Genomic DNA, 72,089 nt, shown 5'->3' with positions numbered 1-72,089 from the left:
GTCTTAGTGTCCTAGTTGAGAGAACTCATCTAAGTGTCTTAGTGTCTTAGTTGCGGCACGTGGGATCTTCGTTGAGGCATGCGGACTCTTAGTTGCGGCATGCTGGATCTAGTTTCCTGACCAGGGATGGAACCCAGGCCCCCTGCTTTGGGAGTGAGTGCAGAGTCTTAACCACTGGACCACCAGGGAAGTCCCTAGCACAGTTGTTTCTTTATCTTCTTTTTACTCTATATCATGGCTATAAGAAAGATAATTTGAAAATAGTGTTAACCCAAGTAGATTCAAAAGGTGTGGCTTTTCCAAAAATGATACCTTCAGTATTGCAAGATATATTTCTTAGGGTTCAAAAAACTTACCTTATAGTTGAGGTTGGAATTTTAGTTTATTTCTTATACTTGTAAAGTACAAGTATTTCCTTGTTTCTCTCACTCTGAAGTCTTGCTAATGGCTTACTTTTTAACTTTATGATGTGCATATTTCCAGGTCTGCTATAAACAGCTGAGCAAAAGCTCAGGAAGGTAACAAATAGTTCATCTGTTTTACAGACATGAACCCTGGCAGAGGGAAAGAGGAAAAAGGGCTCTCAGCTGGATTCTCCTGCAGGCTTTTACTGTCCTTGAGGCATTTTCCCTGCCCAAATATGAAGGAAAATTGTTTTCCAGTCTTAAGTTGAATGCCAAAATTATTCTTGGAATTGCTCCCTTAATCTGTCAGTTTCATTTTTTCCCATGGAGGTGTGATCAGGGTGGCCAAAACTTCCCAGTCAGAATCTGAGTTAGAACTTGATTGTCCCCACAGACAACTGGTTTGGAAAAACTCCCTGCAAGGTGATTTCAATAAGTGACCAGAAATATCAGAGAGCTGGTACTAGGATCTGAAGTTCTAACCTTGCATGTGACTTCAGTCTTTCTACAGAGCTAGTGGCTAACAGAGATACAAAGGAATTAATCACCTCCAGGGGTTTCTTAGGAAAGAAAAGACTGAGGAATCAAATTCCAAAGCTCCTTAGTGTTGGTCTCTAGCTCATTTCCCAAGTTCTTCATTTTCATTCTTTTTCCCAGTCTGCTCTAGTCAAGAGTGTGGGCTTTGGTGGCAGATATACCTCAGCTCACATCCAAGCTTTGTCCCTTGCTGGCTTGAGACCACAGGTAAGCTAGTTAGCCTCCCAGAGACAAAGGGTCCTCACCGATAAAACTGGGATCACGCTACCTTCCTTGTAGTGTTGATGTGAGGATTAAAGGAAGTCAAGTGTATGGGCACAGCGCCTAGCTCAGTCCTGACAAATTAGCCTCAGTAAATATTAGTTTTTTTCCTAGTATCACCTTTCTACCCCTCTCACCAATGGATTAAAACTCATTCTTCTGCAGCTTATAGTCTTAACCAGTATTCAATTATTAGAAAAGAAACATTATTGGGAACTCCACTTCACTGTACAGTAGAAACTAACACAACATTGTAAAACAACTATATCCTAATATTAAAAAACAAAAGAAAGAAAAGAAAAACGTTATGGTAAGACAATCTGAGTGAAAACTCCAGGCTTTACCTGGGCCTAACTTAGAATTTAGAAATTTTTTAGATATCCATTCTTTTCTAGGTGGTAAGTTTCAAACCCTCAGAAATGCATTTTGCATTATTGACGGCCACACTGTTAGAAAATCCACACCTTTGGGGACAACTCTGGCAGGTTTTGTAATCAAGTCAAGCTATAGTTTATATGTAAACATTTCATAATCTTGTAAAGCAATTTAGATACAAATGGAATTTTTACAAAAATCAAATTCAAGTTTCTCTTTTCTTTCCTCTCCCCAGAGAATATAAAAGGCAGATCTTGAGAATAAGGAATGGTTTTATCATAGATGGAGACTTTGGAAATTCTCTGAAATAAATGGTTTCCAGATATTATAAACACAAATATACAGTAGTGAATGATTTTACTCTGAACTCTTTATTTATAGATATCTAACAGAGACCAACTTATTTAACCACAGTGGCAAAGATCAGCTAGCTGTTTACTAAACCCGCTTCCTTCTCCACCTAGATACACACCTGAACTATATTTCCAAACCTCCCTTGCCCTTAGGTATGCCAAGTGGCATGTGGTCAAAAGTGATATGTAGCACCTCCAGGCCTGGCCCATTAAAACTTCCATGTGTTGCCTTTGAACCCTCCCAGGTGATGGGAAGGGAGATGACTCCCAGGGCAACTTTGGGAGCCACATTTTGGAATGTGGAAGGAGCCACATATGGAAGGAGACTGAGTCCCTGAATCGATACTTGGAGGAAACCTGCCCAACCAGGAACATCTGCATTAGACTATTTTGTGAGTGAGAAATAAGTTCTTTGTGTCAAGCTACTGAGATTTTGGGAGGTTTATCTCTTATAGCAGCTAGTATTACCAATACAGTCTGAAACACAAAATACCATCTCAAAGTCCTCAAATGTCTTTATACCAGTCCCTTTTTAACGTAGTGTTGAGCTAGAGACCAACATTAAGGAGCTTTGGAATTTGATTCCTTCCCTCTCTCCTTTCCTGACTCCCTCCCTCCTTCCCATCCCTCCCTCCCTTCCTTCCTCCTTTCCTTCCTTCCCTAGTACTAATTGAGCAACTAGTACATTCCTTCCAGGCACTATTCTAGGCACTGGGGATTTGGGTGAACAAAGCAGATAAACCTTTGCCCTTGAGAAGCTCACATTATAATGGATGAAACAGGCAATAAATAAGTAAGTAATATGGTTTCAAGTGTTGAAAATTGCTTAGAAGAAAACTAAGAAAGAATTAAAAAAAAAAGTGAGAGTGACAAGGAGGATCTTTTAGACAAGGTGGTTAGGAAAGGGCTTTCTGAGGAGGTAGCATTTGACCAGAGACCTAAATAATACAAAGAAACCAGTCATACAAAGATCTAAAAGGACAAAGAACTCAATCATTTCTGTAAGAGCAGTGATCTGTAGGAGAAAAACAAACATAATAATACAAAAGGAAAAACTGAAATGACATAACTTAGTCAAAGATGAGTCAAAGAGAGGTGAAACTCAAACCCCAGATTTATGTATTCCTAACCTAACTTTGCCTTCGGCCAAGAAACTTAGCAGTGTCAGTAAACTCTTTCATTCTTGGCTGACTAGTTTCATATCTCCCAGGCTTCAATATGATGTTTTCCCATGTATTCAGGCAACTCAAAAAATACAGTAATATGTCAGGCTCCATCCTTAGATATTTATAAACACTGGGAACTCCAGCACGTTATTTAACTTCTCCAGTTCTTAATTCCCTCCTCTTTAAAAATGGAAATAGTCCTAGTAACTAAGTTACTTCATAGGTTTGTTCTGATGATAGATGAGGCTGTACACATAAAATGCTAGCACAACGTAAGTTCTAAAGAAATGTTTTTATTAATTTTAACTTAACCTGATGCATGTCTATCAAATACTTGAGTCCATATTCTTAAAACACCAAGATATTTCTGCCTTCTTTAGGGTCACACTCCAATTCAATCCTGATTTGAAGGGAAAGGATAGTCTTCCCCAGAGCCTTTGTCAGTGGAGGCAGCCAACAGTTGGCTCTGCAGGAGCCAAATTAAAAAAAAAAAAAGACAAATAGCCAGAATTTAAAAAAAAAAGTGTCGAACTCAATAAGTTTTTACAGAATGGACACACCCGTGTAGCCAAGTTGACGTGAAAAAACAGAACATGGCTAGCATTTTAGAAACCCTCTTCACATGTCCTGCCAGTCACTGCCTCCCTCCAAAGCTAACCACTAGCCTGATTTCTAGCACTAAACATATGTTTTGTCTTCTTGGAATTTCATATAAATAAAACCTTGTGGTATATATTCTCTTTATTTGGCTACTTTTACTCATCAGTAGTTCTCATTGCCATAGAATATTCCATTATAAGAATATACTGCAACTATCTGTTCTACTATTAATGAACATTTACATTGTTTTCAGTTTGGGACCGTTACAGATAGTGGTGTAAAAGAAGGACCATCTTATCATGTTTGCAGATTCTATGAATCAGGAATTTGGAAAGGGCACTCTGAGGATGGCTTATCTCTGCTCCAGTGAGGTCTGGGGTCTCGGCTGTAAAGGCTCAATGGTTGGGGGTGAGTTGACGGTGGCGCCAGCACACATCTGGCACCGGGGCTAAGAGGACTCTAAGACTGAGTACAGTCAATTGGGTCACCTATGTGTGGACTCTCCTCGTAGTTTGGCTTCCACACAGCATGGTGGCCTCAGAGCAGCTGGACTTCTTACACAATGGCTCAGAATTCCAAGCATGACCGTCCCCAGGAACAAGGAGGAAGCTGCGTGGCTTTTTCTAATGTAGGGGAGGAAAAACTGTTTTGCCTCTACCCATCTTAGGTTCATTGGCTGGAACCCTGTAAATTAGGCTGACAAAAAACAGATTAACAGAGAAAAACAAAAGTTTATTATCACGTGCAGCGCACATACACATGAGAACGCTCCGTGAAGAGCAACTTAAAAGGGCAGTTGGAACTTGGGTTATATAGCATCTCAACAAAAGAACAATAATTTTTTAGAGAACTGACAAGAGAAATGAAAATGACTTCAGGTTTTTAGGACACCACATTGTGGGAACGTAAATATATGGGGGAACTAACGGGAGATAAGGGCTGGACTGATAGGTCTGCCATTGTCTCTGGTGATTATTAACTTCTGTTCTTCCTGGTAGAGAGGAGAGAGAGGACATCATTACAGATTTATGTCCTGGGCTTCCCTGGTGACACAGTGGTTAAGAATCACCCTGCCAATGCAGGGGACACGGGTTCGAGCCCTGGTTCAGGAAGATTCCACATGCCACAGAACAACTAAGCCTGTGCACCACAACTACTGAGCCTGTGCTCTAGAGCCCGCGAGCCACAGCTACTGAAGCCCGCACACCTAGAGCCCATGCTCTGCAGCAAGAGAAGCCACCGCAATGAGAAGCCCGCGTACTACAAATAGAGAAAGCCCGCACTCAGCAACAAAGACTCAATTCAGCCAAAAATTAATAAATTTATAAAAAAAACAAAAACAAATTAGTGTCCTATGAAAGTAAAAGGCAGAGAGCTTTTCTTATATTTTCTTTTTTCTCAATTACTTTCAGCTCAAAGAATCCTAATGTCCAGTGATACATTGTTAGGTGGCATATTCTTCTACCCTCCATTCACTTAACTTTAGAAGTCACATGGTATCACCTACACACCACTCTATTGTTCCAGATGAGTCACAAGCCTGCCTAGGTTCAGAGGGAGGAGGCAGAGACCCTACCTCTCCTAGGGAAGAGTCTCCAGGTCACATATAGGAAAGCATATGCAACAGGAGAGATTTTTACAGCCGTCTTTGGAAAATAAGATCTGCCTCAGCTGCTATGAGCATTCTGGGATATTTTTTGTAACCATATGTACATTTCTGTTGGGTATGTACCTTGGAGCTCAATTGCTGAGTCAAAGTGTATATGTATACTAAGCTTTAGTAGATAATGCTAGTTGTTTTTGGCTTATGCCAATTTATAGTCCCATAATGTATGAAAATTCCAGTTGCTCCATATCTTTGCTAACAATTGGCATTGTTTTTGGTTTTTTTAAAATAAATTTATTTACTTATTTTTATTTTTGGCTGTGTTGGGTATTTGTTACTGTGCACGGGCTTTCTCTAGTTGCAGAGAGCAGAGGCTACTCTTTGTTGTGGGACACGGGCTTCAGCAGTTGTGGCACGTGGGCTCAGTAGTTGTGTCTTGCGGGCTCTGGAGCACAGGCTCAGTAGTTGGGGCGCACGGGCTTAGTTGCTCCGCAGCATGTGGGATCTTCCCGGACCAGGGCTTGAACCTGTGTCCCCTGCATTGGCAGACAGATTCTCAACCACTGCACCACGAGGGAAGCCCAGTTAGCATTGTTTTTCTCAGTTTAGCCATTTGGCTGGGTATACAGTAGAATTTGCATTGTGGTTTAAATTTGCATTTCTCTGATGACTAATGAAGTTGAGGCCCTTTTCATATGTTTATTGGCTATTTGAATATCTTCTTTTGTGAAATGCCTGTTCAGAGGGCCAGTATATATTTTAATGGAATAGAATAGAAAATATCAGAATATATCACACATAGCAAGAGTAGATATATTTTCCTGAAACTTAGTTTTAGTTTCATATATTGTAGTAGATGCTGTAGCGTACTCCCCAGATTTTTCCATCTGTGATTACGCACACACTCCCCAGTTACCAGGAATGTTGCCTGCTGCTGACTAACTGCTTAGAATTGAGTCCTTCCCCAGAAATTTCCCTTGTTCTGAGGAAGCTGAGTCACCCAGGGTTAAGGTCCCTCCCCAAGGAAAGCCCACATCCAATGACTCATCAATTTGGGAGGTAGGTACAGAGGTCCAGCCTTCCTAGATGTATTCTGGCTTGCCTGGGGATTTTGAAACTGAAAGTCCTATGTCCTGGGAGACCTCTCAATACTGGACAAACTAGAATGGTTGGTCACCCTACTCTTGCCACAATTTGGGACACCACTGACAAGCCAACTTCAGAACTCTGTGTAATCAACTGAAGCTTCACTTAGGTTGCAGGAGCATCACAGTTCAATTTCTCCCTCTGCCCAGTCCTGTGTCCCTTGTTCTTTCACAGGTACTGCTTCTAGAGCACTCCCCAATAAACAAGCTGCATGCAATTCTCGATCCAGAATCTGCTTCCCAGGGAACCCAAAGAACTATATACATGTAGTGTTTCCTAATGATAAAATGCCTTTTCTTGCTGGCTCAAAAAGATAATGGAAGCCACTGATAGAGTAGATATTACTGTTTTGCCCACACAGTACTCCTCTTTTCCTTTTTTGACAGCATCCTGCTTCTTTGGGGGAAATAATACACCTCTCACTCAAGTCGGGGGTTCTTGTAGGCACATCCAATTTAAGTACCTCCATCCTCTGCCAACTCTCAACTACCATCACAGGAGTGGGTCTGTGACTTAATCCAGGCCCATCAGAATCCCTTCCCAGAATTTTTCTATTCAGCATTAGAGAAGAAGTCCTTTCCTGGGTCAGCCTCTGCACTACAATACTGAACCAGAGGCTGTATAGACCACATAAAGAGAGAAGAGCAGGAAAAACATGGAGAAAGGGATTCCTGTGACATTACTGTTTGGTTCCAAGGCAGCCCTGAGACACATTTGCACCTCTACCCTTCCCTGATTCTCCTCCACTTTGGCTTGTGCCATTTGCAACCAAAAACATCCTGATTAGTGCACAGGCTTTTAAGAAGGGCAGATTATGGGCCTCCCTGGTGGCGCAAGTGGTTGAGAGTCCGCCTGCCGATGCAGGGGATACGGGTTCGTGCCCCGGTCTGGGAGGATCCCATATGCCGCGGAGCGGCTGGGCCCGTGAGCCATGGCCGCTGAGCCTGCGCGTCCGGAGCCTGCGCGTCCGGAGCCTGTGCTCCGCAACGGGGGAGGCCACAACAGTGAGAGGCCCGCATACCGCAAAAAAAAAAAAAAAAAAAAAAAAAAAAAAAAAGAAGGGCAGATTATGATAATTCATCAGGCAAATAATCAATAGCTGTACTGCTGCTTCTATCTAATGTTTTCTTCTGTCTTCTCTTTATCTGTCTTCCTTATTTTGTCTTCTTTTCTCTAGTTAAATCAAACCCCTCCTTCAAGATTTGTTTGAATGCCCCCTGCCCAATGAAGTCAAACTTTCCTGACACTCCCAATTTACAGGAATGCAGCCCACAAACATTATTGAGCTCTTGCTACTCTTATACCTTAAGCACCGTTGTGCTAGCACTGAGGCCCAAAGACAGAACAGGGCATAGCTCAGGCCTCCAGGTGCTTTAGTATCATAGTGGGGGAAGCTGACTCATAAACAGATAGTTACCATATGAGGTGGCAATTGCAATGACAGTTATTAGAGAGCCCCTAGGAGGGGAAGAACGTGGCAGCTAGCCTCCAGGATGGTCCCCAATGATCCCTGCCTCCTCTTATTCATACTCTGTATAGTCCTCTCCCACACTGTATCAGGGTTTATCTCTATAACCAATAGAATACCGTGGAAGTAATTGTGCATGACTTCCAAGGCTAGGTCAAAAGTTGACAAACATTTTTGTAAAAGGTAGTAAATGTAGTAAATATTTTAAGCTTTACAAGCTATAGCGTTTCTATTGTAACTACTCACCTCTGTCACTGTAGCATGAAAGCAACCAATAAGTAAGTGATGACTGCAGCTGTGATCCAATAAAACTTTATTTCCAAAAATGTAGCAGGGTGGCTTTATCCGTCACTTGTAGTTTGCCAACTCCTGGTCTAGGTCATAAAACACATTGCAGCTTTTGACTTGCTCTCTTGGATCACTTGCTCTGGGGGAAGTCAATTGCCATGTCATAAGGACATTTGAGTAGGTGAGGAACCAGTGCATCTGCCAACAGCCAGTACCAAGTGGGCCACTCATATGAGTGGGCCATCTTCTAAGTGGATCCTCCAGCTCCATCAAGCCTTCAGATGAGGTTGCAGCCCCAGCTGACATTTGACCACAACTTCGTGAGAGACCCCAAGCCAGAAGCAACCAGGTAGAGCTCTCCCAAATTCCTGACATTGTCTGAACTAGTTCGTATTTATTGTTGTTTTAAGGCACTAAGTTTTGACTTCGTGCAGAAATAGAGAACTATTACCAAAGATTTGTCCTCCTACTGACTCCTGAGATAACCATTAAGAAACAGTAGGCTGGGCTTCCCTAGTGGCACAGTGGTTAAGCATCTGCCTGCCAATGCAGGGGACATGGGTTCGAGTCCTGGTCCAGGAAGGTCCCACATGCTGCGGAGCAAATAAACCCGTGTGCCACAATTACTGAGCCTGAGCTCTAGAGCCCGCGAGCCACAACTACTGAGCCTGTGTGCCTAGAGCCCACGCTCCGCAACAACGAGAAGCCACTGCAATGAGAAGCCTGCGCACCACACAAAGAGTAGCCCCCGCTCGCCACAACTAGAGAAAGCCCGCGCTCAGCAACGAAGACCCAATGCAGCCAAAAAATAAGAATAAATTTATTAAAAAGAAAAAGAAAAAAAGAAACAGTAGGCTGTTGGCACAACATTGTAAATCAACTATACTTCATTGAAAAGAAAAGGAACAGGCTGGCTGTAGCCTTTAGTTAAGTCATTTATTTGAATTACAAATAAATAAATACACACTCATGGTAAAAGATTCAAACAGTACAGAAGTACAGAGACCAAAAAGTAAAGCCTTCTGTATCAACTCCCAACTGTGAATGAAGAATTTCACCTGTCATATCAGTAAACAAAGGATGTTGGGGCCATCAAGCCATCAGCCACTTCAGCCATCCTCCCACTGTGGACCCTGGAGAAAAGCAGGATCCAGGCCCTAGATAGTTCAGGTGCATATCAAAGGAATGATTTCAATGAGCCCAGACTCTTGCATCCTCCCATACATAGAAAAGCACCATATTCATTAACTTGAGTTGTCAGGTTTTCTCTAATTAACAGTAATCTTTTGATGTTCCAACTACCTGGGTTTTTTTGTTTGGTTGGTCGGTTGGTTTTTGTTTTTTTTGCAGAAACTCCTGTATATCCTGGCTCCTCCCTTACCTCTTCGGAACAGTCCCTCTGAGCTATCTGACAGGCTGTCTCCTGGGCTTAAGTCCTCAGCAAGCTTACCGAATAAAACATAATTCTCAACTTTTTGGTTGCACATTTTTTTCATTTGACACTACCCTCCTCAGCCCCACATCCACTGCCCTTAGAGGAGGTATTGGCATTTTTGTGTATAATCTTTCAGCCTGTTTTCGGTAGCATGGGTGCCTAATGGCTTATCCCCTTCTTATTTCCTCAGCACCTTGTGCATTTCTCATTCTATTTTGTCTTAATGATTTGTTGTTTTCTTCAGGGACAGCTTCATGATTGTGTGACCAGTGCAATCACATGGGGCCCCGCAATTAGAAGGGCCTGAGCTTGATTTTATGCTCTGTTGTCACTAACTTGAAATTCTTAAAAATATTGTAACAAGGGGCCGCACATTTTCCTTTCGTATGTGCCTGGTTTTCAGATTTATCTTCCCCAAGATTACAAAGACAGGGGCCCAGGGCAGCAATATTGTCATGGACATCTTTGAATTCCTTACAGCACCTTGAGAATACCCACAGTAAATGTTTGTTAATATGAAGGGAAATTTTCTTATCTCTGAAGGGCTTTTTTTGCTTTTTGCTTTTTGTTTTGTTTTGTGCAGCCATACACAGATATCTTTAATGATGATCAACAAGCACAGAATAATCCAGAGTTCTTATTATTGTGGTGGAGTCCCATTTTCTCTCTGATTTTTGCATGCTACTCTGAACTTCATTTGTTCCAGGCAAAGAACAAAGAAGAATGCTGTTCTCTGTTTCTCATTTACAGAGATCTATAAACACATTCTCAAGAAGAAAGAACTTCAGCCCCTTGCAGCCTATAAGTTCCATGTTTCCACAATATCTGTACTCAAAGTAGGATTGTGAGTCAGGCATAATGAAGTTCATATTTGCAGGCAAGCAGACAACAGGAACGAGTGAATATGTAATGGAGCTTAGAACTATGATATTCAAATTTTTTCATCTGTCCATGTGTCAGTCAGTGATTCTTCTGGTCATTTCAGGTGTTGGATGTTCCTTGAATTTCAGTCATTGGGAAGATTTACCATAATTTCCTGAAAAAAAAGTTAGATTTCAGGTTATTCTGGTTAACTTTTTAGAACAGCTTATATAAAATCAAATTCTCTACTTTTCCGAATTTATATTTGGAGATCATTCAGGTCTTTCTCTAATCCGTGTCCCCTACGTGTGAAAATAATTTTTTCTCCAATTTTTTTTTTCTTTTTGTGGTACGTGGGCCTCTCACTGTTGTGGCCTCTCTTGTTGCAGAGCACAGGCTCTGGACGCGCAGGCTCAGCGACCATGGCTCACGGGCCCAGCTGCTCCGCGGCATGTGGGATCTTCCCAGACCGGGGCACGAACCCATGTCCCCTGCATCGGCAGGTGGACTCTCAACCACTGCACCACCAGGGAAGCCTTCTAATTTTTATTACTTAAATATTTTATGCTTTTGAGAGTGTGGTTTTTTTTTTTTTTTTGGCTGCATTGGGTCTTCATTGCTTCACGTGGGCTTTCTCTAGCTGTGGTGAGCAGGGGTTACTCTTCATTGCGGTGCACGGGCTTTACATTGTGGTGGCTTCTCTTGTTGAGGAGCACAGGTTCTAGGTGTGCGGGCTTCAGTAGTTGCAGTACACAGGCTCAGTAGTTGCAGCATGCAGGCCCTAGAGCACGTAGGCTTCATTAGTTGTGGCGGGTGGGCTCAGCAGTTGTAGCACACGGGCTTAGTTGCTCCGAGGCATGTAGGATCTTCCTGGACCAGGGATTGAACCTGTGTCCTCTGCATTGACAGGCAGATTCTTAACCACCACGCCATCAGGGAAGTCCCAAGAGTATATCTTCTATATTATTTTATTTATTTTTTTGGCCACACAGTGTGGCCTGCAGGATCTTAGTTCCCTGACCAGGGATTGAACCCATGCCCCTGCAGTGGAAACACAGAGTCCTAACCACTGGATGGCAGGGAATTCCCCTATTTTATTTAGTTTATTTATTTTATTATTTTATTTTTAATAGATCTTTATTGTAGTATAATTACTTCACGATACCGTGTTAGTTTCTGTTGCACAACAAAGTAAATCAGCCATATGCATACACATGTCTCCATATCCCCTCCCTATCCCACCCCTCTAGGTCATCACAGAGCACCAAGCCAATCTCCCTTTGCTATGCTGTTTCCCACCAGCCAACTATTTTACATTCAGTAGTGTATATATGTCGATGCTATTCTCACGTCGTCCTCCCACCCCATGTCATCAAGTCCATTCTCTATGCCTACCTCTTTATTCCTGTCCTGCAACTAGGTTCATCAGTACCTTTTTTTTTTTTTTTAGCTTCCATATATATGTGGTAGCATACAGTACTTGTTCTTCTCTTTCTGACTTACTTCACTCTGTATGACAGACTCTAGGTCCATCCACCTCACTACAAATAACTCAATTTTGTTTCTTTTTATAGCTGAGTAATATTCCATTCTATATATGTGCCACATCTTCTTTATCCATTCAACTGTCGATGGACACTTAGGTTGCTTCTATGTCCTGGCTATTGTAAATAGTGCCGCAATGAACATTGTGGTGCATGTCTCTTTTTGAATTATGGTTTTCTCAGGGTATATGCCCAGTAGTGGGATTGCTGGGTCATATGGTAGTACTATTTTTAGTTTTTTAAGGAACCTCCATACTGTTTTCCATAGTGGTTGTATCAATTTACATTCCCACCCACAATGTAGGAGGGTTCCCTTTTCACCACACCCTCTCTAGCATTATTGTTTCTAGCTTTTTTGATAATGACAATTCTGACCAGTGTGAGGTGATATCTCATTGTAGTTTTGATTTGAATTTCTCTAATAATTAGTGATGTTGAGCATCTTTTCATGTGCCTCTTGGCCATGTGTATGTCTTCCTTGGTGAAATGACTATTTAGGTCTTCTGCCCATTTTTTAACTGGATTGTTTGTTTTTTTGATATTGAGCTCCATTAGCTGTTTGTGTATTTTGAAGATTAATCCTTTGTTGTTTCATTTGCAAATATTTTCTCCCATTCTGAGGGTTGTCTTTTTGTCTTGTTTATGGTTTCCTTTGCTGTGCAAAAGTTTTAAGTTTAATTAAGTCCCATTTGTTTGTTTTTGTTTTTATTTCCAGTTACTCAAGGTCAAAAAAGATCTTGCTGTGGTTTATGTCAAAGAGTATTTTTCCTATAAAACCTTTATAGTGTTTGGTCTTACATTTAAGTCTTTAATCCATTTGGAGTTTATTTTTGTGTAAGGTGTTAGGGAGTGTTTTAATTTTCTTCTTTTACATGTAGCTGTCCAGTTTTCCCAGCACCACTTATGGAAGAGGGTGTCTTTTCTCCATTGTATGTTCCTGCCTCCTTTGTCATAAATTAGGTACCCATATATGTGTGGTTTATATCTGGGCATTCTAACCTGTACCATTGAACTACATTTCTGTTTTTGTGCCAGTACCATACTGTCTTGATTACTGTAGCTTTGTGGTATAGTTTGAAGTCAGGGAGCCTGATTCCTCCAGCTCCATTTTTCTTTCTCAAGATTGCTTTCGCTATTCGGAGTCTTTTGTGTTTCCATACGAATTGTAAGATTTTTTGTTCTAATTCTGTGAAGAATGTCATTGGTAGTTTGATAGGGTTTGCATTGAATCTGTAGATTGCTTTGGGTAGTATCGTCATTTTCACAATATTGATTCCTCCAGTCCAAGAACATGGTATATTTCTCCATCTGTTTATGTCATCTTTGATTTCTTTCATCAGTGTTTTATAGTTTTCTGAGTAAAAGTCTTTCACCTCCTTAGGCAGGTTTATTCTTAGGTATTTTATTCTTTTTGTTGCCATGGTAAATGGGAGTGTTTCCTTAATTTCTGTTTCTGAATTTTCGTTGTTAGTGTATAGGAATGCCAGAGATTTCTGTGCATTAGTTTTGTATCCTGCAACCTTACCAAATTCATTGATTAGTTCTAGTAGTTCTCTGGTGGCATCTTTAGGATTTTCTACGTACAGTATCATGTCATCGGCAAATAGTGACAGTTTTACCTCTTCTTTCCCAATTTCTACTCCTTTTATTTCTTTTTCTTCTCTGACTGCTGTGGCTAGGACTTCTAAAACCATGCTGAATAAGAGTGGCAAGAGTGGACATCCTTGTCTTGTTCTTGATCCTAGTGTAAATGCTTTCAGTTTTTCACTACTGAGTATGATGCTTGCTGTGGGTTTGTCATATATGGCCTTTATTATGTTGAGGTAGTTTCCCTCTGTGCCCATTTTCTGGAGAGTTTTTATCATAAATGGGTGTTGAATTTTGTCAAAAGGTTTTTCTGCATCTATTGAGATGATCACATGGTTTTTATTCCTTAATTTGTTAATGTTCCTTTATTTGTCACATTGATTGATTAACATATATTGAAGAATCCTTGCATCCCTGAGATAAATCCCACTTGATCATGGTGTATGATCCTTTTAATGTGCTGTTGGATTTTGTTGGCTAGTATTTTGTTGAAGATTTTTCCATCTATGTTCATCAGTGATATTGGTCTATAATTTTCTTTTTTTGTGATATCATTTTCTGGTTTTGGTATCAGGGTGATGGTGGCCTTGTAGAATGAATTTGAGAGTGTTTCTCCCTCAGCAATTTTTTGGAAGAGTTTGAGAAGGATTGGTGTTAGCTCTTCTCTAAATGTTTGATAGAACTCGCCTGTGAAGCCATCGGGTCCTGCACTTTTGTTTGCTGGAAAATTTTTAATTACAGTTTCAATTTCAGTGCTTGTGGTTGGTCTGTTTATATTTTCTAATTCTTCCTGGTTCAGTCTTGGAAAATTGTACCTTTCCAAGAATTTGTCTATTTCTTTGTGGTTGTCCATTTTATTGGCATATAGTTGTTTGTAGTAGTCTCTTATAATCCTTTGTATTTCTGCAGTGTCAGTTGTGATTTCTCCTTTTTAATTTCTAATTTTATTGATTTGAACCCTCTCCCTTTTTTTCTTGATGCATCTGGCTAAGGATATATCAATTTTGTTTATCTTCTCAAATAACCAGCTTTTAGTTTTACTGATCTTTGCTGTTGTTTTCTGCATTTCTATTTCATTTATTTCTGCTCTGATCTTTATGATTTCTTTCCTACTACTGACTTTGGGTTTTCTTTGTTCTTCTTTCTCTACTTGTTTTAAGTGTAGCATTAGATTGTTTATTTGAGATTTTTCTTGTTTCTTGAAGTGAGATTGAATTCCTATAAACTTCCCTCTTAGAACTGCTTTTGCCTCATCCCATGGGTTTTGGATCATCTCTGTTTTCATTGTCATTTGTTTCTATGTATTTTTTTATTTCTTCTTTGATTTCTTCAGTCATCTCTTGGTTACTTAGTAGTGCACTCTTTAGCCTCCATATATTTGTGTTTTTTACAGTTTTTTTCTGTAATTGATTTCCAATCTCATAGCTTTGTGGTTAGAAAAGATGCTTGATATGATATCAATTTTCTTAAATTTTCCAAGGCTTGATTTGTGACCCAAGATATGATCTACCCTAAAGAATGTTCCATGTGCACTTGAGAAGAAAGTGTATTCCGCCACTTTTGGGTGGGATGTTCTATAATTATCAATCAGATCTATCTGCTCTATTGTGTCATTTAAAGCTTGTGTTTCTTTATTTATTTTCTGTTTGGATGATCTGTCCATTGGTGTAAGTGGGGTGTTAAAGTCCCCTGCTATTATTGTGTTACTGTCGATTTCTCCTTTCATGGTTGTTAACATTTGCCTTATGTATTGAGGTGCTCCTGTGTTGGGTGCATAAACATTTATAATTGTTATATCTTCTTCTTGGATTGATCCTTTGATCATTATGTAGTGTCCCTCCTTATCTCTTGTAACAGTCTTTATTTTAAAGTTTATTTTATCTGATATGAGTATTGCTACTCCAGCTTTCTTTTGATTTCCCTTTGCATGGAATATCTTTTTCTATCCCTTCACTTTCAGTCTGTATGTGTCCCTAGGTCTGAAGTGGGTCTCTTGTAGACAGCATATATATGGGTCTTGTTTTTGTATCCATTCAGCCAGTGTGTGTCTTTTGGTTGGGGTATTTAATCCATTTACATTCAAGGTTATTATCGATATGTATGTTCCTATTACCATTTTCTTTTTTCTTTTCTTAAAAATAAATTAATTTATTTTTGGTGGTGTTTGGTCTTCGTTGTTGGGTCTTCATTGCAGCACACAGGCTTTCTCTAGTTGTGGTGAGTGGGGGCTTCTCTTCGTTGTGGTGCACGGGCTTCTCATTGCTGTAGCTTCTCTTGTTTCAGAGCTCAGGCTCTAGGTATGTGGGCTTCAGTAGTTGCGGCACATGGGCTCAGTAGCTGTGGCTCACAGGCTTAGTTGCTCTGTGCCATGTGGGATCTTCCCAGACCAGGGCTTGAACCTGTGTCCCATGCATTGGCAGGTGGATTTTTAACCACCATGCCACTGGGGATGTCCCCATTTTCTTAATTGTTTTGGGTTTTTTTTTTTTTTTTTTTGCGATATGCGGGCCTCTCACTGTTGTGGCCTCTCCCGTTGCGGAGCACAGGCTCCGGATGCGCAGGCCCAGCGGCCATGGCTCACGGGCCCAGCCGCTCCGCGGCATATGGGATCCTCCCAGATCGGGGCACGAACCCGTATCCCCTGCATCGGCAGGCGGACTCTCAACCACTGCGCCACCAGGGAGGCCCTTGGGTTTGTTTTTGTGTGTCTTTTTCTTCTCTTGTGTTTCCCACTTAGAGAATTTTCTTTAGCATTTGTTGTAAAGCTTGTTTGGTGGTGCTGAATTCTCTTAGGTTTTGTTTGTCTGAAAAGCTTTTGACTTCTCCACTGAATCTGAATGAAATCCTTGCTGGTTAGAGTAATCTTGGTTGCAGGTTTTTCTCTTTCATCACTTTAAGTATATCCTGCCACTCCCTTCTGGCCTGCAGAGTTTCCACTGACAAATCAGCTGGTAACCCTATGGAGATTCCTTTGTATGTTATTTTTTGTTTTTCCCTTGTAGCTTTTAATATTTTTTCTTTGAATGTAATTTTTGTTAGTTTGATTAATATGTGTCTTGGTGTGTTTTTCCTAGGGTTTATCCTATTTGGGACTCTCTGTGCTTCCTGGACTTGGGTGACTACTTCCATTCCCATGTTAGGGAAGTTTTCCCCTATAATCTCTTTGAATATTTTCTCAGACCCTTTCTTTTTCTGTTCTTCTTCTGGGACCCCTATAATTCGAGTGTTGGTGCATTTATTGTTGTCCCAGAGGTCTCTGAGATAGTCTTCAATTATTTTCAATTATTTCTTTTTTCTTTATTCCGCTCCTCGGCAGTTATTTCCACCATTTTGTCCTCCAGCTCACTTATTCGTTCTTCTGCCTCAGTTATTCTGTTATTGATTCCTTCTAGTGTATTTTTCATTTTGGTTACTGTGTTGTTCATCTCTGTTTGTTTGTACTTTAGTTCTTCTAGATCTTTGTTAAACATTTCTTATATTTTCTCAATCCATGCTTCTATTCTATTTCCGAGATTCTGGATCATCCTTACTCTGAATTCTTTTTCAGGTAGATTGCCTATTTCCTCTTCATTTATTTGGTTTTGTAGGTTTTTACCTTGCTCCTTCTTCTGTGACCTATTTTTTTTGCTTTCTCATTTTTTTGTTTTTTTTATAAGTGGGATTGTGTTCCTTTCTTACTGGTTGTTTGGCCTGAGGCTTCCAACACTGGAGTTTTAAGCTGTTGGGTAGAGCTGGGTCTTGGTGCTGAGATTAGGAACTTTGTGAGACCTCACTCCAATGAATATTTCCTGGGATCTGAGGTTCTCTGTTAGTCCAGTGGTTTGGACTCAGAGCTCCCATCGCAGGAGTTTCCACCCAAGCCCAGGCTCACAAATCAAGATCCTGCAGGCCGCATGGGGTGGCAAAAAAGCCAAAAAAAAAAAACCCAATAACAAAGTAAAAAATGAAATTATACTAGGAAACTAAAGATATGTTAGAAAGAATGTAAAAATAAAAATATAGATGAATCAACAACCGGAAGGTACATTAGTATCAGAATAGTAAAAAAGAGTTGGAGGGAAAGGAAAAAAAGGCGGGGGGACTTGGCTGTGGAGAGCGGGGCCTAAGCAAGGGTGAGGTTTGGACGGTGGGCAGGGTCAGTGCTCAGGACCCACAGGGCTGGAAAAGGCCCTGGGGCTCTGGGGGCTGGCACTTAGGCTCAAGGAACAGATGGGGCCCAGGCATGCCCCCACCCCAGGTCTCAGAGGGCAGGGGACCTCACCTGGGAGCCCAGCAGGTTTCCTGGGCTCGAGTGGGCAGGACAAACTCCCTCCTCTCCTCTCCTGCTCCTCTGGCCAGGGGTCTGGGAAGGCCCCTCCCACCTGCCTCTCCAGATCTCCCCAGCCTCCCTCCTATGCCTACAGGACCAATGTGGGGGAGGGAAGGGGAAGGAGGAGCCTTGGAGGGCAGGGTACTGGCCTGGGAGCTCAGCAGGCTCCCCACGCCCAAGTGGGCGGGGCAATCGCCCTCCACTCCTCTCCTGCTCCTCCCCAAGGGCCCCTCCCACCTGCCTCACCTGATCCCCCCAGCCTCCCTCCTATGCCCCCAAGGACCCACGCAGTCTGGAGGGGGCTTGGAGGGCAGGGGATCGGCTTGGGAGCTCTGTAGGCTCCCTGGGCCCCTAGTGGATGGGGCAATTGCCCTCCGCTCCTCTCAGAGGGTCCCTCCAGCCTGCCTCTCCTGATCTCCCCAGCCTCCCTCCTATGCCCCCAGGGCCCACGCAGCCTGGATGGGGCTTTGGATGGGGGCTACCGGCTTGGGAGCTCAGCAGACTCCCCAGCCCGAGTGAGCCAGGTGATCGCCTGCCGCTCCTTTCCTGCTCTTCCCAGAGAGCCCCTCCCACCTGCCTCTCCTGATCTCCCCCGCCTCAGGGGTGCCGATCCTGTCTGGCCTCCACTTCTCCTACCCCCTCGGTCCCCCTACATCTTACCGGTTCACTCTGGGGTTCCTCCCATCTTCTTGGGGGTCAGAGTTTCCCACCAGCGGCCGGCAGGCGCCCTAGTTGTGGGGAGAGCTAACTCTGCATCTCTGCACACTGCTATCTTGACTCCTCCTTTATTTTTCTAAATTTATGATGTTTTTATGGCTGCATTGGGTTTTTGTTGCTGCGCACGGGTTTTCTCTAGTTGCGGCGGAGTGGGGGTTACACTTACTTGTGGTGCGTGGGTTTCATCGTTGCAGTGGCTGCTCTTGTTGAGGAGGACAGGCTCTAGGTGTGGGCTTCAATAGTTGTGGCTCATGGGCTCTAGCGCATAGGCTCAGTAGTTTTGGTTCAGGGTCTTAGATGTTCCGTGGCATGTGGTATCTTCCCGGACCAGGGATCGAACCTCTGTCCCCTGCATTGGCAGGTGGATTCTTAACCACTGTGCCACGAGGGAAGCCCCTCCCCTATGTTATTTTAAAATGGAGTAAACCAGGGCTTCCTTGATGGCGCAGTGGTTGAGAATCTGCCTGCCAATTCAGGGGACATGGGTTCGAGCCCTGGTCTGGGAAGATCCCACATGCCGCGGAGCAACTAGGCCCGTGAGCCACAACTACTGAGCCTGCGCGTCTGGAGCCTGTGCTCCACAACAAGAGAGGCCGCGACCGTGAGAGGCCTGTGCACTGCGATGAAGAGTGGCCCCTGCTTGCCACAACTAGAGAAAGCCCTCACATGGAAATGAAGACCCAACACAGCCAAAAATAAATAAATAAATAAATAAATAAATAAATAAATAAATAAATAAATAATGGAGTAAACCACAAGTTCAGAAAAATAAAAAATTTAAATAAAGTGGTTATATCTTAACTTTTTTAAAATTAATTTTTATTGGAGTATAGTTGCTTTACAGTGTTGTGTATACCTTAACATTTAAAGTGAATTTTTTGTTATTTATTCAATCATTACTTTAACAAATATCTATGAAGTTCCTACTATTTGCCAGGCAGTATTTCAGACCTGGGGAGCAGCCGACAAGTTCTCTGCTTGCATTATGGTGAGAGAACATGACAGTCAAGAGAAATAGGGAGAGGATGGATAAGCAACATAATAGAATGTTTCATTTTAGCTAGTGATATGTAGTATGAAGAAAAAATACAAATTTGGATATTTATTGATTTGGAAAGATCTTTAGAGTATAGTTGACCCTTGAACAACACAGGTTTAAACAACGTGTCCACTTATGTGTGGGTTTTTCAGTGAACGTGTACTACAGTACTACACAACTTGTGGTTGGTTGAATCTATGGATGTGGAACCATAGATACAGAGAGCTGCCTTTAAGTTATGCACGGATTTTGACTGCACAGAGGGTCGGTACCACTAACCTGAGCATTGTTCAAGGGTCAATTGTATATTGTTAAATGAAAAATGGGAGTTGTAAAATAATGAGGTATAGGGATCTCAGTTTTAGGCATATGTAGGTGTCTTACCAGAAAAAGTTGAGAAGTATATACACTAATATATAAGTATATAAGATACTGAAAAAAAAAGAGAGAGACTGTTTGAATTAGGGATCTATTTCCCAATATTAGGAACAAAGAAAATAGAGGGAGCTGAGTTCTCTGGGACCTTCAAAACATCTATCAGATTTTATGGCCACCTAGGGAGAAATTTTTCCTGATGGTCTAGAGCCATACTGACAAAAATAATTGACAGGGTGATAATTAATTTAAGATCTGATGATAATTAATTTAAGATCTCTTGTTTGCATTAATTTGTTCCCCTGCCCACCGCTATGGTCATTTTTTTTTTTTTTTAGCAGTGCTGTGCAGCTTGTGGGATCTTAGTTCCCCCACCAGGGATTGAACCTGTGCCCCTGCAGTGGAAGCACAGAGCCCTAGCCACTGGACCACCAGGGAATTCCCTATGGTCAAATTTTCATATTACCTGAAGAAATGTTTTGCACGTAGTAGGTGCTTCATAGCTATTTGCTGCAAGTTGGCAGGAAGGAATGTATGAACTTACTATGGAATGAAAAACAGATGTCACTATTTTGGAAATGTAATCAAACAGCTTTTGAGGTACCAGGAAGGAGTATATTTGCAAATCAGGAAATACTCAACCCCAGGAAGCATGTGCTAGTATGCCTTTGGTCAAAACATCTTCATAGAAAGCCCTGGGTCAAGTTTTTACTTTGGTGACTATTAAAATTTTTAATCTGTCCAGGGAATTCATTTCCAAAATGACATTCTGAGTGACCGCTTCCATTCACAGCAAGCTGGGTTTTGCGATAATTGCCTTTGATGTCTGTTCTGTGGCCTTCCTCCTTCTCCTAAACCGTGTAGCTGTCAATTACCGTGGGATGCTGCGCATAACAATGGAGACTATTGCCTCAGTAAAGGCGGTATCCATGGTGCCAGAGGCTGCAGGCACTGCTGAAGGCTATACTGAGAGCAAAGGGAAATTCCAAGGGTTTGCTTACACTGAAATATATGATTTTCCTTTCTAAAACCTATGCCCATCGTCTCATGGTTTTGGGTAGCAGTTTCATCTCAACTGTTCACAAGCTGTGGGCAAAGTGATTCTTAATATTGCAAGGCTGCATCTGGAGAATTCAGAGGGCAGGTAGAGAAAAAAGATCATCCTTAGGGTGTTAACAGTGCCCCAGGGGCTGTTTTTCATAAACCATTTCCGCCTTCCACACCCAGCATCTTTCTTTTTTTATTATTATTTTTTATTGAGGTACGCGGGCCTCTCACTGTTCTGGCCTCTCCCGTTGCAGAGCACAGGCTCCGGATGCGCAGGCTCAGCAGCCATGGCTCACGGGCCCAGCCGCTCCACGGCATGTGGGATCTTCCTGGACCGGGGCACGAACCTGTGTCCCTTGCATCGGCAGGCGGACTCTCAACCACTGCGCCACCAGGGAAGCCCCTAGCATCTTTCTTGAAGGATTAAGATATTTTACCACTGCCAGAGAAGGGAACTAACACTTACTGAGTAATGATTATGGGCTGTTGGCTGTATGGATTAGTCTTAATTCTACCTTATTTAAGAGGTATTATCAATCCACTTTACAAATGAGAAAAACGAGGCTCCTTTAGGGTGTATACTCAGATTTCTTGACTCTAAAAATCATGTTCATTCTACTTACAAGGAGCTTTGAGAGAGTAGGGAATGGGGAGTCAAGATTATTGGCTTGTTTGGGGCAGTATGCTCAGTAAATGACACCAGGACAGTGCTTCACAAGGATGAGCATAATGTAGTCTAATCCAACATATTAGTTTAATTATATTGGAATAAAACACTCACCTTGAATGCATCCTGATTTGGGGAAAATAACTGAAATTTTAAGACAATTGATAGTGCCTCTTTATGAATTTTTAAACAGTTTAATAGGTGTCCTGATCCCCAGCCCATCACACCTCTACAATTAGTCAAGGATCAAGGACTCCTTTTTCAGATCCTAACGCTCCAGGTTTCCACTCTTGGCCATATCCCAGTAAGATAAAGGAAGATGCCAGCCATACTGGGATAAAGTTGTACTTTGGGCTCCTGCTGACTTCCATTAATTCATCACTTTTCAAATATGCCCATGTTAGTGTAAGCTACGCTCATCATCATGAACTTCTCAATGTCTTTCTGAGCCTACCATTAACATTATTTAAAATTGACAAATTGTTTCCTAGACATGAAATTAAAATGTGCTTGTGGGCTTCCCTGGTGGCACAGTGGTTAAGAATCCGCCTGCCAATGCAGGGGACACGGGTTCGAGCCCTGGTCCGGGAAGATCCCACATGCTGTGGAGCAGCTAAGCCCGTGCACCACAACTACAGAGTTTGTACTCTAGAGTTGTGATCCACAACTACTGAGCCCCTGCACCACAATTACTGAAGCCTGTGTGCCTAGAGCCTGTGCTCTGCAACAAGAGAAGCCACAGCAATGAGAAGCCCTCGCACCACAACGAAGGGTAGCCCCTGCTCGCTGCAACTAGAGAAAGCCCGCGCACAGCAATGGAAGACCCAATGCAGCCAATAAATAAATAAATAAATAAATAAATAAAATCTATAAAAAAAGAAAAAAAAATGTGCTTGCAAACCTGACGAATAGAGTTGCAGGTAGAAGTGGATACAAAGAATTCCTTGAAACCAAGAAGTTCATAGAAAGGAAATTTAAAAGTTATCAAACTCTTGAGACTTCCCTGGTGGTCCAGTGGTTAAGACTCCCGCACTTCCACTGCAGGGGGCGCGGGTTCAATCCCTGGTCGGGGAACTAAGATCCCCATACTGCACGGCCAAAAAACCAAAACCAAACAAACAAAATTATCAAACTCTTGATTGTGTGGAATAGTACAAGAACAAATTGTCATAGAGAATTCTAGGTTGTCTACAAGCAGTGAAAGATGAGTTCTTTAGAAATAGAAAACGGTTTTAAAAGTAGCTACCATTGATTCTGGCAAGAAAAAAAGAAGATCTGGCAAGAGAAGCCATTTCAACTCTTCTACTTGAATCGTGTTCTTGGAGATGACTTTTTCCCAGGGCTGAGTCTAAAATAAAGAATGTGTCCTTTCCATTGTCATTATTTAAGTCCTACTTATCAATATGAAAGTCCAGCTCTCTGAAAAAAGTTGAATACTTTAAAAGGAGCTTCAGCTCTTTAGCAAGTCACTGGTATGAGTATACCACATGTCACAACTTCTGTTTCGAACTTAAAATCTGATTTTGAAAAAAATCTGATTTTGGAAAACATTTCTATGGTAGATTTAGTTTTAATTTGCCCTGCTTTAAGATATTTTGCACAGAAAAATTCTCCTGAAGTTTTCCTAAGTTCCTTTTACTTCTTTTATAACAGTGCCTCTTAAATTTTAATGTGCATGGACAGCTTGTCAAAATGCAATTTCTGATTCAGTAGGTCCAGGTTGGGTTTCAGATTTCGCATTTTTAACAAGCTCTCAGGTGATAACAGTGCTGCTGGCCCATGAAATACATTCTGTGTGAGACTTTAGATCACAGAATTCTTAAAACTCGGTGGGACCAGTTCTCAAAAGCAGGGACTTAATGGAAGACTTTTCATAAGCGGACATTTAAGAATGAAAAGAATATGAATAGAAACTATCTTAAACCAGGACTTAGTGAGGGCTTTACTGTGGAGAAACAATGATAGGCTTTAAACAAGGAGGAACTTGGTTAGATTGGTTTACTATCACTCCTTTACTGCTAAGTAGGAGTCTATGTTAACAACACACAAGCCACCACTGGGGAAAGTAGCCAGAAAACTGCAACAAGGCCCTAGCAAATTCTTTCTGTCTCCCTCCCTCATGGCAGTAATATGCAAGTTGAGAAATTTCATCAAGCATAGGATAATAAACTTTGCTCAAGATACATATGATCTCAAGGTTACAAACTCCCAGGGCTTTACAGTTTTGTAAAATACAAGAAAAATTATTTAAGGAAGCTTTCTGGATTCCATAACAAACTGCAACATCTTTTCTCTGATTCTTTTTAAGCCTTGATATCTTTGCAGTATATTCTCATAGGGTCATCATGAGAAAAAACCCATATAGTCCTTGGGAATTCCCTGGTGGTCCAGTGGTTAGGACTCTGTGCTTCCACTTCAGGGGGCACAGGTTTGACCCCAGTTCAGAAAACTAAGATCCTGCAAGCCCAATGCCTGCTTTGATCATGACACTTAATACCTTGTATTTATAAATCTCTTTAACTATTTCCTTACTTAAACTGTCTCCTTGGAAAAGATAATAATAAAGGTAACCTTTATTCATCACTTACTATTTGAAGGCATATTCTAAATACTTTTTATCATTACAACAGGCTAATGAAGTAGATGCTGTTATCCACGCCCACTTATAGATGAAGAAACTGAGACTCAGAGTTGTAGTAATTGCCAAAGTCATTGAGCTAGTTAGTGAAAGGGCTAGGATTTGAGCCCAGATAGTCAGGGTCTAGAACCCACATTCTACTTGAGTAGAAACTTCCTCAAGTATTGCTCTCAAGAATTCTATAACATAGTACAGTGTGGTGTGTACCAGGCATTTAATCTTGTTGGATTTCACTTTGGTGAGATCATCAAGAACCTGCTAGGAAAGTAATTAATGTTTGTAGAGTCTAAATCTCTTCCAGAAGTCTCAGGTACGTCTGTAGTATAAGTTTTCTACTTGTACTGTCTCCACATCTTCAGCTTCCATTTACCCTTCAACCCATTCACATCCAGCCGGGCATCTGTCGTCGTCACTCCACACTAAGCAACATTTTTAAAGTCCTGGCTGTCTTCCATGTTGCCATATCTAATACATGCATTCTACTCCTTATCTGACACAGCCTCTCAGCAGCATTTGACCCAGCCCTCTGTTTTCTCTGACAGTAGACTGTTTTGTTCTCTGATGTCTCTGTTCCCTCTCCAGTCTCCTTTGCTACCTCTTCATCCTCTGTGGGTCTCTAAATTATTGTAGTTCCAATTTGGTATTGTATCATGTCAACAACTCTGTGTCAGTCTTTATTCCTTCTCTCATTCTTTTCCCCACTCCTTCATCCCTCTCTGTTTATCCTCATGACTGTAAATACCTTCTTTTAAAAATAATTTATTTATTTTATTTATTTATTTTTGGCTGCGTTGGGTCTTTGTTGCTGTGCGCAGGCTTTCTCTAGTTGCAGTGAGCGGGGGCTACTCTTCGTTGAGGTGCGTGGGCTTCCGTTGCAGTGGCTTCTCTTGTCGCAGAGCACAGGCTCTAGGCGGCCGGGCTTCAGGAGTTGTGGCTCCTGGGCTCTGGAACACAGGCTCAGTAGTTGTGGCGCTTGGGCTTAGTCGTTCCACAGCATGTGGGATCTTCCTGGAGCAGGGCTCGAACCCATGTTCCCTGCATTGGCAGGTGGATTCTTAACCACTGCGCCACTAGGGAAACCCTGTAAATACCTTCTTGATGATGCAAATGACCCTCAAACTTACATTGTCAGCCCAGGCCTCTTCCCTGAACTCTAAGCTTAGAACTTCCTTAACATCTCCACTGGCGTGTTTCATGGGCATCTTAAACCTCGCATGTTCAAAACTAAACCTGGGGCTTCCCTGGTGGCGCAGTGGTTGAGAGTCCGCCTGCCGATGCAGGGGACACGGGTTCGTGCCCCGGTTTGGGAAGATCCCACATGCCGCGGAGCGGCTGGGTCCGTGCGCCATGGCCGCTGAGCCTGCGCATCCGGAGTCTGTGCTCCGCAACGGGAGAGGCCACAGCAGTGAGAAGCCCGCCTACCACAAAAAAAAAAAAAAAAAACTAAACCTGATTGTATCGTATAAGCAGAAAAAATAAGCTCCATAAGCTGTGGAGAGTGGGTAAATCTTCAGCCAAAGAAAAGGTCTTTTCTCACATGACATTGACTACAAAGAGGAGACCAAGGGGTAAGGAAAATGATGTTTATTAGCTACTTGCCCAAATTTAAAATATGACTCCCAGAGATGTGTGTGTGTGTGTGTGTGTGTGTGTGTGTGTGTGTGTGTGAGAGAGAGAGAGAGAGAGATTTGTTTAACTTATCAGCAAGGGAACTGGCAGACAATAAACCTGTTTCAAAGACCATTTGAAGAATAGAGATTTGTAAAGTCAGCCAGGAAAGACAAGCTAAATAAATTTGCTAGATGAGAGACACAACTAGTTAATGTCCTACAGGGCACTAAAATTGTAGCCATTTGGAGGTAGCGTTTCAGCTGGAGAGGAATCATTTGCCCCTCTATCAGGCAAAAGTCTTCACATTAACATGTAATTTCCCAGAACCTGGGCCTAATCAAAATGAAATAGCATGACAAAAATTGGTCATTTCCCTAGAGAATTAAATCATCCTCGGGTGGGCCTGTTAAGATAGACCTGAAGTGTGACATTGGAATGATACACATTTGCCTTATTTCCATGTTTTGGATAATTTTTCTTAACAAGTATCAGAATTTTTACACACTTTTTCTTGAGCACACAGTTTATAATAAATGTACAGAGCTGGGATTTTTATTCCAAAGCTCATATTCCTTCTACCATATACCATTGACACATACCTTTTATTGAGGTTGCTTTTTTTTCTTTTTTTCTTTTTGCGGTATGCAGGCCTCTCACTGTTGTGGCCTCTCCCGTTGCAGAGCACAGGCTCCGGGCGCACAGGCTCAGTGGCCATGGCTCACAGGCCCAGCCGCTCCGCGGCCTGTGGGATCTTCCCGGACCGGGGCACGAACCTGTGTCCCTTGCATTAGCAGGCGGACTCTCAACCACTGCGCCACCAGGGAAGCCCTAGGTTGCTTTATTTATCTTATGACAGGAGGTCCTGGTAAGGAATGAGGAACTAACCAGCTACCATCAACCAGGAGAATTTGGGAAAGGTCAAAAGGAGACAGGAGACGCCAGTCCATATGTCCTACCAACCTCCCAGAACCCTTCTGGCTGGAATCCATCTTGGCTGAGCGATATGCGCACCACCAAGAAGGACCCTGAGTGGGAGTGATTGGCCAGAGATAACCCGGAAACTAACCCCATCACCATAAAACCCGAGACTGCGAGCCACGTGGCAGAGCAGTTCTCCTGGTTCCCTGACCTGCTGCTCTCCGCCCGGGCGCCCCTTCCCAATAAAGTCTCTTGCTTTGCCAGCACATGTGTCTCCTTGGACAATTCAGTTCTGAATATTAAACAATAACCCACTCCTGGGCCCTAGAAGGGGTCCCCCTTCCTGCAACAAAATGACAAAAATAATACAATTTAGTAATGAGTTCGATGAACGGTATTCAAGGGAAAACCATCCCTGGATTGGGGAGTACACTGCCTCACAGACAGTGGAGCACTCTTCCCAAGGAATTTCGGGCTACAGTGAGTTTTACAGAGCTTAGAAGAGGCAACAGGAAACAGAACAAGATTGCCTAGGAGGTCAGCGATTTCTTTATAAGCCTAGAGGGTCCTATTTTCCAGGGTAAGGTGAGCTAGCTAAAGATCAGCTAGAGGACTGTGATCTGTGTGTGTTAAGTTTCCTTGAGAGTGTGGCGTTTCCTGGAAGTGCAGGCTGACTTAGGTTTAGATTTGTGACCTGGGCCGGGCTGCTGGGGCGGCCTCCATTTTCTGGGTCCCCATACATGAATTATCTTTATCCATACTTTTTATACAGGGGATTTTGTGAGAACAAAGTGAGTCTGTGTTGGTCCCACATTCCCTAATCACTGAACGTCATTTTTTCTTAACTGTTCCTTGACATTGAGTAATCAATGTCACCACAGCTGTCTGCATAAACCACCATGAGTGACCACATAGTTGTCTATTTTTGAATTATATTACATGTTAAACTTGAAGAAGTTCCGGGTTTGTTTTATTTAAGCTGGGGACTGTTACTCATTTAATAGCTTCCGAATATAGAAAGCAAAGATAACAGTTTATATTCACTAAAACAATTATATGGAAGGTGAGTGAGTGGTGAGGTAATTCTATTGACTTTCAGTCTGAAACCTCTGGATCTTGGAAGGTGGTGGTTGACAGTTAAAGGAATTAGCTTTAGCTTTCAGTTTCTTTTCTGAAGAAGCTGGTGTGGCAGGCTTTCCTTAGGATTGTGATCAAGGAACTCTTCAAATAGCACCCTCTATTTTATCTTCTACCCTGTCTTTCTGCACCCTGTAGATTCCTTGGTACCCACAAAACATTCAGTTAGTCATCTCCTTACTTTCTCTCCTTTTACAAATTATTTTTTCATCCCAATCTTAGATTGGTTAGGGAAGATTCAAAAGAGTAAAACCTGACACACTGTAAGTACCGAATAGTTGTTAAGTGAATGAAGCAATTTATAAGCAAATTTGAACCCTATAATTTGAATATAACATTATAAGCTGCATAATATAGAAATGCATATTGTTGAAAGTACCCTCCCATAAGCCCATTTCACAAAATAATCCTGGTTAATATTTTGACCACTAGTTTTTGTTTTTTTTAATTATTTATTTTTGGCTGCGTTGGGTCTTTGTTGCTGCAGGCGGGTTTTCTCTAGTTGTGGCGAGCGGGGGCTACTCTTCATTGCGGTAGCTTCTCTTGTGGAGCACGGACTCCAGAGCGCAGGCTCAGTAGTTGTGGTGCACGGAGTTAGTTTCTCTGCGACATGTGGGACCTTCCCGGACCAGGGCTCGAACCTGTGTCCCCTGCACTGGCAGGTGGATTCTTAACTGCTGCGCCACCAGGGAAGCCCTTGACCCTAGTTTTACTAAAGACACTGAACTGAGCATTCTTATTAATCTCTTTGCACTGTAGGAGGTTATGTTGGGTGAAAAGGTTTCTCTGTGTGTGTGTGTGTGTGTGTTTATTTTGGTAGTGCCAAATTATTCCCCCAAAAGTTGTAACAATTTTGATTTCCCTAAACAAAGTGTTGTAACATATTCCATGATGAACTTATTTTACTTGAAATATTCTTATTTTCTAAATTATAAAAGTACACTCATCCTTTGGGAAGAGTTGAATAATTTGGGAGCATAGAAAGTGGAAAATTAAAGTATTTCTCACCCTCTATCCAATTTTTGAAATTATTTTACAATGAGATGAAAATATGGTCAATGTAGTAACCTCCCAAAGTCAATTATAGGTTTTTTTTTTCTTCTTTTTCCTCCAGCACATGTAAACAACTTATGTCACTCCTAAGGAATTCTGGGAAAGAACAGCCTAGACCTCTGAGGCCTCAGGCACACTTGCATTTTGAAAAGCAAAACCCTATCTTACATCCTACCAATCAACTTCAAATGCACCTACATCAAATATATATAATACAAAAGAGTAATAATTTAACACTTTTTTCTCTGAAAATTACTTGACTATAAGTAACTTATTTATCAGCTATGATTTTTCAATAATTATTCAGCATACTCAGGGTTTCTTGGAAAGTAAGAAAATCTAGGCTATAATTTTTTTAAAAGATATAATGACATTTAATAAATGCTAAATTTATGCATTAAGTTGACATAATGTATTTATAGTCTTTTCATTCAACCATTGTCAATTTGTCTTAGAATTCATTTTTCAAAGCTTGGAGCATAAACCTTTGTAGGGTTGGCTGATCTGGCTTAGAATTGAAGAGAAGTTTATTCTCTCACAGTTCTGGAGGCTGGAAGTCCAAAATCAAGGTGTCAGCAGAGCCATGCTGCCTCTGAATGGCCTCTAGGGGAGGATCCATTCCAAGCCTCTACTAAATTCTGATGGTTGCCAGATTCCTTGGCTTGTGGCCACATCACTCCAATCTCTGCTTCAGTCTTCACATTGCCTTCTCTGTTTTCCCCTGTGTGTGCTTTATAAAGACACCTGTCATTGGATTTAGGACACAACCAGATAATCCAGAATGATCTCCTCATTTCAAGATCCTTCATTTAAGTACATCTGCAAAGGCCTTAGTACAGCACTATGCAAGGCATGTGTGGCTGGAGCCCAGTGAGTGAGAGTGAGAAAAGGAAGAGATATAGTAAGAGACGTTAGGGGGAGAGGAGGAGGAGGAAATGCAAAAATGAGAATACTAGTTGTTAAATGACATAATTGTCGCTTGAAATCAAAGTATGGACAGTATATGTTATTAGCTATTAAGTGACTTTGTGAGTATGGACTTAATGTCAGGAGAGATAATCTTCACATCTATTCGGAGCCAAAACAACCAAGTGAACTATGCTTGTCCTAAACCTGGATGATGCACCTCTATCTGCCAGATTCAGTATCTCAATGCTCTGTGGACAGTGTTAGGTAAACAGTGCCAGTTTTCCCCCCTTTGTTTTCCTCTTTTCTAGGTTATATGCAGACAGGCTTCTTATGGAAACAGTCTATCTTATGATAGAATCTATCTATCTTCAACAGCACAGGAATTTAGATTTCATTTTTGTCCAAATCAGTATACTGAATTCGAATAAGGTTTCATGGTTGACAACCACAGCTGTGATTGGATTGCAGTGGTCTGGTTTTGTTTTCCAAACAGACTTCATCACTACTTATTTAAGACTTCCTTGGAGCAAGCCAAGCCCATGCTTAAAATGGTATCTGTTCTAGACTGATGCCATGCACTTTATTTTCAGTCCTGATTTGCTCCAACTCCAGCTGCTTTGCCATTCTGGTTTACTTGAGTTTCCTGCATCCCTTCTCCTGCCTCTTCATCTTTCAGCAGAGGACCAGTCTCCCTTCCTCTCGGATGACACATTAAGAATGACCTTAAGGGGACTTCCCTGGTGGCACAGTGGTTAAGAATCCGCCTGCCAGTGCAGGGGACATGGGTTTGAGCCCTGGTCTGGGAAGATCCCGCATGCCTCAGAGCAACGAAGCCCGTGCACCACAACTACTGAGCCTGTGCTCTAAAGCCCGTGAGCCACAACTACTGAAGCCCGCGTGCCTAGAGCCCATGCGCTGCAACAAGAGAAGCCACCACAATGAGAAGCCCGTGCACTGCAGCAAAGAGTAGCCCCCACTCGCCGCAACTAGAGAAAGCCCGCGCACAGCAACAAAGAACCAATGCAGCCAAAAATAAAATTTAAAAATATAAATAAATAAATTTATTTAAAAAAAAGACCTTAAGGTAACGGATCTCTAGACTTTGGAGTTTTTGCTTATAAACTGCCCATGAGTTGCTTACTTTCCTGAAATAAATACTCCTCTGAAGCTTTGCCTAGCTAGAAGCCATTTCTCCTCCAAACTCTAAAAACTCTTACGCTTTGTGCTTTTACTAAAGCAGGGTATGTTTTATTTCCCAAACTAGATCATAAGTTTGGTGAATGTCAAAACCTATTTTATACTTTACTTGCCCTCCACCCCCATACCACTTTTTACCTTAAACAGAGAAGATGCTTGATAAATACCTGTTGAATAAAGCAGCTTTAAGGATAAGAAGTGACTTTATAGTATAAATTAGTAGAGACTCTATCAGGAGGAAAATCAACATCCTTGGATACAATATTTTGTGAAAAGATTTGGAACACTTACCAAAATAATGCAAATAACCAAAACACCCCAATAAATCAAGAGTCTCTATTGTTTATAGTTACATTTTTCAAGTTAGGTTTATTGAGGTATAATTTGCATTTAGCAAAATTTACCCTTTTAAGTTGTTCATATTTATGAATTTTGAGTAATTTTTACAGTTAGGTATCCATTACTACAGCCAAGATATAGATCATTTACATCACCCACCCAAATTGCCTTGTGCCCTTTTATAGTCAATCCATTTGCCTCACCACCAGCTCCTGGCAATTACTAATCTCATTTGTATCTCTAGAGCCTTTCCCAGAATGCTGTATAAATGAAATCATAAGATAAGTAGCCTTTTGTATCTGGCTTCTTTCACTTAGCATAATGCTTTTGAGATTCATCTGTGTAGTTTGCCTCTATTAGTAGCTAGCTCCTTTTTATTGATTTTTTTTTTTTTTGGCTGTGTTGGGTCTTCATTTCTGTTTATTGATATTTAAAGGATCAGTAATACCCACTCACTGTGGCATATAAAAATTACTTTTAGCAGAAGACATTTGAGTTCCTGAAATTACTTATCTTCCTAAAAACAGAACTAACATGAACTCAAATCCCCTCCACTAGAGGCCATCCCTGGGATCCACCAGGGATGATTGACTCTTATCAAGAGCCATGAGAAGTCTCCACACCACATGTAAACAGACATTGTCACAGAACTATCCTATCTCCCATCTGTTCTCCTGAGGCCCATTTATCTTTCCAGAAAGTCATTTGTTTCCCCATGAATGCCCTTTCTCCCTCCCTTTCCCTTATTGAGAACTCATTTGTTTCCCCATAAGTGTCTTTCTCTCCCTCCCCTTCCCCTATTAAGATGGTATATAAGCCCCAAATTCTAACTGCCCCTTGAGTCACCCTTTTCTCTGCACCCTCTACATACCTTAACAAAAATACGGTGATTGAATGTTATCTTTTGCTAATCTGTCTTTTATCAGTTGAATTTGAAAGATCCCAATCACTAAAGAGAGTACAGGAAAAGTTTTAATTCCCTGAGACTTTATTCCATTGTGTGAGTGTATTAAAGTTGTTTTATCCATTCACCAGTTGGACTTTTGGGCTGTTCCCAGTTTTTGGACACTTCCCTACCAGGTCTTTGCATAGCATGAAATTTCAGTTCTGTTCTGAAATGGGATATCTAGATTATATGCTATATGTCTCTATAGGAAACTTCAAGACTGTTTTCCAAAATGGTTGTATTGCAGGAAAAGAGAGTGAGGCAAGAGAGGATGGTCACGTTCCAGGTTGCAGGCGAGTCCCTGGGATGGCCACCAAGTGTGGGTTCTTGGGTTTGTGCAGGAAAGAAATCAAGAGTGAGCCATAGTAAAGAGAAAGAAGGTTATTCAGGGAGATACACACTCCATAGACAGAGTGTGGGCCATCTCAGAAGGGGAGAGCGGCTCCAGGGTATGAGGTTGTCAGTTTTTATAGGAGTGGGTAATCTCATAGGCTAATAAGTGGGAGGAGTTTCCAGCTATTTGGGGGAAGGGGTGGGGATTTCCAGGATTTGGGCCAGCACCCACTTTATGAGCTTTTCTAGTCAGCCTTGGAACTGTCATAGTGCCTGTGGGTGTGTCATTTAGCATGCTGATGTGTTACAGTGAGCATATACTGAGGCTCAAGGTCTAGTGGAAGTCGACTTGTCTGCCATCTTGGACCTAGCTGGTTCTAACCAGTTTCTGTCGTGTCCTCAGGGTGTCATTCTTTTAAAGGTTGTGCCCTGTCCCCTTCCTGTCTCATTTGTAACAGTTTGCATTGTCATCATTAATATATGAAGTTCCAGTTGCTTAGCATCCTCATCAGCACTTTATATCGCCCGCTGTTTTACTTTCAGCCATTCTGGAAGGTTAAGTGATAATTTGAAGACAAATAAGGAAAACATATAGGTTCACTCATCAAAGAAACATTTATTGATAAAACCAGTTAACTTTGGCTGGGTTGCTACACTTTGTCAGATGTTTGATTTTCTTGACTGTCAGGAATAAGATCATGTGGAGAACGTATAACACAGTTCTTTGTCTCAAGGTCCTCATGGTCATGTCAGAAAGACATGGGAAAGAAAGTATGTGCACAAGTACATTTCCCATGGCACTTTGGGAGCACAGACTAGAAGCATTTTGCCTGAAGAAAGAGAAAGGCTGAGAGAAGTTGTATTTTGAGTCAAGTCCCCTTTCCCCTAAACTGATGATGAGCTTTGTACATTAAAATGTCAATCCTGGGTCTTCAGTATTTTATTTTATTTTATTTTTTATTTTTTATTTTTGCGGTACGCAGGCCTCTCACTGTTGTGGCCTCTCCCGCTGTGGAGCACAGGCTCCGGATGCGCAGGCTCAGCGGCCATGGCTCACGGGCCCAGCCGCTCTGCGGCATGTGGGATCCTCCCGGACCGGGGCACGAACCCGTGTCCCCTGCATCGGCAGGCGGACTCTCAACCACTGCGACACCAGGGAAGCCCTAAGTTTTTTTTAATGATGAATTAAATATATGGGAAAAATCCATATTCTCAAAATAAGAAAACCAGAACTCATTGAGATTTTAAAGTCTTTATTGTGCAGAACACCTTAAATTTTGCTTGAAGCAAAGTAAAATACAACTTCTTGAAAAACAATTAAGAATTCAAGTTTATAACACTAGTTTCCCCCAAGGAGAGTTCCTATTGATTTGTAACTTGGCCTTGAATTTGACCTGTGACCTTCATGTCAGGATAATTTGGGTCACTCTGAATATGCCATCTCTTGAACAAGGACCTCTACTAATTTTAAATGAATGCAGCTGTTGATTTGCCATTCATTTATTTGCATCACAATATGTGGGAATAAATTTGCAATTAATAAAACATTTCCAGTAACAGTCAGACTGAGGAAATGAAGAACATTTACCTAGTAAGTTTAAAAAGATGTTTCAAAGAAAAGAAAAAGATGTTTCATTTTTGCCTTTTTGGACATGAAAAAAGGAAAGAAAGTATATATCTTTGAGGTATTGATTGAGGCCAGAATTGTTCCCTGGGCTACAGCATCTAAAAAAGCCATGCAACCTCAAATTAGATTTTAGTTAAAAAAAAAAAATACATTTTTAAAAAAAGAATAAATGTTGAAGATTTTGTACCAGTTCTACAAAAGTTTTTTCTCCCTCTTTTCCCTCCTTCTTTCCTTCCTTGTTTCCTTCCTTCCTCTCTTTCATTTTTCTTTCTCTTTTTCTTTCTTTTTTCCTTCCTTTCTGCATTTCTTTTTCTCTTTGGTTCAATGAAAATGAATAGTTCTCAAGTTTGGTTTATGGAGAGGGCTTGCATTTGATATTAAGAATCAAAACCTTTGGAAAACACATTGGGGCCTTCATTCCATCTTGCATCTGACACTGCAAAATTAATAATATATTGTCTAGATTTAGGGAAACAGTTCTACTGAGGAGTAGACCAGGGGAGTAGGGAGTCTGGAAGCTCTCGCATAAGACAAATGAAGGAACTTGAAAAGAGAAGGAACTGGGGGAGCTCCAGAAAGAGTTAGGGAAGCCTCAGTGGATGGGTTTTGAGGCTTGCTGTTTTCACCGTGTGAAATGTTCCTTTCTCTGTTTTCCACCTGTTGAAATTCTAATTCTCCAGGACCAGACTGGATAATCACCTACTGTGACAAGTTTCTAGATCCTCTTGGTTAGAAACTATCTTCCGACTCTGAAGCCTCCTAGCACTTGCTGCTACCTTTATTATAATACTAGTGATAGTCCAACTTAATTAGATCTGGTTAGCCAGGGCCTTGAACGCTACACTAAGAGGTTTAAAGGGAGCTACTAATTTTCTGAGGAGAGCTGTGATTTAAGGTATCAGAGGCAAACTAATAAAGCATTTCTGGTGAAAACAGAAAAGAAGGGGTGCATGAAACTACTTTCTCTCTCCCTCTCTCTAGCATACTACTATGTATCAGGTAACATGCATGGTTACTCCACTTTATAAACGTGGAAGCAGGTTACTATGGGACACTTGCTCACGAAGCAGCTGCCATGTGTTTAACACCCTTTTTACCCTCTGTAATCTGACGGTAACTGCTACACTGAAATAGTGCTTCGAAGGTTCAGCAGTGACCTGCTATTTTGTGTCTAGGGACTTGTCCCCTCCGTCCTCATTCGTGAATTTTGGGTCCACGATCTTCCCGAAACATTTTCTTCTTACAACTCACTGATTGAGGTTTTTTTCCTTACATATATACATATATATGCCTTCCAAATTTTAAACAGTAAGAAAAAAAACCTCAATCAGTTCATATATATATAGTTTTTTTGTTTTTTTCTAAAGAAGCTTAAAACGAAGCTTAATTGGTTAAGGGTGGCTATGGGTGGAGACTTGAAGAGATTCTGAAAGGTATTTTTGAGCGCTTTAGACTTGAAAGGGCGGGTGACAATCCTTCTAAAGAGAATGGTCAAAGTCTGTAGATTTTTCTTTTAACAGCGCCTTTCTCGTGCATGCACTCCAGGGCTGGGGGATAACTTTTCTGTTGTTAGTTTATGAAGGAAACCAAGAATGGGAGCGGAGCGCTCTTCTCTTTAGACCTAAGGGTCAGAGTTGGGGGTCTGGGGAGATTACGGACCGGCACCTCTTGGCGCGCCCCCAGCACAGCCGGGGCCCAGAACAGCCTCCTTCGTCCAGGGGCGGGGCGCACCAGGCGGCCACGCGCGGGGGCGGTCGAGGGGGCGTGTCCCGCGGGCGCGCGCGGGAGGCGGAGGGGGCGTGTCCCGGGAGTGGCGGCGGCGGCGGCGGCAGCGCGGGCTGGGTGCGCGGCGCAGCCTTCTGTGCTGGAATGTGCGGCTCCCGAGAGCTCACGGCGCAGGAGCAGAGCAAGCGCCGCCGAGGCCCGGGGTCCCAGGCGGCGGCGGCGGCGGCGGCGGCGGCGGCGGCCGGGACGGAAGGGCGAGAGCCGGAGGCCTGAACACTCTCTGCAGCCCCTCTCCTGGGTCTTCGCGGGCCTCGACTGCCCCAGCGTCCAACTTTTCCGCCCTCTCCCGAAACTCCAGCAACAAAGAAAAGTAGTCCGAGAAGGAGCGGCGACGCGGGTCGTCGCCCCTCCTCGCCAGGAAGGCCGGTAAGCGTGGCGCGGTCTGGGAGACGGTCGGGTGGGGGCGGCGGGCCGGCCGGGCGGTCGTGGCGGCGGTGGCCGCGGGAGGGGGAGGACGCGGAAGGACGCGGAGCGAGGCGCTGTCCAGGGCTGATTTGCAGATACTGTGGCTCCGGCGGTGGCGGCCGCGTCGGGCGGGGACTGGCGGCTGAGCGGGATCGGGTTACACCGTCGCGGTCCGGGGGCTGGGCCGGGGGCGTTGGTGGGGAGCGGCGCGGCGCCGGGACCCCCTCCCCAGTTGAGGCCGGGCCTCCGCCTCCGCGCGGGCCCGGGCGTCCCTGGGAGTCTTGTCCTGAGGCCAGGAGCGGAGCTGCTTGGGGCCCTAGTTCTGAAACTTCCTCTCGTGCTCCTGCTCCAGGTCCCGCCGCAGCTCCTTGCCTGCCGGCGCCCCTCCCGCCCCCTCCCTCTGCGGCCTCTCCCTTTCGCCGGAAGGCGCCGTTGAGTGCGGCCGGGAGGGTTGAGTCAGTCTGGGGCTCGGGCGGTTCTGCCAATGGGGCTGGACAGCGATTTCTGCGCTGGGGCCGCCCCGCCGCCGGGGCCCTCTGCGCGGGGCCACCTAGCCTCCGCCGTCGGCGGGGCCGGGGCGCGCGTCCCGCGGGGCGCCGTGGGGGAGTGAACCCGCAAGCTTCCGGGGCGCGGGGGGCCCCCTCCGGCGCTCGGGGCCCGGCGCCTCGGGAGGGCGCTCGCGGCGGCTCCTCGGCCCCCTGCGGAGGGCGAGCCTGGGGCCGGCGAGCAGCCGGGACGGCGGCGACGCGGTAACTTTCCTCCCTCTTCCCGGACTCGGGCGCGCGGGCCAGGAGGGGGCAGCCTGGCCTGGGGAAGACTTGGCCTGGCCCAGCGGCACCCCGAGTTTGCCCGTCTTGCAGTCTTGAGTGTTGGGGAGCCCAGGGAAAGGTTCAGGACGAGTGTGGCGGCAACTGGTGTGTCAGTGGTGCAGTGAGCGGGCCGAGCCGAGAGGAAGCGAGAGCTCCCGAGTTTGCAAAGAGCTGCTTTGTGTTTGGTACGTATTTTGAGAAAATGGCCGAATGCCTATTTCAGTTAGGAATGCCGCCGCCGAGGCAGGCGCTGGTGGCAGCAGCTCGTAGGAATTCGCGCAGCACGTTGGGCTTTCGGACTGTGCTTGGACAGTCTTCCCGACCAACGTTAAAATCCCTTTGGGGATGGTAGTTAGGGTTTGGGAAGAATTAGAAATGACCGAGTAGTCTGGGCTGTTATGTTAAACCCTTGGACAGCGTTTGCTTTGTGTGATGGCATTTGATTCCAACTTTTGTTGGTACCTATGACTCAACCGGTTTGTGTTTATGCACTTCGGTGAGACAGGATTACTTTTTGTATTTTGGGTTTAACATTTTTTTTTTTTAGCCTTTGCCACCTATTTTGCTTTTTCTAATTTGCAGGAGAACACCTAATTTGTGAATAACACCTTTTAGATTGGAAAGTAAAGTGTGAAGACGGTTTATAAAAAGCCCAACATGTTTTCAAGGTGATCTTGTAATGGCCCCGGTAGGCAAGTGAGCCAAGTCAAGCGCAATGCAAGAAAGTTGCTGATTGCGGAGATGACTTGATCGGCTATTTTATATGGGGATTTGAAAGTTTCTTTACTTTGATTTGTGATCTCTTAAATACACCAAACTTCTCTTTTCACAGGAGAAAAAGTCCGTCATTTTTTTTTTTACTTTTTAACAGGTCGTCATCACAAAAAAAAAAAAAAAAAAAGAGAAAGGGAAAAAAACTAAGTGGTACTTTTAATAATATAGTTGATCCTTGAACAATACATGATTGAATTCTGCGGGTCCACTTATACGTGGCTTCTTTTCAAGAAATATATTGTAAATTTTTTGGAGATTTGCAATATTTTGAAAAAATTAACAGATGAACCATGTAGCCTATTAATATAAAAAATTAGGAAAAATGTTATTAATATGTAAAATATATGTAGATACTAGTCTCTTATCATTTGCTGCCATAAAATAACAAAAATCTAATAAAAGGTTAAAATTTATCAAGACAACGCACACAAACTCATAACCAACCACACATGAGTGCCATTCACAGAAGTGCAAACATAAAGATTCATTATTAAATCATAATTGCTTAAAATTAACTGTAGTACATACTGTACTAATGTAATAATTTTGTGGCCACCTCTTGTTAATTTTGGTGAGCTCAAGTGTTGCAAGTATCTGCTTAAAATGCCAGGTGAGGTAATCATCTCCATGTGATCAGTCTCTCCGGTAAATTGTGTGGCAATAAAAAGTCACCACTCACGGTTCTCGCATATTTTTCATCCTGTTCAGTGCAACACCAGAAACCTTGAATAACATCATGGACCCCATAGTGTCGCTTGTGATGCTGGAAGTGCTCCCCAGAAGCAGAGTAAAGTTGAATTGTTTGATGTGTACTGGGGTAGATTGATATCCGCACTTGAGGTTGCCCACCATTTCAAGATAAATGAATTGACCCTAAGGACCAATGGTTAAAAAAAAAGGAAATTTGTGAGGTCATCACTGCACCTACACCAGCAGGCCTGAAAACCTTGCATGTTTGGGGAAATACCTTTTTTTTTTTTTTTTTTTTTCGTTACGCGGGCCTCTCACTGTTGTGGCCTCTCCCGTTGCGGAGCACAGGCTCTGGACGCGCAGGCTCAGCGGCCATGGCTCACGGGCCCAGCCGCTCCGCGGCATGTGGGATCTTCCCGGACCGGGGCACGAACCCGTGTCCCCTGCATTGGCAGGCGGACTCTCAACCACTGCGCCACCAGGGAAGCCCTGGGAAATACCTTTTTATCTCGAATTAAAAATTCAGTTTTTACGTTGGTGCAGGATTGCTATAAGTAAGGCATACCTATGGACTCTAAATAAGATTTGAGAAAAAGCAAAGTCATTATATGATGACTTAAAGCAAAAGGAAGGTAAAAGATCTAAAGCTGGAGAATTTTATGCCAGCAAAGGTTGTTTTGATAATTTTAGGAAGAGATTTAGCTTAAAACATGTCAAGATAACAGAAGTAGTGTCTGCCAATCAAGACGCAGCAGACAAATTCCCAATCCACTGGTGGCACAGTGGATAAGATCATTGCAGGGGGCCCAGGTTCGATCCCTGGTCAGGGAACTAGATCCCACATGCATGCCGCAACTAAGAGTTTGTATGCCACAACTAAGGAGCTGGAGAGCTGAAACTAAGACCTGGCGCAACCAATAAATAAATAAATATTAAAAGAAAGTCGTTGATCACAACATTGTAAATCTACTATACTTCAGTTAAAAGAAAAAAAACCTGTTCAGGCTGCTATTCTTTTTCCTCAATGACTTTTTTTTTAATTGAAGTATAGTTGATTTACAATGTTGTATTAATTTCTGCTGTACAGCAAAGTGATTGTTATACATATATATAAATGCTTTTTTTTAATATTCTTTTTATGGTTTATCGTAGGATATTGAATGTAGTTCTTTGTGCTATACAGTAGGACTTTGTTTATCCATTCTATATATAATAGCTTACATCTGCTAACCCCAACTTCCTACTCTATCCCTCTCCCAACCCTCCCTCCCCCTTGGCAACCACAAGTCTCTCAAGGTTTTTAATGCAGACAAAAGTGCCCTATTATGGAAAAAAATGAGAGGACGTTTATTAGGAAGAGGAATGAGCACCAGGATTTAAGGCAGGAAGGGATAGGCTAACTCTTCTGTGCAAATGCAGTGGGGTTTAGGATCAGAACTGCCCTTATATATTAAAGCTGCTAACCCCCGAGCCTTGAGGGGAAAGGATAAACAGCAGCCACCAGTCTTTTTTTTTTTTAAATTAATTTATTTTATATATATTTTGACTACATTGGGTCTTCGTTGCTGTGTGTGAGCTTTCTCTAGTTACAGTGAGTGGGGGCTACTCTTCGTTGCGGTGCGCGGGCTCTAGATCGCAGGCTCAGTAGTTGTGGCGCACGGGCTTAGTTGCTCTGTGGCATGTGGGATCTTCCCAGACCAGGGATCGAACCCGTGTCCCCTGTATTGGCAGGTGGATTCTTAACCACTGTGCCACCAGGTAAGTCCCCAGCTGCCAGTCTTTTGGTTGTACAACAAGAAGGCTTGGACAGTGAGTACCCTTCTTCTGCATTGATTCCATTGATACTTTGTCTCTGAAGTCAGGAAATACATTGCCAGTAAGGGACTGCCTTTTAAAGTAGTTTTGATTTGGCAATACCTCTGGCCACCCAGAACCCCGTGAGTTCAACATTAATGATGTTGAAGTGGTCTGCTTTCCCCCAGACAGAACTGTCTCTAATTCAGCCTCTAGATTCGGGAGTCTTTAAAGCTCATTACATGTGGTAGTCTATGGAAAGATTGGAAAGATTGTCAGTGCTGTGGAAGGGGAACCCTGACAGAACATCATGAAAGTCTGGAAGGATTACATGATTGAAGTTGGCTGTTGTTATAGGAAAAGTGTGAAGACTGTCAAGCCCCAAACAGTAAATTCCTGCTGGAGAAAACTGTGTCCAGATGTTGTGCATGACTTACAGGATTTACAACAGAGCCAACCAAGGAAATCATGAGATTCTGGATATGGCAAAAAGAAAAAGAAAAAAGGTGGAGGGTGAAGGGTTTCAAGATAGGGATCTTGGAGAAATTCAAGAGCTAATAAACACATCAGAGGAATTAAGATGACTTGATGGAGATGAGTGCTTTCCAACCAGCGCCAGATGATGAGGAATAAGATGCAGAAGAAGCAGTGCCAGAAACAAATTGACAATCTGGCAGAAGGGTTCTGATTATTCAAGACTGTTTTTGACTCCTTTCACAGCATGGACCTTCTGTGATACAGGCACTAAAACTAAAGCAAAGCGTGGAAGGATTGGTACCACATAGAAACATTTTGGGAGAAATAAAAAAAGCAAAAAAGTCAGACAGAAAAATTAGGATGTATTTCCATCAAGTTATATGAGTATGCCTGGCTCTCCTGCCTTACCCTTCATCTCCTTCACTTCTTCCACCCCTTAGACAGCAAGGCCAACCCCTCCTCTTCCTCCCCTCAGCCTACTCAGTGTGAATGACGACTAGTAGGATGAAGACCTTTGTGATGATCCACTTCCACTTAATGAATAGTAAATAATCATCATACTGTACAGTTAATGAACTAATCTGTTGTGTGTGAGTGTCTTGTGAAAATCTAGTAACTTTATGGCAAGAACCCTGAGACGTTATTGTGTCATCATCTTTATCGCCTACAGGTTCATTGTGTAGAACATGGTGTGCAAAACCTGTATTGAAGTGGATAGCCTATCCTTACATTGGTATAAGGTGACTGATATTTAATATAAAATTAATTATGTGTTAGTTTTCCTACTGTCTTGTAACTTTGCTTTCAAAAATTATAGTACCATACAGTATGCCTTTCTCTCTCCTACTTGGTCAAACTATGTATCAGCCTGTCATCTCAGGTAAGTGGCTTTTTAAAAAAAATGTGACATTTCCAATGCTGTATGATGAATATAACTGTAATACTATATGCCATAAAATTTTTATAAAGATTCATTTGCATGTACACTACCGGGATGCAATCGTGTTGATTATATTAGGTTACCGTAAAGCAATCATATTGCTGCTTCTTTGTTGTCAGTGCATAAATGTTATACCTGTAAATAAGTATGAACTTCTTTTTCATATTTTCATTTTTGATGTCTAGTGTTAGTAATATGTTTACCATCAACAGTATTTTGTATCATATAAGACAAGATGGATGTCTTATACACATGTTGTACACAAACTTATGGTATCAGTAAATACAGTAAATACAGTACTTTAAATGGGACCTAATGAAACTTCAAAGCTTTTGCACAGCAAAGGAAACCATAAACAAGACCAAAAGACAACCCTCAGAATGGGAGAAAATATTTGCAAATGAAGCAACTGACAAAGGATTAATCTCCAAAATTTATAAGCAGCTCATCCAGCTCAATAGCAAAAAAACAAACAACCCAATCCAAAAATGGGCAGAAGACCTAAATAGACATTTCTCCACAGAAGATATACAGACAGCCAACAAACACATGAAAGGATGCTCAACATCTTTACTCATTAGAGAAATGCAAATCAAAACTACAATGAGATATCATCTCACACCAGTCAGAATGGCCATCATCAAAAAATCTAGAAACAATAAATGCTGGAGAGGGTGTGGAAAAAAGGGAACACTCTTGCACTGCTGGTGGGAATGTGAATTGGTACAGCCACTATGGAGAACGGTATGGAGTTTCCTTAAAAAACTACAAATAGAACTACCATATGACCCAGCAATCCCACTACTGGGCATATACCCTGAGAAAACCATAATTCAAAAAGAGACATGTACCAAAATGTTCATAGCAGCCCTATTTACAATAGCCCGGAGATGGAAACAACCTAAGTGTCCATCATCGGATGAATGGATAAAGAAGATGTGGCACATATATACAATGGAATATTACTCAGCCATAAAAAGAAATGAAATTGAGCTATTTGTAATGAGGTGGATGGACCTAGAGTCTGTCATACAGAGTGAAGTAAGTCAGAAAGAGAAAGACAAATACTGTATGCTGACACATATATATGGAATTTAAGAAAAAAATGTCATCAAGAACATAGGGGTAAGACAGGAATAAAGACACAGACCTACTAGAGCATGGACTTGAGGATATGGGGAGGGGGAAGGGTAAGCTGTGACAAAGTGAAAGAGCGGCATGGACATATATACACTACCAAACGTAAGGTAGATAGCTAGTGGGAAGCAGCCGCATAGCACAGGGAGATCAGCTCGGTTCTTTGTGACCGCCTGGAGGGGTGGGATAGGGAGGGTGGGAGGGAGACGCAAAAGGGAGGGGATATGGGAACATATGTATATGTATAACTGATTAAATTTGTAAAATAAAAAAAAATAAAAAATTAAAAAAAAAAAAAAAAAGAACATAGGGGTAAGACAGGAATAAAGACAGAGACCTACTAGAGCATGGACTTGAGGATATGGGGAGGGGGAAGGGTAAGCTGTGACAAAGTGAAAGAGCGGCATGGACATATATACACTACCAAACGTAAGGTAGATAGCTAGTGGGAAGCAGCCGCATAGCACAAGGAGATCAGCTCGGTTCTTTCTGACCGCCTGGAGGGGTGGGATAGGGAGGGTGGGAGGGAGACGCAAAAGGGAGGGGATATGGGAACATATGTATATGTATAACTGATTAAATTTGTAAAATAAAAAAAAAAAAAGAAAGTTATAGAAACAAACCTTTTCATTTTACAATGAAAACCCCACAGACTTAGAATAAAATCCATCTGGAGAAAAAAAGACATTAATTTAAAAAAATATATATATATATATATTTTCACTTATGATTTTCTTTTTATAAGTGCTAAAAATTTTTAATATTTCTGTCATTTCACAAAACATCTTTTTTTTTTCCAATTTATATTTTGGCCACACTGCACAGCATGTGGGATCTCAGTTCCTCGAGCAGGGATTGAACCCACGCGCCTCCGCACCCCGCCATTGGAAGTGCGGAGTCCTAACCACTGGACCGACAGGGAAGTCCCCATTTCACAGAACATCTTTTGTTGACGTTCTACAAATGATACCATCCAATAATGTCCCAATACTTTCTTCCTGTGAAGATAGTTTATATATCTTTTTGACTTCTGTAATATGTGTTATTTCTGGGAGATTTTTCAGAGAAACTTTTGACCTTCTATCGGAGATGTTAGGTCTTCTTGATTTATTTGTTTTTCTCCCTCTTCAATATAAGCAGTTAGAATTGATGTGTCATTTGCCGAGGTACCAAATTTTTTCAAGGCCTCTGAAGTATTGTTATTTGGAGAAAGATTGAAAATAATTTCAATAGATAGAGTTCTTGTCTTCATTTTTCCCAGTTTGTAGAGGTGAACTGCTTTGTTTGCTGCCACAAGTATCTGAAATGGATCGACAGTCCTGTAGGGTTTATTAACGAGCCATCAATGTCACCTTCCATGGCCTTTATTCTCAAGCATTTTTTACATCATTAAATAACAGAAGGGTCACCCTGTGTTTGGGAAATAGGTCTAGCTGATGTGTTAACTTGCATTTCATAGATAAGCAGGATTCAGCGGGCCCAGAACCCCAGGACTAGCTCCCTATTCTGCAAGCTACTTTGTCACAACTTTGGTGAGTCAACAGGCTTATCAGGATGATGTATCGCTGCTAGGCTGTCAGCCCTCAAAGGGAGAGACTGAGCTGATTATTGCCAGGCTGCATCCCAGGACCAGGCCTCGGAAGGTGTTGGATAAATGAAGGCGTCAAGAATCACAGGCATCACCTGGAAAATCACGGTCTTGGGCGCTGGGGTTGAGTCTCCCGTTCCCTCTCAGCCCAGCCCAGCCTGGCCCCTCTTATGATTTTCTTAATAACATTTTCTTTTCTCAGCTCACTTAATTATAAGAATACAGTATGTAAGAATACAATATATATAATACATGTGACATGCAAAGTATGTGTTAGTCTACTCTTTATGTTATCGGTAAACTTCTGGTCAACAGTAGGCTGTTGGTAGTTAAGTTTTTGTGGAGTCAAAAGTTATACTCAGATTTTAAGACTACACCAGGGAGTTAGTGCCCCTAGCCTCCTGTTCAAGGGTCAACTGTAGTTTATTCTTTTGGAGGTAGTTGAGTTCATATGAGATTTAATCCATTGGCCAATTATTACAGGCTTCTGCTTTCCAGACTATACTTAATAAGTGCACGGTTGGCTTTTGAATTTTTCCCCTTTCTGATTCAGACCAGTAAGCTGTTGAGGCAGGAGATGGGAGGACAGCATGTTTGGAATTTATGTATGGAATTCATGTATGGAATATAAAATATAATTTTAATTAACACTAAAAATGAAGGTTACTTATATTTTTCTACCAGAGAAATTAAAAGTGCTTGAGAGAAGGCACACTAGTGGTAGACCTAGTTGATGGATGAGTTGTGTCAAAAGCTTGATAGAATTTTTTGTAGGGGGTCATAGAAATTTTTTTGATGACTGCAGTAAAGAGAATTTGGAATTACAAACATATTTTAAAGGCTTATTTTCAGTAGTTGATGAAACTGATTGAGTTTAAAGATTATATGGGAAAATGTATTTTTTTAAGTTACGAAGAATTACAGTGATGTTGTGGTTTTAGACCAGTAAAAGTTGTGTTTACACTGGTGCTTTCGTGTTATTTGTTTTGTTTTGAATGCAGAACACCGTTATGGCCACCCAGGTAATGGGGCAGTCTTCCGGAGGAGGAGGTCTGTTCACCGGCAGTGGCACCATGGGCATGGCCTTGCCTAACGACATGTATGACTTGCCTGATCTCTCCAGAGCTGAACTGGCTGCGCCTCAGCTCATCATGCTGGCAAATGTGGCCTTAACTGGGGAAGTAAACGGCGGCTGCTGTGATTACCTGGTTGGCGAAGAAAGACAGATGGCAGAATTGATGCCTGTTGGGGATAACAACTTTTCAGATAGTGATGGAGAAGGACTTGAGGAGTCTCCTGAGGTAAAAGGCGAGCCCAGTGGGCTGGAAAACGTGGAACTGGAGAGTTTGGAACTCAGTGTTGTCCAACCACGGCCTGTGTTTGAGGTGTCAGCTGCCTCAGAACCGTACAGCGCAAATAAAGATCTTCCTCGGGAAACACCTGTAGCAGAGGACAAATGCAAGAACTTGAAGACCAAGCCCTTTCGCTGTAAACCATGCCAGTATGAAGCAGAATCTGAAGAACAGTTTGTGCATCACATCCGAGTTCATAGTGCCAAGAAATTTTTTGTGGAGGAAAGTGCAGAGAAGCAAGCCAAAGCCAGGGAATGCGGCTCTTCCACTGGGGAAGAGGGAGATTTCTCCAAGGGCCCCATTCGCTGTGACCGCTGTGGCTACAATACCAATCGCTATGATCACTATACTGCTCACCTGAAACACCACACCCGAGCCGGGGACAATGAGCGAGTCTACAAGTGCATCATTTGCACGTACACCACAGTAAGCGAATATCACTGGAGGAAACACTTGAGAAACCATTTTCCAAGGAAAGTATACACATGTGGAAAATGCAACTATTTTTCAGACAGAAAAAACAATTACGTTCAGCATGTTCGAACTCATACAGGTAAGAGGACCTTTCTCGTTTATAAGTGTACGCTACCCCCCAAATGAAACACTTTAAGAATGAAAAATTTCAAACATCTCAGAAGTAAAGAGAATGCCCTGCTGCACCCATAAGTCCCCATCACCTGTACTCAAGAGTTATTAATATTTTGTCATATTTGGCAATTCGGTTTTTTAAATAACAGCTTTATTGAGATGTACTCCACTCCCACACAATTCATCCATTGAAAGTTAGAATGCATTGGTTTTAGTGTGTTCACAGACTTGTGCAGCCAACACCACAATCAATTTTAGGACATCTTCACCCCGAAAGGAACCCCACTCAGTGGTTGCTTCCCATTTCTCCCCAACACCCCTTAATTATTCACTTTTAAATTGACTTTCAAATCTTTGTAATTAAGGGGTTTCATTTTTTAAAAACAGTCTTTGTAACTACTGATAGTTATGTTAACATTTTCCTTATACGAATTGGTACCTTTGAGGACTGATTACTGGTCTGAACAAAATGGATAGGGTAACCTAGTACTCTGCATCAGAAGTGAAAAGGGGCTGTGGAATGCTGTTTGCATCAGATCCCTTTTGCAGTAGTTGTCACTCTGCAGGACTGAACCCCATGCTGAAGTGCGTCAGTGAGACTGAGGAGAGGAATTGATGTTGCTTTGCTTAAGTGGTAGACATAAACAAGAAAACTTGCAGATGAAATTCCATTATAAGAAAGACTATGTGTAGCAAGATTCCTAAGCCCTAGTAGATGGCTTCTGTGTAATTTAAAACTTTAAAATCTAGTTATGTAAAAGAATTTGCAATCTCTTTGGAATTTGTTGTAACCTGTGATTGATTGTCTCCAGGCTTCAAAACTACTTTATTTCAAAAGTAAAAAAGTACAAACACTTCACAATTACATGGCATAGGAAATGAGAGTTACCTGTGAATCCTACACCATTAATCACTTAACAGTTTTAATTAAACAAACTGTTAGACTAAACTAACCTGACCTGCAATATCATAAAACAAATCCCAGATACCATATATTCTTTAGCCATAAGTACTTTATGTCCTTTCACAGTTTTGTGAAAACCTTGGGGCCTAATTTAGAATTGGCCATAATCTGTAGAGCTTTCAGGTAGTAACTGTGACATATGGTAAAAGTGCATGACTTTTATGTGTACACCTTTATGAATTTTTAAAAATTGAGGTATTATTGACAATGATGAAGTTTTACAAATATATATACTCATAGCCACCATGCAAGTCAACATAAAGAATATTACCATTGTTGGGACTTCCCTGGTGGTCCAGTGGTTAAGACTCTGCTCCCAATGCAGGGGACCTGGGTTCAATCCCTCGTCAGGGAACTGGATCCTGCATGCTGCAACTAAGACTCAGTGCAGCCAACTGAATAAATAAATAAATATATTTTTAAAAAGTATTAAAAAAAAGAATATGACCAGTGTCTTTATCTTATTAAATTTTGATTTTTTTGGTGTCAGTTATATTTTGATACTTTCAAAATTGTTGAGTCACTGAACAATTTAAAACCTATGCCCCAAATCTAAAAATGTTTTCAACAGTGAGTCTAAGTTAGTTGATTTAAGACATTTTTAGAATTAAAAAAAAAAGGAAAATGTAGAGAACTCGAAAAATTTCAGTTTTGTTGTATATTTCTGATTTTTTATGTATACTTTTTTTTAAAGTAGTATCTCTACTTTTTGCCATTTAATTTTTTTTCTTATAGTGGTTTATTTTCACTTAATTACAGTCCAGGTGACTAATTTTAATAGCTGTATTTTATATACTTCACCATTCATTACTTTTTCTCCACATTAAAGTTGATATTTCCACAATAAGGTTATGACGTACATAGCTAACATTGGTTGTGCATATCTCATTTCACATTTTAGTGGTAAACTTATTTAGACTTAATACATTTTTTAAAAAAGTTATTTATTTATTTATCTTATTTTTGGCTGTGTTGGGTCTCAGTTGCAGCATGTGGTATCTTTCGTTGCCGTGCATGGGCTTCTGTCTAGTTGTGGTGCAGGGGTCCAGAGCACGTGAGCTCTGCATTTGTGGTACACGGGCTCATTAGTTGGTGGAGCTCAGCCTCAGTTGCCCAGCGGTATGTGGGATCTTAGTTCCCGGACCAGGGATCGAACCCATGTCCCTTGCATTGGAAGGTGGATTCTTAACCACTGGACCACCAGGGAATTCCCTGTCTTAATACTTTTAAAAAGCTTTTCCCCCCGGTATTACCTAATTTGTGGTTTATTTAAAAGAAAAAAATTTCAAAACAGTTTGTTGGTGTATAACAGAAGGATAGTATTTTGATTATGTAAATTCTGAGAGTATCAGTGGTATTAAATGCATGGTTCTGAAGTCGTATTTATGGAAAAATTCAGCTAGTGCTGAAGAGCAGAGATAAGAAATGATCATCAACAGGAATCGCTTGTTTCTTATTTCTCACTTAGGTAGCCTGCTTTTCAAGTTCACTTAGTGGGTCTCTTATGTTCCTGTATTGAGGGCTCAGTGTTAGGTGCTTTCTTCTACTCTCTGCTAATCTTCAGAACAATTTACTGAGGAAAACAGGGTAAGTGTTTACTGAAAGCCTAAAGTGATGTGCTCATTGTCACATACAACTAAGATTCAAAGTTCCGAATCTCATTTCTATAGATAGTTATCATGGTAGGGAGCTGAGGATTTTCATTTGAGTCTTCAGTCAAAAGATTTTTCATTTTATAGACTCGATATTTAACCAGTTCACAAATTCTACTTTTTTTAAAATTAATTTTTATTGGAGTACACAAATTCTACTTTAAAAGATGACATTAAAAAATGACATTTTTGCCTATATGTATGACTGAAAAATTACTAGTGTTTCTAGAGTATTTATGCCTTTTTTTGGTGAGTTGCACAGATAGAAGAAATCTATTTTGTTATGAAGAATTTTAAAGTAAATTATCCTTAGTGGATTCTTCATGTTAATCTGTAAGGGTATTAAATTTTTCTTCCATTAACTTATTTATTTATTTATTGGCTGCATTGGGTCTTTGTTGCTGCACGTGGGCTTTCTCTAGTTGCAGCGAGCAGGGGCTACTCTTTGTTGCAGTGTGCAGGCTTCTCATTGCGGTGGCTTCTCTTGTGGAGCACGGTCTCTAGGCACCTGGGCTTCAGTAGTTGCAGCATGTGGGCTCAGTAGTTGTGCCCCGCAGGCTGTAGGGTGCAAAGGCTTCAGTAGTTGTGACATGAGGGCTGTAGAGCGCAAGCTCAGTAATTGTGGTACAGGGGCTTAGTTAGCTGCTCTGCGGCACATGACATCTTCCCGGACCAGGGATTGAACCCGTGTTCCCTGCATTGGCAGACGGATTCTTAACCACTGTGCCACCAGGGAAGTCCGTATGTATCTTCTTTACAGAAATACATTCAACATTTTTTAAGCTGTTTTAAAATTCTTCTAGGTCAAAGTAGGCATTTTGTTGCTATAATGTATTTACAGCTAATCTATAGCTACTGGCTAATAACAGCTGAATAGTTACTAGGAACACATTTCACAGTCATCAGTGCATTCTGTTTATTTATTTATTTATTTATGGTTGTGTTGCTTCTTTGTTGCTGCTCGCTATCTTTCTCTAGTTGCAATGAATGGGGGCTACTCTTCATTGCGGTGCGCGGGCTTCTCATTGCAGTGGCTTCTCTTATTGCGGAGCACGGGCTCTAGGCGCGCGGACTTCAGTAGCTGTGGCTCGCAGGCTCTAGAGCACAGGCTCAGTAGTTGTGGCGCACGGGCTTCGTTGCTCCGCGGCATGTGGGATCTTCTCGGACCAGGGCTTGAACCCGTGTCCCCTGCGTTGGCAGGCGGATTCTTAACCACTGCGCCACCAGGGAAGTCCCATCATCAATGCATTCTCTCTTTTTTCTTTCTTTTTTTTTTGTACTCGTCTTTTCCTTATCCCATTTTTTTAGACACATCTATTACTGTAACTTATAGTGTAGACAAAATAATAACTGATGGTTATTGAGGGCTTTTATGTGCCAGGCACCGCGTTAAATGCTCTGGATATATTATCTTGATTTAAATTCTCACAATTCTAGGAAGTGAAGGTACTATTACTTTTACAGATGAGAGAGCTTGCCTGAGGTCATAATTACTACCTTGTGGCTAAAGAATATATGAAAACAAATTAGCAAGCTGGTTTTTTGATATGTTTTGTGGTTGACAACTTGTTTCTAAAAAATACACGTTTCCTGCCTTTGAGTCTTAAATTCTTTAGTAAATCACTGGCCTCTCATCTTCAGTTGCTCTCAGTCCCTGTGGCCTTATGATTATAACTTGTTTTAACACTGAGCTGACTATTTTATAAAAGTTCTATCTACCACTTGAAATTTTTAGCTTAAAACAACAGCTTCCCCACTCAAAAATGTTATTGCTTTAAGCTAACAATTTCAAATGGTAGATTTATTATTTATAAGGATCAAAATAGTTACCTGGGCTTCCCTGGTGGCGCAGTGGTTGAGAGTCCGCCTGCCGATGCAGGGGACACGGGTTCGTGCCCCGGTCCAGGAAGATCCCACATGCCGGGAGCGGCTGGGCCCGTGAGCCATGGCCACCGAGCCTGCGCGTCCGGAGCCTGTGCTCTGCAACGGGAGAGGCCACAACAGTGAGAGGCCTGCATACCGCGCAAAAAAAAAAAAAAAAGTTACCTAAGTCATAGCATCAGAAAATTTGGGTAGATTTTTTTTTAATTTTATTGAAGTATTGTTGATTTACAATGTTATGGATTTTTTTAAAAGGATAATTCTAATTTTATACCTGATCTAAGATACTTTTTCAGTTCTTAATATTTAATGTAATAACATGTAGCATTACTGTGAAAATTAAAAGGGCTGTGAGAATTCAGAAAGCCAATGGTATTTTTTTGTCAGCAAAGCTAAAATAATGTAGTTAGGTGTATTCTGAATAATCTTTCTAATACATGATAAAAATTGATCATTTTGCCAGGGACAGGAAAAAAGAAATCCTTGTTAAAAAATGCTCAGTACTGAATGATGTGTATATTGTTAGTGAGAATTGTAATTGCACTATTTTATCATATTTGAACACTAATCATTATATTTCTGTAGGAGAACGTCCGTATAAATGTGAACTTTGTCCTTACTCAAGTTCTCAGAAGACTCATTTAACCAGACATATGCGTACTCATTCAGGTTGGTAAGAAATGGGAACGTTTCTGTCATCTTTGGTTAACTACCGTTATAAGAAAGTTCTTCTAGACTTGGAATTGGGTCCTTATTTATAGTTCATTTATAATATAGTTTTGAAATTAGAGTTAAAAATTCGTGGTCTACTAGTGTGGAGCTGTATTTAAATGGAGATTCCTAACCAGGGAGTCTATAGGTGGAATGTCCAAAACTAAATATAAATGTATGTGTGTACTTTTTCTGGGAGGAGTGTCCTTAATTTTCATCAGACCTTCATCAAGTTCCATGATGTAATAAAAGTTGAACTGCTATCATAAACCAAGGCTGGTTTATCCTTTTTGAGCAACCTCTGCCTTCTTACACTCCTTCCCGACTCTCCCTCCGCATCCCCAACAGAGTATAACACCAAGTTTCATAGTGTGTGGTTGCCAGGTTCCAAGGGTTCCTTCTTAGCTACCTGCTCAGGTCCTTAAATTTGGCTTCATTCTCTTGACAGTTGATAGGGCATCTGAGGACTGATTTATAAAAGCCAAACTTTAAAGAATGATAAATAATCCAGGATTCCCTTTTATTAACCTATAATAGATAAAATGCAGGGCTATAACAAGTGGGAGATTTATATCCCCTCTAGTGACTGAAATTATCATGATCACCACCAGAATTGGTCCCCATTATCAAAATATGTAGGTAGATGGCAAAGTTAAAAAGCATAGTGGTCTTGAATGGATAATTATTTCATTTTGGCCACACTGACCCTGGGTGAACAGTCACATCTGATCAGAGTACTCTCTTCCTAAATTTAGAATATATACCCCTGTGGGGGAGGTATGCTAAAATCTTGCTGTTTACCAAAGTGTATGTAGACCCAACTCCCTTAAGTTAACAATTACCAATTACCTTAGGTTAACAGTTTGTGCTGTCTAATTGGATAGCCACTAGCCACATGTGAAATGTGGCTGGTTTGAATTGAGATGTATAAAATAACACACCTGAATTTAACAGTATGAAGAAAATTATGTAAAATATCTATTTTTTAATATTACACGTTGGCATGATACTGAATATATTGGGATAAATAAGTAGTAAAGTTAATGTTACCTCTTTTTTACTTTTGTAATGTGACTGCTAGACAATTTAAAGTTACCTATGTTGCTTGCATTTTATTTCTATTGGGTATTGCTGTTTTAAGTCAGTGATTGAGTAAGACTTGATTATAGTATGAATTCTAATTTGAGCAGCTATGAGGGCTCACAGCATGCTTACTGGCTCAACTTGACCTTACATGCTTGTCAAGTTTTATACTTTGAATGTTTCTTCTCAGTCTCCTAAACTATTGAGTCACTTAACCAGAAACCTGTTTTTAGTATTACTTTTGGGTGCTTCCTGGTTTCATTTTCTGTGGGTAATACGGTTGCTTTATTGAGGGTAGGCCATCATATCCTACTGATACTTGTGCTCTAGCCCTTAAATAAAATATTTAAGAGCTCTTCATGAGTTGGATCATTTCCGTTTTCATAACTGTCTCATGATGAGTAAGTTCTGTTATTGTCCCCATTTTACAAATGGGGAAACTAAGGCCTTGGAGAAATATGGCCATTTTTCCTCTGGAATGTCCCCTCTTCTGGATTTGTGTTAACTTGCTTTCTCATGGTATCATTTAGTTTTTCCTCTGTCCCTGTGTGTTGTATAACTTGTACACTGGAAATTAAATCTAAATGCTTGAATTGTAGATAATAATGTGTCTCACTTGAAGTCATATCTGGTTGACCTAATATTAGTGTCACTGGATCAGAATGACAACACACTTGTATTTTTTTCATTGAATCTATAATACTTTTGTCACTGTATAAATTTTTATCTATGGTGTTTTACACCAGACAATAATGATTGCCTGAATGATTTTGCATTGGTTACTGTTATCTTTTGTCTGCTATATTTTAAAGGTGATTTTTAGTAGTTGCTGTTACAGTACAGCAAGTATTTAAAAAGTGTTATAATAATGAGTAGCAGTTACTGTTTATTGTATGCATGCTGGGTACCTAAAAGTTGGAATTTGTTATCTATAATCTTGGTACCTCTAGAATACTTAAATCCCAGTTTATAGATTAGGACACTGGCTTAGAGAAGATAAGTTTTTTATCTAAGGTTAATTGTCATTCTTCCAATTTAGAAGAGCTCGGGTTTGGCCACGACTCCCCTACCCTCATTTTCAGTCATCAGCAGTGTTTAAAGAATATTATGGCACAGAAAATGGCTCAAGAAACTACAGCATAGCACAGAGTATGGAGAGAGCAGAACCATTGTCTTTTATTGTATGCCAATAATTTGTGAGTCACAAACAGGAAACAAACATGGTTAGTTTGTTTTGTGTATGAGTGTGCTGAATTATTTCCAGACGATCCTATGTTTTAGTACTTCTCTTAGAAGTTGCTGATAATAACACTTGCAAATTAAGTGAGGCTAAGTGTGGTCAAATTGGGTAGGTAGTCTTTCTGACTGGGTTGCATGGAGTGAATATCTTGGATGCTTTCTCTGTGGTCTTGAGTCTGATCTTTATAGGTCACCTTGGGCATTCACTTCCTTGTTCATGTGAATGTATTTTAGGGAAGAGAAGTGTATGCTCAGTCCCTTATTTCTGGAAGAGACTAGGCTCTGCTGAGTTGGTACATTTTAGCTAAAATGACAAATTGGTTTGTAAAGCAAAACCACATTGGTTATTTCCTTGGAGCACTTCCATTAGGGTAGGTCTTCTGAGGCCAAAGTAAGAAGGGATCAGAGTATTGGTTTGGTGAAATATACAGACACACTAACCTAATCTGGTGTTATTCTGCGTTTTATTGGTGTTTGTAACTAATGGTTTTGAAGTATCCTCACTTGGGTAGTCTAGAGATCCTGACATAATCCACAGCTCTCCGTTTCCTATTCTGAGTGGATATGCTACCATTTCATCCTGGAGGAAATACATCCAGTTTATGATGTTTTTGTAGGTATGGCACTGGATAGTTCTCCCGTCCTGCCAGCATAGGAGTTCATTTTGAATATTTTCCCATTATGAGTATAATTGATGTTTGTTAAAGGAAACTAACAACTTGCCAAGTTCCACCTCCATCGACTACTCTTTAAGATGGAAAAATATTTTTTTCAGCACAAATTATTTTCCTTTCGCCAAGTATTTGAAACATATTATGGTTTGAGAGTCTTTTTGTGAATTTTAGAATAATTTTAAAAATAGTATTTTATTAAGGTTTAATTAATACACATGAAAATGCACACATCTTAGGTATACAGGTCAGTGACCTTATGTATGTTTTCTCTTGTTTGACTACCATCTAGGTGAAGACATGAAATGTTTTACCACCTTCAGAAAAGTTCCCTCCTTACCCTTTCTAGTCAGTACTCCCATAGTCCCCCCCTCAACTGATACTCTGACTTAAATGTAACATCCTTCTGTAAAATATTTTTGAGATTCATTCCATGTTGTATTATCAGAACTTTGTGTTTATTGCTGAGTAATATCCCCCTATTACTCTTTAATTAAAAGTTCCCTTGTTACTCTTTCTGGGCTCTTCTTGATAAGAATGTGTAAAGCTTGTAAAACTCCCTTTTTGAATTTCCTTTATCTCTATAAATTAATTTAGGAAGAATAAAATAGATATCTGACACATTTATAAAGATCAAAAACAGGTAAATATTACTCTTGGTTCAGGGCAAAAGAATTTTCATTCAGCTAGATATTAATAAACTAAACTTGATGAATAGATCTTTCAATACAAGAAAGAGGTTAACGGCAACAAAGCAAAAATGTGGTAGGGTGAATGAAGCAACTAAATGATGCCATCACTGTTTAAACAGAGTCCTACGAACTCCCATTCCCTGACCATTTCACACATGGAGGTTTGCACCTTGCTTGATGCTGGCTGTGTAAATACCCTCATTCTTTAGGACTTAAAAATGACCATTTTCATTTTAATTATTTTATGAGCACAAATACTTTCCTAAAGAGGTCAGCTCCATTCATCAGCTCTTTGTTTACTGAGAGGTAGGGTTTATATGGTAAGGCAGGATAAACACATGAAATCTTTCCTTTTGTTTACCCATTCTAAAACTTACCAGCCATTCCAAAAGTGATGCATTACAGGTAATGTGTATTGACTGCTTGGCTATCTGTGCTTTGCTAAGAGCTCTATGTGGATTAGATTATTTATAGCTCACAACACTTAAGAATACTTTACAGATGAGGAAATTGAGGCTTAGAGAGTTTTCAGTACCTTGCTCAAGACTTCACAGTAATTTGCAGAGCTCATATTTGATCCCCCCAGGTATTCTTACTGTAGAACAAATTCTTAACTGTTATGTCACATACCTTTTCCCCATTCTGTATCTATATATGTTAAGTAAATGTTTGTCTCCTTTGAAGTCATTCAATGGAGAGGACAAGATAGGGCCAGGTGTAGACTAATGCAGCATGTTGTTAGAAACCTCCATTTATGAATCTGTTAGTGGACTAATGTGGAGAAGAGTTGTCCAGTTAGCTACATTTACAATCTGACATACATGGATAAGTTTTTGTTTTTGTGATCAAGTATTCTATCATCAGACATTTTTTAATCATGTAAAGCTTACCACCTATATGGTTTTACTTCATGTCTGAGTAGTTTTGCTTTATGAAAAAAATTAAATAAGATTTGATGTGAATTTGAGAATGTTTGAGAGATGAATTTTCATAAATGTCAATTTCCATTTTTCTGCTATGCATTCCATTGGACCAGTGGGGTATGGATACCATTTGGTAATATTTGCTAGAGTGTGATCTAGATGGGTATGTATTCAGGTAGAATGAGTTAATCTTAATGCCTTTAATTTGGGGGTTGGGGGTGGGCTTCTGGTCTTGTATGTACCTGTGATTATGACTTTTTGTGCTTATTTTATATACCATATATATTTGTATGCCCCTTTTCATTTACCTAGTTTCTTTGCCCATTCTTTAGAAGAAGGTGAGAGAAAATCAAGGAAAGATTTCTGACTTGTTTTATTTTTGCTGTGGAATAGCAACTCTGGCATTGGAAAAGTTTGCTGAGTGAAACTTGACTCAGCTCTTGCCACGATGGACAAAAGGGTTAAATTTTAAAAAAAAGCCTTTTGCTCCCTGAGGCCAAGAATTGTTTTAAAACTTCCACATGCAAGGTCTGGGAGTGTAGCCTGTAGTGTATAATATTTCTTTTGAAGTCTCAAGGTTTATCTGAAATGTATGGAAGTTTTATGTTCTACTCCATTATACATTTTAACTAAACAAAAGCCTTTAAAATTACCTTCTCTCTTTTCGTGCCCTTGTCCCAAAATTAACATCAAGAGCGCAAGTCACTTTGCCAATAATTGTTGTGTACTTCTTTTTTTTTTTTTTCTGGCCACGCCACTCAGCATGCAGGATCTTCCCCGACCAGGGATCGAACCCGTGCCCCCTGCATTGGGAGCGCGGAGTCTTAACCACTGGAATGGTAGGGAAGTCCTGTTGTGTGCTTCTTGATGAATCTGTATTTGATGAACTTTTTAGAAGATGATGATTAACTGAGATAATTATTCCTCCATTTGATATGAGAATCTATGTCAAGAGATGGAGAAAAGATATACAAATAAATATGGTAAATATGAGTTGCATGATAAAGTCTTCAAGAAATAGTTTCTGTGAGTTTTTTTTTGTTTTTTGTTTTTCAATATATATCCAATTCCTTATAAGTATGCTTGAGTAAATCTTGAATTCATTTCTTAATGTATGCCTTCTGCAATATCTCTTGTTTACCTTCAGGTGAGAAGCCATTTAAGTGTGACCAGTGCAGTTATGTGGCCTCTAATCAACATGAAGTAACCCGTCACGCAAGACAGGTTCACAATGGGCCTAAACCTCTTAACTGCCCACACTGTGACTACAAAACAGCAGATAGAAGTAACTTCAAAAAACACGTGGAGCTACATGTTAATCCACGGCAGTTCAACTGCCCTGTATGCGACTACGCAGCTTCCAAGAAGTGTAATCTGCAGTATCATTTCAAATCTAAGCATCCTACTTGTCCTAATAAGACCATGGATGTCTCAAAAGTGAAACTGAAGAAAACCAAAAAGCGAGAGGCTGACTTGCCTGATAACAAAATCACCAATGAGAAAACAGAAACAGAGCAGACAAAAATGAAGGGGGATGTGACTGGGAAGAAAAACGAGAGGTCTGTAAAAGTGGAGAAAAAAGATAATGTTTCAAAAGAGAAAAAGCCTTGTAGTAATGCCTCAAGCCAAGTGACTACCAGAACTCGCAAATCGGCACTGGAAGCTAAAGAAATGGATGTGCACCCAGGAAATAATGCCGAAAAAAGCTGTAAAAGCAAGAAAAGCAAAAGGAAGACAGAAGCTGAAGCCCGTTCCTTACAAGAAACTGTTGATGAGGAACCTATGACAAAAAAGAAAAAGAAGGCAGAAAGCAAATCCAGAAATAGTCAGGAGGTGCCAAAGGGTGACAGCAAAGTAGAGGAGAATAAAAAGCAAAGTATTTGCATGAAAAACAGTGCAAAGAAGAAAACTCTGAGAAGTAAATCATGTAAAAAAAGCGGCAAGCCTGCTCAGAGGAGGCCCGCTCAGATAGAGCCTCCTCCTCCCATGGAGTCTGCTGAGGGGGGGCCTGTTCAGACAGAGCCTCCTCCCGCTGCTCCCCCATCTCCTCCTCCTCCCCTTCCCCCTGAACGGCATGCTGAGGTCGAGGTTGTTGAGACGGAGCCGCCGCCTCCTCCTCCCCCTCCTCCTCCCCCTCCTCCCCCCCCATCTCCTCCTCCACCTCTTCCCCCTGTGCGGCATGCTGAGGTCGAGGTCGTTCAGAAGGGGCCTGTTCATGCGGAGCCTCCTCCTCCTCCCATGGAGCCGATCCCCAAAAGGTCTCCTCAAAAAGATAATGGCAAGGAACAGTCCAACATGCAGAGTGAAATGGCACAGAAGGAGCAAGTCCTTATTGAAGTTGGCTTAGTGCCTGTTAAAGACAGGCAGCTTCTAAAGGAAAGTGCCGGTGCACAGGATCTCTTACCACCATCACCACCTCTGCCAAAGGAAAACTTAAAAGAGGAAGAGTCAGAAGACCAAAAATTAGTCCCTTCAGACGAAGGACATAAAGAAGCTCCTCTTCAAAAAGTGGAAGCAGAAGAGGCAGATAAGAGTCTAGCTGGTCTTGCTGCTGTTACCAAGGCATCTGCCAATATTTCATCCCCTGAACAAAACTTGAATATGCCAGAGGGTGAAACTTTAGATGGTAAACATCAGGCTGACACTATGCTTTGTGAAATGAAGATGGACACTGATGAGAAGAAAACAGAGAATCCCCCTGGCAGAGACTCGGCGGTTGAAGAACCAACTTCACCACCACTTCTTCCTCTACCACTAGAAAAATGTGAAGCAGTGTCTACAGCTACTGTGGCATCACCTCCTGTCACCGTGGCAGTAAATGAGTCTCAGGAAATGGATGAAGATGAAGGCATCCACAGTCATGATGGAAGTGACCTAAGTGACAACATGTCAGAGGATAGTGATGACTCTGGATTGAATGGGGCTCGGCCAGTTCCACAAGAGACTAGTAGAAAAAATGGAAAGGAAGCCTTGGCAGTCAGAGTGGCCGAGGGAGATTTTGTTTGTATCTTCTGTGATCGTTCTTTTAGAAAGGAAAAAGATTACAGCAAACACCTCAATCGCCATTTGGTTAATGTATACTTCCTTGAAGAGGCAGCTCAAGGGCAGGAGTAAATAAACGTTGGGCAAGGCTTCAGTTCTTAGTTTGTAAGGTCTGTGACATTTTGTATTCATTTGTAGTAATCGACAACCTTTTGTTTTTAAAAAATTGCCTTAATTAGTATCCAGTCTTGATTTTTAAGTGGCATTCTTTTCCCTAGGACTCCGTGTACCTAATGATGTACAAATTTTAGCAAATCCAAGGGAGTTAATGTAATAAACCAGCTAAATCTGTTAGCTTTTGCTTTTAATTGAACCAAGAGGGCCAAGGTGGTATTAGAGCATTCTATTGATTTGTTCAACTATAACTTTTGAGTTTTTTCCCCATGTCTACTCCTGTTTCACTTTAGTTTATTCTTAGTTCCTTGTTTAGCTCTGTAAAAGTTGGCATACTTAAATAGCAACTTACTTGAAGAATTTGCCTGCTTTATATAAAGTTAGCACTTTAAAATTGTTTTAGAGATGAAAAGAGATTTAAATTGAAGAGAAGTTCTTACAACAATGGACAGTGTATCAGCCCAGGTATTTACTTCCTGAGTTTTGATCAATACGTATTTCTTATTTGTGTATATGTTAATCGTCATAAAAACATTGATTTTGGTGTGTTTTTTTATTTCGCTTTAATAGCTTAAGATGTTGCACTTTTTTTTTAATCTATGCAGTTACATTTTTTTCTAGAACTAGCATTTTTGTTGAACAGTAACACTTTATACATATATTTGCATTTTATTTTTTCCTCTTTGGAGGGATGCTTTTAATCTTGTTTGCCAAAGGGCAGTTTTCTTTTTTCCTTTGCTGCAGTTGTCTTTTTTGCAGAATATTAGTGTGTGCAAATTTCTGAGCAAATGAAACATGCAGGTTAAATTCATTGATTTTGATATTCATATCTATGCCAGACTCTGCATTTCATATAAGTTATTTATTTTAAATGTGTATAATGAATTCATAGCTCTCAGTTTGAACTTTACAATAAATAAGCCACTAGGTCTATACTGAATGGATTTTTTTCTCAAATACCAACCATAAGTAAACTTTTGACCTGTCTTAGTACATCTACTTCCTAAATGTATGGTGTTAAATCGTATCTTAGAGGAAAACCTCTTTCATAGATGGTTGGTGTTTTTATGTCTACTCCGCTGAATAAAGAACTGTTAATTTTTATTTGGAAACTGCAAATCTGGAATTAAGAGGCATAATTACTCCTTCAAGTTATACAGAATATCAGTTTGTGAGATTCCAAAGCCATAGCGATTATACAGAAAACCTATGATGAGAAAGGTAGTATGAGTGCTGGTAGACCAGCTGCTACTTCCTGTGAATACAGTGAAAAAGGCTGGTGAAAGTTAAATTCAGTCCAGATAAAAAAAATCACACTTTCTCAGGGATCTCCACCAACTAGTGGGTGTCCTAGCTGTTCCTGTGACTGCCTTTTTTCTACAGGCGAGGACTCAAATGAGCTGCAGCTATTCTCGTGTTCCTGTGGGGCACTTTGTATGGAAGAGTATGTACTTCCAAACTTTGTTGGTAGGTTCTTTGGCCAGTCACCAAAGAATATGAAAGAATCCAGTAAAGGATTTTTCTTGTTGACAGCAGTTATTCATAGTAGTCCAATAAAGTATGATCCGCATAGGGAACCCTGAACAATTCCAGTTCTCCCATGTTCTATTCTGAAATAACCACTTTATATTTCATTGATTTTCTTTTGTCTGATGATCTCTGAGGCAGGTTTCAGAGTTTGGCAGTGCAACAGGAAAGATTAGAAAAAGTATTGAAGTATGGGTGGAAAACTTGTTAAAATTCTGAGAGTGAAGTCCAAGTTAAAAGACATTTGAACTTGGAATTGACTGGGAGGCCAAAGATTTAAAGAAGCAGAAGATTCTCTCAAGACATGAGGAGTAAGTTGTGTTACTGGTGTGTGTTTTGTGTGCACGTTGGGGATTTGTAAATGATGAATTCTAAGCTCCGACAATCATTGTCAATGGAAGATCAAGCTGCAAATATTTATGTTTTAAAACTTAAATTATAAGGCTAGTTAAATCTTTCTAACAACTATTTTTTAATATTCATGGGTACATTTTATATAAGTTACCTTTTACAGTATACATGAAAAGATTCATGTTAAGTACAAATTACAAATTGGGAATCAGTTTTGGGAAGAGGTTTTGTGGATTCTTTGATACTTCGGAAAAAAATCTGACTTCTGGGGAATTGGACTAATTTTCTTATCTAGATTTTAAGACTAGAATGCCAAAAACAAAAGTATGAAGGAAATTAAAACTCCTTATTATGAAAGTGATCTGTGAAAACATTGTTACTGGAAATTGAGTGGACTTGAGGCCTTTCTTCCAGAAAACAAGGACTTGATTGTCAGGCCTATATTAGGTTCTGAACCTTAATGCCATGTATTTGTTCTTATTAAAAATTGTTTCAATGAAAAGTGCATTAGTAATAAGAACTTCTGGTCTAGCTGGGAGTTCTTCCATTTGAAAAATGTGATATTTGCATGGAACTGTTTGAATCTTTTTGTTTTCTCAGTATACCCTCCACTGGATAGGACTGAAGCTAGAATTTCCCCTTTTGATAAAGGAATGAAAAGTGAACATGTTATTTGTAGATTGATGTTTAGTACTAGAGCAAAAGTTGAAATATTAGAATATAAGCCTAATCCTTGGTAGTCTTATAAAAATATATCTCTTTTAACTATCTTCTGAACCTATATTCACATTGGTTTTCAAGGTATTTTAAGTTATATTTTCTTCCTCTTTTCAGAGCTGCTTCTATGGGGCTGCCTTTTTTTAAAAGTTAAATTGAGGTGTCATTCACAAAGGGTTGCATTTTTTGTTAAGGTTTCTTACAACTATGTCTGGGTGTTTTACTCTGGTCTCCCAAGGAGGGCCATTATATCTTTGTCATGACTTGAGATTCCCTCTAGAGTCACTTCTAAAGTCATGTGGTCTTTAACTTTGGGAACTATTTCTCATCTGAGTGCTAATTCAGATTTAAGCTTGAGTCATCGCCTATCACCCCATGAATGTTGACAGTGGAAGGAATACCTTTCCTGTAGTTTCAGTTCTAGACTGAAAACCTGGGGGAAGAAACTTCATTTTCTTTTTTGCACAAATCAGAAAAACAGCTACTGTGCAGTTTCCTTGTTGACCTCAGCAGATGAACTGGACTGGTTTTGTTAATTCAGATTTAAGAAATTATCTGAATCTTAATTTGAGTAAACTTGTGATCTACATGCAATATTAACTAGATTGGATATCTTTTATATTTTCACATGTATACACAGGCTCTCCCCACCCTCATCAACATCCATTAGTTATCGAACTTTGTGAACTGGCATTGAAACATTACAACAATGTTTTGTTGCACCAATTTTATAAACTTTTACAGTGCAATATGTATTATTTTTCAGAGACAAACCAAAGTTTAATTTCTCAAGGTTCATACTGTTTGCTTTAGCAGCATTTGATGGTGGATCTTTTATATACATTTGTAATAGATGGAAAAATAAACCAGATTGCAAATGCTTTTTCTTTCTTTTTTAAAGCAAACCATGTACCAAGTTTTTTGGTCCAAATTGTGTAGGTTAAATTAAATTGTGTTCTAATAACCAATATGAGTGTATTTCTGTAAGTATAGTTATGTTGAAATAAACTTTTAAAAAGCATTTTATGCCTTTGTTTATTATTGGTACATCAGGTATCAAGGAACTCAATTTATTTGGCTGGAATTGCAAGTGTATTAATTTTCAAAATCTTTTACCCTGGATAACCCATGGTAGGTAGAAAGGTTGTGGCAGATGTTTTTGTTTGAGTTAACAATCCCAGTGGGTAGTAGTCTAAAGCCTGTCTTTCTATAATTTGCTTTTTGGGAGGCAGAGGTGAAGGTTGGGAAAAAACAACCTGCAGACAATTTATAGGAGATTTTACGTAGTAATTCCTTCCCAAGTACAGGTCCCTTTAACAGTTTTAATGTACATGTCCCTTCTCAGTTGCAGGCCTGGTATTAGTAAATTTTGACTCATAATTGGAAAAAGATGCACTGAAGAGAAAATAAAATGAGTTACACTGAATGTTCACTGAAAGCCCAGGCACTATTTTAATGATTTTACTGTATTCAGTGGAAGTCTGAGAAGAATATGAAACCCATGAAAAAGTGATAAGCCACATTCTAGTAAGATTCTCTTTCCTTTGTTAGTTCACATAAACAGTGGTGCTGTATGTTGAAGGCTTCGGTATTTTTGTGGACTTTAGGGAAAAGGGAAAGTGATGCAAAGCATCAAAACAACCGGATTGCAGCCTGTCCTGATGCAGCAAGTGACCTGGAAGCTGTCAGTAAAGGATATTTCTTGTTGAACCGATGAGTGTGATTCACTCTCTTCCCCCTCTTGCTTCCCCCTCTTGCAAGAGTCCTTATCATGAACAAAGCAAAATGAGTTTCGAAGCATTTGTTTTATTGGCATGGTAGAATCAGTGATGAGGAGCATGAAAGTTTCTGCCTAATGCAAGGATATATGGGGAATTTATCATGAATATATAAATGTTACTGATGTGTGACTTGGTTTGTTATTTTAAGGAATGAAAGAAGGGTTATTAGTGTGTTTCTCCAGTCCCTTGCTACTCCTTTCTCAGAGGCTCACCCTGTTATGATTTTTATATGTATCATCCGTTTACACTTAACCGTTGGCCATCCTTTCTTTGTATTCTGCCCATGGTCTCAGGGCTTGACACTAGTTTGTAGGTAGAGTTAACGGTACAGTAGTATGATCTCTAGGGTACGTTACAGCTCTCATCCTCAGCTCCATAAAAGCAGGTTGGTGAAGCTGCTAAAACAATGTGCTAATGTTTGGTAATCGGAAAGTTTGTGTTACGAAATAGCCTTTTTAAGGGATTTCGATGTTTGCTGTATGAGGTGCTCTGTGGCCCTTGCAATTAGAGCTGGGTTCACAATGGACCTCTCTTCCTTACTACCGTAACTGGGCAAATCATTTTTAACTTTATTAAACCTCTTCCTTCGTCCAGAAAATGGGGGCATATGGTACTTCTGTCCATAGAGTGGCTTTGAGTGTTAAATCTTTATTGAGCACTTAGCCTAGTGCTTGGCATGTAGTTTTAATATTAAGACATTTTCCACTAGATAACAGAGTAAGTATCCTTAAATATATAGTATGCTTCTATTTGACATTATTAAATTGTATAATCCACCTGCTTGTCTTCATGTCTTGCAAAATAGTGGAGTTTTAATGTTATATGTGGGCTTTTGTGTCCACTACTTTACTCAACTATATTGAAATCTCCGTAAGAGTCAGAATGCTTTTGTGTTCACTGCTTTCCTCAAGCACCTAAAACGGCATCTGGCCCGTGGAAAGGCAAATAGTTCTTAATTGCCCAGGCCAAGAATAATTATGTGTGTGGTGTCTTGGTGTGTGTGTGTTTCCTTGATTTCAACTAATAATACAATGGTAGTGGTAATTTAAAGATTTTGATAATGCAGAAATCTCTGTTCATAGAGTAGGATTTTTTTTTCTGGATGCATTAACAAGTCAAGGAGAGTTCACCCAAGTAACAGGAAATAGTAAGTTTTGAGAAAGAGACTTAGTGAAGAAACTTTATTTTGGGACTTCCCTGGTGGTCCAGTGGTTAAGACTGTGCTCCCAATGCAGGGGGCCTGGATTTGATCCCTGGTCAGGGCACTAGATCCCACATGGTGCAATGAAGATCCCGTGTGCTGCAGCTAAGACCCAGCGCAGCCAGATAAATAAGTTTACAAAAGAAACTTTATTTTGAGAAAGGTTCAGACTTACAGAGAAGTTACAGAAATGGTACCCGGAATTCTTGTGTACCCCTTATTATTTTTTAAATTTCTAATTTAATTTTATTTATTTGGTTGTTCCAGGTCTTAGTTGCAGCATGTGTGCTCCTTAGTTGTGACTCGCTGGCTCCTTAGTTGTAGCATGCAAACTCTTAGTTGCAGCATGCATGTGGGATCTAGTTCCCTGACCAGGGATCGAACCTGGGCCCCCTGCATCGGGAGCTCGGAGTCTTAACCACCGCAGCACCAGGGGAGTCCCTTGTGTACCCCTTATTGTGATCCACTACTCACATTTGCTTTTTATTATGTATGTATTATGTGGTGGACCCCCAGAAATTAAGTTGCAAGCATACCTGTTCATCTCTGAATACTTCAGTTTATCTCTTAAGGATTAGGGCATTCTCTTATAATGGTGAAATTTAGGACTTTAAAGATGGGTGTAGTCTTTAATACACAGTCTATATTCAAAGTGTGCCAAATGTCTTAATATTAACCTTCAACAATCTCCCTGTTCCTAATCCCTCATCGCATTTAGTTGTCACATCTCTTCAGTTTCCTTTAATTTGGAACAACTCTATGCTTTTGTCCTTTACAACATTAAGGGTTTGAAGAGCGTTTGCCAGCTGTTTAAAGAATGTTCCTTAATTTGGGTTATTCTAATTGTTTTCCTCATGCTTCAATTCAGCTTATGCATCTTTGCAGGAATAGTAAGTACTGGTGCATTACATCAGAACGCATATGATGCCATTATTGGTTGTGTTAACTTTTATTATTTGGTTAAGGTGTTGTCCACCACATTTCTCAACCGGAAAGTTTTTTTTCCCTTTATAATTAATATTCTGTAGGATGATATAGTGAAACGATCTTATTCTTCAACACAGCCATTGATTTTAGCATCTACTGATTTTTGCTTAAATCAATTATATAGCTTCTATGGTAACTGGTATTCTCCATCAAAAACAGCTTTCTCTTTTCCCCGTAGACCTAGGTTCTTGTTTCATGTGCTGAGTTATTCACTTTACCCCAGTTCAGTGTGTGTGTGGGGTGCCCTTTTAAGCTAAACGAGACTATTACAGTTTGAGTATCACACTGAACGACTGAAACTCAGAAATACTACATTTCTCTGTGCTTAAGTCGTAACAGTACAATAAAAGTTATGAAAGCTTGATGGAATGCCTTAAGAGATAAACTGCAAGTAGAAATTTGCCAGTGGTAGAGATTCTACCACCAGAAGGCAATTTTAGAGAATGATGTCTTAATTCTTTTATTGATTTTAAAATACCACACCTTTCATTTCTTTTTTGGTGTGCTCTAATTTTTAAAAGACATAATGCAAGTACAACTACATACTCAAAATTCAAGCAAGTTAAAATTCATCCCGACTAGCTCTCTTCCTACTAATCCTCTTACTCTCATTTGTTTCTCCTCTAGAATTAACTACTGTTAATGATCTGCTCTTAACTCTTAACCTCCATATGTGTATGCATATTGAAATGCTTGATTTCTATACTTTTTACATAATTCAGATTATTGATATTCTGCAGTGAGTAGAATTTGAGGATCTTTGTCCTAGTTAAGGATCTTCCTTATTCTTTACAACTGTTGCATAATATTTCATAGTATCATGGTTTAATCACTGATTATAGCGAAAATTGACCATCTGGAAGTATTTTGAGAGTGGACATCAAGTGGAGTGAGTGGTTCAGGGGATCCAAAGGATCTTACAACCTTACAAGTTATGTGTTTTTTTTTTTTTTTTTTTTTTTTTTGTGGTACGCGGGCCTCTCACTGTTGTGGCCTCTCCCGTTGCGGAGCACAGGCTCCAGACGCGCAGGCTCAGCGGCCGTGGCTCACGGGCCCAGCCGCTCCTCGGCATGTGAGATCTTCCCGGACCGGGACACGAACCCGTGTCCCCTACATCGGCAGGCAGACTCTCAACCACTGCGCCACCAGGGAAGCCCACAAGTTACGTTTATGCTTATGTTCTTGAAGTAGAACAACTTTTAGATTTGCTAATAGTAATCAAGTCTTGCACTCTATTTCAAGGTGTTTTTTTTTTTTTAATACAGAAGATGGATGTTTAATTTAGTGTTGCTTAAAGTAACAGAATGATGAGTAACATGTTCATTTAACATTCACCATTGATATGATAGGGGAATAGCACCTTGGTACTCAGCTAATTTTACTGGGGGGAAATGAATTCTCCATATGATGGTATATTAAGGAATTGCAAGTTAATAAGACAGAGGTCCCTGCTTGAGCATGAGCTACAATGGTAGCTAGAATTTTGCCATGTCTAGTGGACCAGTGTGGGGATCCCGGCAGGAGTTTTATTTGCATGGCAGGACAAAGATTTTTCTTTTTTTCCCTTTCAATTCATTTAAGACCAAAGATTTTTCTGATGAGATACAGCACATCTTACAGATACTGAGAATGAGGTAGGCAAGTTTGCCTCGTAGTAAGCATGAGGCCTTGCAGTTAACAGTAGCAGAGGTAGCTGTAGTGATTGCAGTACCCAGGGACCAGAGAGAGGCAAGGGCAAGAATCTGCACTAGTGTGTTAGAAGTGCTGAGATAGCCACTTTGGTAGGGACACTAATGAACATGATTTTTCTGTAGGTTAGTAGCAGCAGCAGTGGAGTGGTGAGACTTGCATGTTTCTGCTCTGTGTCCTGTGTGCACAAGTATGAATTTCCACTGAAGGGAGATGTTGTTGGGGAGGAAGGAAATGGCTGATTTCACGTAAGAGCGGGCTGGCCTTATTCACGACCCATGGGAGCCAACCCTGGGGACACCGGAAAAAATTGGGAAACATTTTGCACAGAACTGGAGATCCCACATTAGCATTTAAGAGTAGTCCTTTTCTAAGTACCAGGCACTCTTCTAAGCACATCCCATTAACTCTGAATCCTCTCAACATCCCTAAAAAGTGGGTTGTTATTCCCACTTTGCTTCCTACAGACAAGCCAATTGCCTGAAGTCACACAAGTAGGAAGTGGCAGGTCTTTGTTACACTGCTTTTCTGATTAAGTGAAGAATTTTATGTGGGGAAATAGGCGCTGTAATAAATGCAAGGAGCAATTAGGAGTGGTGGTGAAAAGGATTTCAGCCTGATCTGAATGTTCTCAATTTATGATAATGTATTAATTATATTAACATGATATAGAGGTCACTCTTTAAGCAGCCTTCTCTCTATCATAACATCTAACCAGTTTATATTTACTGATGATCATGAGAAGTTTACTAGCAGTAGTGAGATGAACTTCACCCTTTTGAGATGAAAGTGAAGTAGGGTAAGGCAGTTGTTCCCTGATTCTACTTATGCCTGGTTCTGAGATAGCATAAGCTGGCATTTTTAGATAAGCGACTATATTATGTGGGTAGTTATTTTTTAAAAAATAATTAGTATTTTAAAAATTTTTTATTGGAGTGTAGTTTTTTTTTGTAAATTTCTTTTATTTCTCTTATATTTTGGTTAGGGCATTACATTATTTTTTTTAAATTCGGTGTATGGGGACATTTTATTAAATATGAATCTCATTGCAAGACAGTAAATGAGATGTTACAAGACATAGACTATGAAAAGGAGCCTTTGATTTCTGACAGTATTGAGAACGTGTCTGTCTTCTGCCTAACCTTTTAAGTTCGTTCTTTTTTTTTTCTTTATAGCAAATTTAATCAGTTATACATATACATATGTTCCCATATCCCCTCCCTTCTGCGTCTCCCTCCCACCCTCCATATCCCACCCCTCCAGGCGGTCACAAAGCACCGAGCTGATCTCCCTGTGCTATGGGGCTGCTTCCCACTAGCTATCTACCTTACGTTTGGTAGTGTATATATGTCCATGCCGCCCTTTTGCTTTGTCACAGCTTACCCTTCCCCCTCCCCATATCCTCAAGTCCATTCTCTAGTAGGTCTGTGTCTTTATTCCTGTCTTACCCCTATGTTCTTCATGACATTTTTTTCTTAAATTCCATATATATGTGTCAGCATACAGTATTTGTCTTTCTCTTTCTGACTAACTACACTCTGTATGACAGAATCTAGGTCCATCCACCTCATTACAGATAGCTCAGTTTCGTTTCTTTTTATGGCTGAGGAATATTCCATTGTATATATGTGCCACATCTTCTTTATCCATTCATCCGATGATGGACACTTAGGTTGTTTCCATCTCCGGGCTATTGTAAATAGGGCTGCTATGAACATTTTGGTACATGACTCTTTTTGAATTATGGTTTTCTCAGGGTATATGCCCAGTAGTGGGATTGCTGGGTCATATGGTAGTTCTATTTGTAGTTTTTTAAGGAACCTCCATACCGTTCTCCATAGTGGCTGTACCAATTCACATTCCCACCAGCAGTGCAAGAGTGTTCCTTTTTTTCCACACCCTCTCCAGCATTTATTGTTTCTAGATTTTTTGATGATGGCCATTCTGACTGGTATGAGATGATATCTCATTGTAGTTTTGATTTGCATTTCTCTAATGAGTAAAGATGTTGAGCATTCTTTCATGTGTTTGTTGGCAGTCTGTATATCTTCTGTGGAGAAATGTCTATTTAGGTCTTCTGCCCACTTTTGGATTGGGTTGTTTGTTTTTTTGCTATTGAGCTGCATGAGCTGCTTATAAATTTTGGAGATTAATCCTTTGTCTGTTGTTTCATTTGCAAATATTTTCCCCCATTCTGAGGGTTGTCTTTTGGTCTTGTTTATGGTTTCCTTTGCTGTGCAAAAGCTTTTAAGTTTCATTAGGTCCCATGTGTTTATTTTTGTCTTTATTTCCATTTCTCTAGGAGGTGGGTCCAAAAGGATCTTGCTGTGATTTATGTCATAGAGTGTTCTGCCTATGTTTTCCTCTAAGAGTTTGATAGTGTCTGGCCTTACATTTAGGTCTTTAATCCATTTTGAGCTTATTTTTGTGTATGGTGTTACGGAGTGATCTAATCTCATACTTTTACATGTCCCTGTCCAGTTTTCCCAGCACCACTTATTGAAGAGACTGTCCTTTCTCCACTGTATATTCTTGCCTCCTTTATCAAAGATAAGGTGACCATATGTGCGTGGGTTTATCTCTGGGCTTTCTATCCTGTTCCATTGATCGATCTTTCTGTTTTTGTGCCAGTACCATACTGTCTTGATTACTGTAGCTTTGTAGTATAGTCTGAAGTCTTGGAGCCTGATTCCTCCAGCTCCATTTTTCGTTCTCAAGATTGCTTTGGCTATTCGGGGTCTTTTGTGTTTCCATACAAACTGTGAAATTTTTTGTTCTAGTTCTGTGAAAACTGCCAGTGGTAGTTTGATAGGGATTGCATTGAATCTGTAGATTGCTTTGGGTAGTAGAGTCATTTTCACAATGTTGATTCTTCCAATCCAAGAACATGGTACATCTCTCCATCTATTTGTATCATCTTTAATTTCTTTCATCAGTGTCTTATAATTTTCTGCATACAGGTCTTTTGTCTCCTTAGGTAGGTTTATTCCTAGATACTTTATTCTTTTTGTTGCAATGGTAAATGGGAGTGTTTCCTTGATTTCTCTTTCAGATTTTTCATCATTATTATATAGGAATGCCAGAGATTTCTGTGCATTAATTTTGTATCCTGCTACTTTACCAAATTCATTGATTAGCTCTAGTAGTTTTCTGGTGGCATCTTTAGGATTCTCTATGTATAGTAACATGTCATCTGCAAACAGTGACAGCTTTACTTCTTCTTTTCCGATTTGGATTCCTTTTATTTCCTTTTCTTCTCTGATTGCTGTGGCTAAAACTTCCAAAACTATGTTGAATAAGAGTGGTGAGAGTGGAGAACCTTGTCTTGTTCCTGATCTTAGTGGAAATGCTTTCAGTTTTTCACCATTGAGGACAATGCTGGCTGTGGGTTTGTCATATATGGCCTTTATTATGTTGAGGAAAGTTCCCTCTATGCCTACTTTCTGCAGGGTTTTTATCATAAATAGGTGTTGAATTTTGTCGAAAGCTTTCTCTGCATCTATTGAGATGATCATATGGTTTTTCTTCTTCAATTTGTTAATATGGTGTATCACATTGATTGATTTGCGTATATTGAAGAATCCTTGCATTCCTGTAATAAACCCCACTTGATCATGGTGTATGATCCTTTTAATGTGCTGTTGGATTCTGTTTGCTAGTATTTTGTTGAGGATTTTTGCATCTATGTTCATCAGTGATATTGGCCTGTAGTTTTCTTTCTTTGTGACATCCTTGTCTGGTTTTGGTATCAAGGTGATGGTGGCCTCGTAGAATGAGTTTGGGAGTGTTCCTCCCTCTGCTATATTTTGGAAGAGTTTGAGAAGGATAGGTGTTAGCTCTTCTCTAAATGCTTGATAGAATTCGCCTGTGAAGCCATCTGGTCCTGGGCTTTTGTTTGTTGGAAGATTTTTTATCACAGTTTCAATTTCAGTGCTTGTGATTGGTCTGTTCATATTTTCTATTTCTTCCTGATTCAGTCTTGGCAGGTTGTGCATTTCTAAGAATTGGTCCATTTCTTCCAGGTTGTCCATT

At 40.7% G+C, this 72,089-nt stretch overlaps 1 protein-coding gene and 1 pseudogene across 4 annotated transcripts; one reads left to right on the top strand and one right to left on the bottom strand.

Moving 5' to 3' along the window:
- Window positions 1-36,510: 36,510 nt before the first annotated feature.
- On the top strand, window positions 36,511-63,369 carry LOC132496713 (RE1-silencing transcription factor-like). Of its 4 annotated transcripts, XM_060109152.1 has the most exons (5): window positions 36,596-36,644; window positions 37,475-37,677; window positions 45,894-46,797; window positions 51,915-51,998; window positions 57,796-63,369. In XM_060109152.1, the coding sequence occupies exons 3-5, from the start codon at window positions 45,903-45,905 to the stop codon at window positions 59,760-59,762; spliced, it is 2,946 nt and encodes a 981-aa protein (XP_059965135.1). In that variant the 5' UTR covers window positions 36,596-36,644; window positions 37,475-37,677; window positions 45,894-45,902; the 3' UTR covers window positions 59,763-63,369. The 4 variants fall into 4 exon arrangements, with proteins under 4 accessions (XP_059965146.1, XP_059965135.1, XP_059965128.1 ...); XM_060109163.1 differs by lacking the exon at window positions 37,475-37,677 and having other exon boundaries at window positions 36,511-36,644; XM_060109145.1 differs by lacking the exon at window positions 36,596-36,644 and having other exon boundaries at window positions 37,347-37,677.
- LOC132488627 (EKC/KEOPS complex subunit TPRKB-like) lies at window positions 44,237-44,761 on the bottom strand (annotated as a pseudogene).
- Window positions 63,370-72,089: the final 8,720 nt, after the last annotated feature.

This window comes from Mesoplodon densirostris, chromosome 1, assembly GCF_025265405.1.
Source record: "Mesoplodon densirostris isolate mMesDen1 chromosome 1, mMesDen1 primary haplotype, whole genome shotgun sequence".
NCBI classification, from domain to species: domain Eukaryota; kingdom Metazoa; phylum Chordata; class Mammalia; order Artiodactyla; family Ziphiidae; genus Mesoplodon; species Mesoplodon densirostris.
This window is presented reverse-complemented; position numbering and strand designations above follow the sequence as displayed.

Excerpts from the sequence above, each read along its gene's own strand:
- LOC132496713 (XM_060109136.1), top strand. The coding sequence starts at position 45,888 with ATGCAGAACACCGTTATGGCCACCCAGGTAATGGGGCAGTCTTCCGGA. Across the intron at positions 46,798-51,914 it reads GCATGTTCGAACTCATACAG|GAGAACGTCCGTATAAATGT; the intron begins GTAAGAGGACCT and ends ATATTTCTGTAG. Across the intron at positions 51,999-57,795 it reads ACATATGCGTACTCATTCAG|GTGAGAAGCCATTTAAGTGT; the intron begins GTTGGTAAGAAA and ends GTTTACCTTCAG.